This window comes from Juglans microcarpa x Juglans regia, chromosome 1S (genome assembly GCF_004785595.1).
Source record: "Juglans microcarpa x Juglans regia isolate MS1-56 chromosome 1S, Jm3101_v1.0, whole genome shotgun sequence".
In the NCBI taxonomy this organism is placed as follows: Eukaryota; Viridiplantae; Streptophyta; class Magnoliopsida; order Fagales; family Juglandaceae; genus Juglans; species Juglans microcarpa x Juglans regia.
In genome coordinates, this window is record NC_054595.1 from 16,001,007 (window position 1) to 16,073,095 (window position 72,089).

Below are 72,089 nucleotides of genomic sequence, written 5' to 3' on the forward strand. Positions count from 1 at the left end.
ACCAAAGACCTTCTCTTCACGCGGACGTGGCTTCTCCCAAGCCAATCACGTGTCTCGCCCAAATCCTTCTCCCAGGGGGAGACAAAACAACTCTACCCCAACTGTACATGACTCCTCTTAGGAAAATATTCAGACTTGTCAAATTTGCTGAAAAAATGGGCATACTGCTTTAAAATGCTGGCACCAGTTTAATCATGCTCTTCAGCCTGATGACATTCCTTAAGCATTGGCTGCCATGACGCTTGAGAATGGCATTCATGATGTTGAGTGGACAATGGACACTGGTGCTTCAGCACACATGACAGGTAATTCAGGTATGCTCTCCAAGATGTTGTTCTTATTGGTGATGGTAGCTTTCACGAAATCACACACATTGGTGACACTTTTATTAAATATGGTGATTCTTTTATTAAATTAAAAGATGTTTTACTTGTTTCTGACTTAGCTAAAAATCTCTTATCGATTAGTCAATTAATCTTTGATTATTTTTACAATTGTGAATTTCATGGTGTTGGCTTTTCTATTAAGAAAAGGGCGACCAACAACACATTGTTGAACGGAAGACAGAAGGGTAATTTATATGTCATGTCCTCACCCCTTGAAGCACACTTCTCCACTCAATTTCGAACGATTTCTAAAGAAGTGTGGCATCAATGGCTAGAACACCCTCAAGCTTCTACTCTTCAAGTTTTACGTTCAAAAGGTTTTATTTCGGTTCTTGACAAACATAAATACCTCTCTATTTGTGAGAGTTTTCAATTAGAAAAAATAAGTAAACTTCCTTTTTGCCCTCTTCTAATAATACTTTCAATGTATTCGAAAAAATTTATTGTCATTTATGGGAACCCGCTTCTGTTTTATCTGTTGGAAAATTTCAATATTATGCTTGTCTTGTTTATGCTTTTTTGAAATATATGTGGTTTATTCCTTTACGAAAAAAATCTGATTTTTTTAATGCATTTCTCTTATTTGAAAAATTCATTGAACGCCAATTCAACAAAAAAATAAAAATCTTTCAAACCAATGGTGGTGGTGAATTCACCAATACTAAACTCAATCTCCATTTTCAAAAACAAGGCATTCTCCATCAATACTCATGTCCTCACACCCAAAAAAAAATGGTTTGGTAGAACGGCGGTATCGTACTATTCGAGAACTCGGTATGACCTTACTTTTTCAAAGTGGTGTTCCTAAATGTTTTTAGGTTGAAGCTTTCTCAACTGACGTTTTTTTAATCAATCGCTCCCATCTACTACTTTTGATCTGCACTCACATTTTTTCCTCATTTATGGTCACTATTCCGACTACACCTCCCTTCAAGTTTTTGGTTCTAAATGCTATTGATATACTTGGGATATTAAGCATAATAAATTTGACCCAAAAACTCTCCCTTGTATTTTTATGGCCTACAGTGACAAACACCAAGGGTACAAATGCTACCACCCTATCTCTTGTCGCACATTCATTTCCCGACATGTAGTTTTTGAAGAGTCAACCTTTCCCTACAAACAGCCTGGGAATCTTCATCTCCCTTCATCTAGCAACCAAGTTTTATCCACCTTTTTAGATTGGCATTCTCCTAAACCCCTACTTCCTAACTCTATGGATCTTTCTAGTGTTTCCTCTATGCAGGTGCCTCTTCCACCCGAGCTTGGTGACATTCCCATTCCTCCATTGCATTCCATGCCTGTGTCAACCTCTGCCCCCGCCCCACCTTTTCCTACACGACATGATGACCTTCCATCTCTGACCAACTCAGTTTCTCTATCCATTGATACTCCCAAATTGGATCCACCTTGCCACACCATGATTACTCAGTCTCAAGTTGGTGTTAGAAAACCAAACTCGAAGTATGCTCACTGCTCGCCTTGTTGCTAAGGGCTTTTACCAAATTGATGGTGTCAGTTACACAGAGACTTTCTCTCTTGTCATAAAGCCCTACACCATATGGATTATGCTCAGTCTTGCTCTTGTTCATAATTGGGATATTCACCAACTTGATGTCAAGAATGTCTTCCTTCATGTGATCTTCAAAAAGCCATATTTATGGATCAACCTTCAGGTTTCATCCATCCTACCCTTTCTTCTCATGTGTACAAGTTAAACAAAGCCTTATATGGTTTAAAACAAGCACCTCGTGCTTGGTTTGATAAATTTAACTGCTTTTAAATTTCCAATGGTTTTACATGTAGCTCCACTGACTCTTCTCTTTTTATATATCACTCCTCTCTAGGCACACTTTTTCTATTACTGTATGTAGATGATATCCTGCTCACAGGTTCAAATCCTACACACCTCCACTCCTTTATTAATGCTCTTAGGCTGCAGTTTGCTATGAAAGATTTTGGTCCCTTACATTATTTTTTGGGACTCCAAGTTACCCGCAACTCGATGGTCTTATATTATCTCAAACTAAGTATGATTTTGAGATCTTAGAATGTGCTCAAATGCAAGACTGTAAACCTATGAGTACACCCATGATGTCCAAAACCAAAGGGCTCACTAATGATGTTCCTTTTCCAGACCTGAAATACTATCGAAGTATTGTTGGAGCTCTTCAATATCTCACCTTCACTCGCCCTGATTTAGCCTATAGTGTTAATTTTGTATCTCAATTTTTATATTCTCCTACTATGGCTCATTACAAAATGGTAAAAAGTATCCATAGGTTCTTACACGGTACTATTGATACTGGTATTCACTTTAGTTCACACTCTACACTTGAACTTTATGCTTTTTTTTATGCAGATTGAGCAGGTTGTCCACATACTTGCCGCTCCACCACCGGCTACTACATTTTCTAAGGAAGCAACTGCATTTCGTAGTCTGCCAAGAAACAAAATACCGTCTCATGATCTAGCTCTGAAGCAGAATATCGTGTCATGGCACACACAAATGCAGAACTTACTTGGATTTCATTTCTCCTTCGCGATCTTGGGGTTACTCTTCCCTCAACACCAATTATATTATGTGATAACCTCAGTGCCCTACATATGACTGTCAATCCTATCTTTCATGCCCGGAGCAAGCATATCGAGATCAATTACCACTATGTGCGTGAACGTGTTGCTCTCGGCCTCCTTCATACTCGACATATTCTGGCATCGTCCCAACTTGTCGACATTTCCACCAAGCCTCTTGATCGCCCTGTACTTCAGTCTTTACGAACCAAACTTGGCTTTCTATCTCGACTCAGTTTGCGGGGGAGTATTAACAATAACCACCGAATCAACCAAGATCAAAATGCAACCTCTATAGACTCATGTATGGAAAGAAATCATCGAGCAACGGCTACATGCACACCTATGGAAATAAACAACCCAACACATCACCAACGTCTACAAATTCAAAATATGGAAACTTCTTCCTAGCACCGAATCCTTCTTGTATTCCATTTATAATTTTATATCCCGTAAATCCTTCACAATTTTATATCCCGTAAATCCTTCACTTTGTAATGTTTAATACTTCTTGTACATAGACTACATATTGTATATATATTAGAAGACTCTCAATAGACTCTCACGTTGTGTGAGACATTTTCACAAAAAACTGGTTCACAATCTTCTTTACCCCCAACTTTGTGTCATAAATTCTCAAAATCCCTTTGTTGCAGTATAATTTCTCAAACATATGTTATCTTTGCTAACTTCTCTATCGTTGGAATGAATGTTGATGTGTTGTAGATAACTTAAATAATCAAGCAATGATTGAAAGTTGCAACTGAAGGAAAAAACACTTGTTGTTAGCACACTTATTCATAGAAAGGTAAAAGTGAAGCGAATCTGGTATAATGCTACACCATGCAATCACATTTTTTTGAATTTTCTTTTTTTTGTTTAATGCTACACCACCTTTGCTTGTTCATAAGTCTGTGATTTTCTATTACATTTCAAATTTAATTGCCACTCACTTTGTTTTTTCTGTGAAGTGTTCATAATTCTTTTAAGTGTGATTGAAATTCTCTGAGATCAACAGCAGAGAAAATCTGAAGATGATTGTACTCATGGATATAAATCATTGTGATGAGAAACTTATAGATTTGTTCATTGTAAAATTGATGTTTTGCATTGTGATGTAAACAACGTAATATGTAGTATATTGTGTGTTGATGTCTATTATTATTTATTTTATTTTATAGAAATTTTGAATGGGCAATAAAAAGTTAAAAAAATGGATATAAAGATATTCATTATGTAAAAAATAATAAACATAAAGGCCTATATATATATATATACATATATACAAAAGCCTTTGAAAGTGTTAAAAAGACTAAAAAAAGCAAAAAAAAAAATCGTGTTTATTGAAGAATATTAAAAAAAAACAAAAACAAAAATTCAGGATTTATTGAAGAATTTATTAAAAAAGCACAAAAAAATCTGGGTAATAAACCTGGATATTCGGTTTGAAACCCTGATATCGGCCTGGATTTTAACCGAGTTTATCCGAGTGGATATCCACTTGCTTTTAAATATCTAGATCTGGATCCAAATGAACATCCATATGTGGTATACGAATGATGAGTAAAAAAATTCAATTAATTTAAGAAGAATAAAAAAATAAAAAATAAAATAAAATAAGAGTAATGCGTGGTATGTGGAGATGAAACTCTAAATATAATATAGATTACTTCTTGATTTTCTCTCTCGATAACTTTTATAGGAAAAACTCATGCCGTCCTCTATATCTCAAGTAAAATCCAAATTCTCATGGGCTAGAACCCCATCTCCCCTTATTCTTTACCTTGTCTTTCTATAATTCCTAGACCTTATAGAATGCGAGGATCACTGCCACCATTACAACCTATTCTATGGTAATTTCTCCTTCCTCTATCATATCTCAAACTATAAATCCTCCTCCATTATCACAACCTTCAGCTTCTTCTATCATTATCAAATCACACCGATATCTTGGTTTTCCTATCGAACCAAAATTTCAACATTTAAACAAACCTCAACAATTACTTAATATTATATTTTCTCCGAATTGGCATTACATTCCTCAATATATGAAGAAAAATCAGCATTCTTATGAATTCGCTTTAGTATATACTTATTCAATCATTATCTCTGAGATCTCATGCAACTTGTAAACTCAACTTGCTTCTCTTTCACCTCCCATTATTGCCTTCCATAAATTCACTATTAAGCAAGTCTTTACTCTATTCCAAAGGGGAAAAAATCCTTATCTAGTGCGAAAATTTTCTCAACCATATATAACTCCCAGTATTTCGATCATTATGATTATTAACAAGCATGGATGAAGACCTTTGTACACAAAATAGAAATCTTCGTTACTCTTGATGTCTTCATTTTGACAAACTACAAGAGATTAAAACACTCTCTCGATGGTTCTCACTTTTGTAGAAACATTATCGCTCCTTTCTTTTCTTCCCACACTACTTCAAGAAAGCTTTAAAAAAATTTCGTCCCAAAATGATTATCCTCTTGCATTGGAATATTCTACTCTTATCCTTTTATTTTTTCTTTAAAAAAATTAAATTAGATTATAAAGTAGGAGTATGTCATTACCCCAAATTAAACTGGATTATCAAGTTCTTAACTCACCAAGTTTAAGTGAAATGGTGAGAAAAATATAATTATGATAATGTTGTTAAGATATTCTCTCAAGTTACCAAACCTAAAGTTTTAGTGCAGGATCGCTAATTTCAAGCCTCATTAGCTTTAATAACAAGTAAAAAAGAATTAAAGAAATGACGAGAAGCTATGGTACAAGTCTTTGATAGTGATGATGAAGATAGTTCGCCATCAAACCGTTCTCAACATGCCCAATTATCTCCAACTCAACATGCCTCTCCAGCCCAACAGGCCTTCTCTTCAGAAGCTTCACCTATTCGGCAAATACAAAATTACTTCAAGATGCTCAAGATCCATTTGATTTGGAACTCATTTCAGATTATGACCCATATCTTGCGTTATAAAGGACAAAATGAGGATGTAAAGCCTTCAATTATGAAAGGATACCATTATTTAGCCAACCTCTACTTCATGCCAAAAATAATTATCATTACTATCACTATCAGTCGACACATCAAAACAAAATAAATTTTCGCAACCATTATCATATCACTGTACAAATTTTTACTATTTTCACATACGCATAGAAAAAATAACTTTGGGCAACTATTATTATGTTACTGTTCACCTTTTACTATTTTTGTCAAATGCAATTATGAAAGGAGTTATTAAGATAGCCTATGAAGAAGGAAAGTATTGAAGAAAAATATTCCAAAAACTAACATTCTCACTTGCATCCCTTCTTTTGATTTCCCTTTTTATGTGACGATGGGTTTCAAATTCGAAAATGCTAATTTGCCCCTAATTTTATCCCCACATTTTGACCACTCATTTATTTTATTTTTTTCTTAATAATTAGAGAAGCGACTATTAGTGATTTTGTGTATTTTTTAAAATGTTTAAATATGTTTAAAAAATGTTTGAAAAAAAAAATACAATTGCACTAGTAGTAACTTTGTTGGGCGAAATGATGGATGGAGTCGAAAAGCACATCTCCGACCTCTCCGATTGGAGTCGGAGGTCATAACAAACTTCGACTCTATTGGAGTCGAAATTCGGAGCTTCGATCAGAATTCGGAGCTTCGATCGAAGTGTGATTGGGCCAAGGCCCACTTTGGAAGGACCAAGGCCCACTTTCAAATGACCAAGGCCCAATATGATATTTGAGCTTCTTATTTTCGAAAAACCTGATTCAAAAAAAAAAAAAAAAAGGACAGACAAAATCACCAATAACCTAGTGGGCTTCCCATTTCTAAAAATTACTGTAAAAAGTAAAAACTTAATACAATGACTGAAGTACATATATTACAAAACTAAAGAGAAATAAATGTACAATCACAAACACAATGTAAATAAAAAATGCAAAGGAACCCCCATACAACCAGCACAATCACAACCAAACAACAACCTCCACAATCACAAGTTCACAACATGCCAACCACCATAATGACAATCACAATCAGTACCAAATAGCCATCCGTTCACCACAATCACAACCAACCCTAACCAACTTCACCAAAGTCCTCAAACAATTTACAATTTAACAATGTATCGTAATAAAATAAAATAAAAAATTATAAATTAGTAATTACAAATTCACAATAATTTTAAATTTTGTAGCGCTAACAGCCTCGAATCTGTTAGCGATTGGTTTGGTTGTGGGTTTGGGTGTATGGGTTTTGGATTAGGTTTACTGTGGTTTTTCTATTGGAGAAAAATAGCTAATGATCAAAGTGCTGAGGCAGGGACGGACTGATTTGTGCGTTTGATTGTGCTTTTGAAGGATTATTCTCTTCTCTTGCTGCTCCCTTGGTTGGTATTCTTTCGTAGAAAATATATAGTTATATATGATTCAAAATCTGTGGATCTAGTTTCAGAGTCTGCAGTAAGGGAAGCTTTGGCATTGTCTTAAGTACTAATTCATGAGAATAGATATATAGTACTGCAATCTTTTCAGATTTCCATGATTTTTGAGAATTTGCTCGAGAATTGGGATTGGAAACTTTCTTCAGTGGTGGTTGTATTGTCTATTGTGGGTAGCATGGCATATTCAATTGCGCGAAATTGGATACTGTCCTTAATAAGCCCACACTTGAGGTCTCCTTACTCTTTATACATTTTGTGGTTGCCAATAGACTTCTATACCTGATGTTGATGATGTTAGTCTTGGGAATCAAGTCCTTGGCTTATAATTTATCTACCGTTTTACTTGCTAAATTTGCAGCGGTTTTGGGTCTAATAACTTCTCTGGTTCAGTGTAAGTTCTGGAAATCCATTTGATTGCATCTTGTAGTTGCACTGATGACTTTAGAAATGGTTCTGATGAAGCTTTTAGTAGAATACATATACATGATAATCCTGCAAACCATAACAAAGAAAGCCACAAATTGTATAAATGAAAGTGTAGATTCTAGTCCTTTTCAATATGATTCCAGGTGAGACATCTTGGCATGGATTGTGCTTTGTGCTAAAGTTGGAAATGAAGAGGATATTTTGGCTCACACTTCTTTGCATGGGTGTAGACGAGACTTGTGACCAATCGAGAGAAAAGGGAGCAGGTCTTCACACACTTGTTTGCATGGGCGGGGCCTCCAAACAACTTTCATTGACCTTTTGTGTGTCTCACATACCGTGCTCAAGTTGGAAATACGGATCATCCTCTCACATTGCTCTGCTTTGTCTGTTGAAAGTTAGTGATTTTTCTTCCTAAATTTTATACAGAAACCACATTTTGTTACCATGTTAGGAAATCTGTATTGCACACTGTGCTTTCTTTGAAGTTTGAAGTCTGTTGACTGTATTGCTAACTCATTGGAACATCATTTTGTTTTACTAATTGTACAGCTTTGAAATATGGTAAAAAATTTTAATTTTTAATTTCATTGAAGATATATCAATTGAATCTCGATTATCTCATGTCATGAGGACTCATTGGTATAATTTGGATCTCCATTACAAGAGGAGTGACTGATGCATACAAGGGTTGATGATCATAGTGAGAATATGTAATGCCGATATATAGTTTAAGAAAATAATTTGTGCACAAGTGACAAGTATAAGGATGCTCAAGCTGCTTATATATTTTCTTTAAAAAAAATTGAGCTCCTCCAAATCTTTATATTTGGAGTCTACTGGCCATCATAACAATAATCAATTATCTACACACACCCAAAAAAAATTAAAAAAAAAAATTTGGGTCGGAATACCCAGCTACTTTTTGGCCAATTGGTTTCGATTTTTCAGTGGGTGACTTTTTCGGGTCGAGTCAGAATAACTATTTTCGAGCCAATTCGGGTCGGTTGAACAATGTTACCAATTCCAAACATCCTGCATTGTTTTGAAAATTAAAGAAAGTTAGAAGTAAAACATTATTTTGAACTAACAAAAACAAACAAGGTTTTTCTGCTAATGGTATTTCATTTCTCACCAATAAAAGGGGTTCTTCATCCCACAATGCGTGCGTCTCAATCATCTGCAATTATTCTTCATAATTAGATCTACAAAATCATAAAAATTATAAGTTAAATAATTAAAATATTAAAAATATTTAAATAATCATTTAAAAGCATAAATTATCCGATTCAAGCCTATAGCTCTCGGCATCAACGGTATCTAGTCTAATGGACATTAAACTTAGCCAGTTTTGTGTGCAAACAAGGACCTTCATGGTAGTTGGAGCCAATAAACTTCGATAAGCATCCAATACACGACCTCTGGTGCTAAACGCTAACTCAAAGGCAACCATAGTAATAGGAATGGCTAGCACATCTCGGACTATTCAGGAAATGACTGAGAACTTAGTAAAATTAATATTCCATCAAGTTAATATATGAAATGCATTACTAGGTGCCTCGACATCCCGGACTGTATAAGCTCTTTTTAAAATATTGACCAATTTAGAGGCAGAGGCTAAAGTATTCAAAGTTTGAGTGCATTTTCCAATGACCAAAGCTGAATCATGATGTCTACCATATATTTGGCTAAGCTTAATTATGTAAATATATTGGTATCTGATCTTAGTTATTCTCTAAATACTCATGTGCTAGACTTTATGCATGATGATAACCAAAGTTTCTAACATGATCAATTTGAACAAACAAAAGCTCACTGCCACAAATTTGGAAAATTCTAGATCTTGGATATGATATCTATGTTCAGGTATATTCTTTAATAAATTTTACCAATTTTTTCTTATTCATGCAAGGATATAATAGATTTTACAATATTTTCTCCATAGAAACAATAAAATGGTACAATTGGATCCCAAACCTATGAATGAATAAGCACGAATTTCCTATTGCAGAATTAATAATTAAAGTTATAGCAAAAGTGGATCTTACAAGAAAATGGGAGGAAAACCCTAAAAACTTCAATATGGCTAACTTTAAACAGTCAATCAAATTTCATTATGGCTAAATTCAATTATGATATTTGTGTGCTTACTTATTTGCAAATCAAATTTCAATATGCATGATCATTATATACGAATCAAAATTGGGAGAAAAGCCCTAAAAATTTTCAAACCCTAAAAATTGAAATTCCACAATAGGACAACAAAATTAGGCAGCCCTCAAACAACAAAATTATTATAATTAAATTAGATTTACAGTGAAATCATGGCAAAAAAATTCTCAAAAATTTAGGAATCCTAATTTTTGAATTCATCACAAATCAAAAACTAAATACCAATTGCAAATCAAACAAATGGAGGTGGTAATATACTTACGGCGTCGCGAAGGCTGATGGGAAGTAGTCTATTGTAGGGTTGGGCTCGCGACAACGGCAAATAGTGTAGCAAGGCATATAGGCAGAGAGAAACAGATAGAGAAGACTTGCAAAAGAATGAGGAAGAAAAGGGAGGTCCTGCATTTTGGACCCCGTATACAGAAAACGATGTTGTTCCACTTGAAATGAAATAGTATCGTTTATTTAGCTTCGTTTTAAATCTGATTTTTTTTTAAATGTCGGAGTTTGGAGGACAAATGCACTCCAAACTCCGACATAAAATTTAATAGGAATTTCGATTCCGACTTTAAATTCAGCCACTTCGATGCTGTCAGAGTCAAAACCGGTGGAAAATTTGCACAGCCCTACTTGTCTGGGAGTTGTGAGCTGGGTGTTTGGGCCTTGTCATTTGATGAGTTACACAAAATCTTTGAGTGGGCCAGTTTTCTATCACGCCGTATTTGTGGAGCATACACATAAAAAAATAAATAAATAAATGCATAAAACACTCACCAAAAAATAGTCCAAGAAAGAAAAAAAAATAATAATTCAGTATTTGACCGTACGGTAGAATTAAAATCTGCATTTGATTTTCAAAGTACATACACGTGGTGACGGTGTCATGTATTTTTTATGGACTTGTTTTATGAATTTTTTATGGACCCTTTTATTTGTATTTAGGGTGGCAAATCATGTTTTTATTTGTGCCGTATTAAATTATAAATATTCGATTATATAGATCAATATGAACCTAACCTTTTAAGTTAAACGTGTTAAACTTCTAAACTTTAACCAAATCCATTTAAATGACGGGTCATATTGTATCACCCATTTTAATCAGTTTAATAATTAATTAGAAATATGTTAACACGACACGACTCATTTAAACTCATTTATTTTATGTAAATTGATTGAATTAAAACGCATAACTCATTTGATTTTATTAACATAATTTTACATTAAAGTTAAAATTTATATTTATTAATAACTACAATATCTTAATTTTGAAATAAACTTTAAATAGATCAAAACATATTAATTTCATATTAAGCAAATTGATCTGTTATTCATCTGTTTATAAATCGTGTCTTAACATGTATGTCACATTCGAATTGAATTCAGGATATGTCTTACATGTTACCACTCGTAATTTGTATGATCCACAAGTATGGTGAGAGAGAAAAGAGTTGGAGCCACGTATTTTTGGTTGGCTTTACTCTCTCTCTCTATCTCAGTTTGTGGCCCTGTGGGTGTCTGTGATTAAATAGGCTATTTCTGTGGAAGAGAGGGTTCATAAATCATATATATGAATACTAGTAGGTGGGTTTTGGCTTCTGTCTGTTTGTGGGAGGATTAAATCTCTTCTAGAACCTCCCTAAGACCATGGCAAGTGGAGTGTTGTTTTCTAGATGTAATATTTGTAATATAAATAATAGATAATTGTTACATATACAAAAAGATTATATAAAAATAAATTTATAAATTAACTTAATTTGATGAGATCTGTTAGATTTATTTTACAATAAAAATGATTTTATAATATGACGTATCACATTAAAATACATCAGTTTATAGATTTACTTTTATGTAATCCTGTATAACTAAAATATTTCTCAATTAGAAATTGTGTCTAGAATCTATTAAACTAAACATATATGATATATGTTGTATTTATTAACATATATACATACGTTTAGAATATAACTAACATTCCATATAACATTTACACATATAACATATTATCTACATAACTTTTTTTTTTCATTTTGAAGAGAAACTATCATCATTCATTCATTAAAAAAACTTACATCCATAACCGGATATATTTTGATATGTCCATATATCAAACATGACATCATAAACCAAAATAATGCATTTAGAGCTCCACCAGTACAATATTTTATCTAAACAGAGATTTAATCTCATCATTTATAGAAAAAGATGATTCAACCTCTACATACAAACGTCTGGGAGACGAAGTTTCTATAACTACAATATGCATAAATATACGAAGTCTAATTTAAGCAAGTTTTTGTTCACAAACTTAAATCTAATATTCAAGTTTAACCCGTTCAACATTCAAGCGAAAATTATTATTACGAACAATTTATTAGATGAACCAAGTTCGATTCAAGCAGTTCAAAACCAACCAATGTGAAAAGCTAATGTGAACGGAAGCCTGAAAATTCAACACTCGAGTTTCTAAAAGTCTCCATTTGAATTTTCCAGGAAAAAAACAATAGTAAGAAAATTTTGAAACGCAAGAGCACAACTGATCTCTGGCAAGTTCCAGTAAAAAATTATTTGTCCAAGTCTGCAAGAAAGATTAAGACACTTGAATTTTAACTTTATCAGCAAGATTTGCAAAGACAGACAGAGGAACAACTAGCTCATACGAAGGGCCCCAAAAGATGTTTATTTTTATTTTAAAAATAAAACAAAACAATAAATAAAAGAAGAAGCAAAGATGTGTAAACAATTTCCTTAGTTTCTTGGCCTACAAGAAAGAAGAAATAATAAACAAGTTGTGGCTGTGATCAGTTATGATTTGGTTGGTATGAAATATAGTAAAGGGTCTGTGTTCATTATTTTTATACAAATTATATATAAAACAGGTTACCATATAGTCAAAGAAGTCTTGAATCTCAGGTCCCTCCTGCAGGCTCGATCTTGATGGTAACAAATTATAAATGCAAAATGACAAACAATACGTGGACAGATTCGCTCTAATCCTCTTTAGTTTTACTTAATGCAAAAAACAAAAGACTCGTTCTAATCCTCTGACCAATGTAAATTAACAAGCATTTTTTTTTTTTTTTAAGTTGGAGGAGGGGGGTTTCAAACTCCAGATCTCTATTTTAGAAGCTAGAAGTTATGTCAATCAGTCCACAGACCTTTGGCATAAATTAACAAGCATTTAAGAAACCTTTGAACAGTATATTCTTCTTACATGCAGCATCCTTTCCATGGAAGGAATATCCCTAATAGCAGGAATTGTACAAGAATGGCTGGCCTATTTATAAAGTAATAAAGGAAATACAATCAATACATAAATACAAAATATCTATTGTCCTAAAAGTTTAAGGTGATGAGAACATTCCAAGAAAATTATAGCGAGGAAGATTCTGTATTGCAATTGTACATAAATAACCTATCTACAACGGAATAAGGCTTTCATATATATATATATATATATATATATATATATATATATATATACACACACACACACATATACATACATGTACTTTTCATGGCTTCTTTTAGAAACAGCCAACACCTCAGATTAACCATTTATTAATACAGACAAAAGTAATCCTTAAGCACACAAGGCAAGCCAACGGCTTGTTAATTGCTTGTCAACAATGGTTAGGATGCAAGACAACTTGTTTGTATATATCTTTGTTCATGAAGGTTGAAGGAACGGGGAAGCTACTCTAATCACTCATTTAAAAAACGTTATTGACTGTGATGGGTCAACACGCTGTCAGCCAACGTTTAGGATTGACAGGCGGAAAGAATAAAAGAATATGGCCATAGCTGCAGAATTCAGCAGAACTCTATGAACACAACACTTGCAATAGAAAAAAGTACTTGAAAGTTAAAAGTGACGATGTCTTGAGAATTTTGGAGGAACTGGTTAGGCTGCCAAAAAGAAAAAGAAAAATGGCAGCAGAGTCTCTAGTGAGCTTTGCTGAAGATTGCAGATGCGTTGGAAGAAAGTGATGAGGAGCTCAACGTGTGGCTTAAGCAAGTAAGAGAGATTGTTTATGAAACAGAAGATGCTCTTGATGAATACAGACTTATTCAAGCACATGATCAATGTCATGGGCTTGGACTATATGGTTATCTCCACAAATTTTCATGTTGTATCAAGAGCATGAAGGCTCGTTCTCGTATTATTTCTGAATTAAATTGCATCAACTCCAGAATAAAAAATATTTCCGAGGTTCATGAGAGGCTGCTTCCCAAATTCACTAGAGCCGAACAAGGTTCAGGCATCACAAGTGCAGGAAATACATGGGAGTATCGTCGAGGGGATGCTCTTCTTCTCGACAAGACTGATTTAGTTGGGATAGATGAGCCTAAGCAGCAGCTGGTGGAGTGGCTGGTAAAGGGTGGTTATGGACGTGAAGTGGTTTCTGTGGCAGCAATGGGTGGAATGGGGAAAACTACCTTGGCAAAGCAAGTATATGATGATCCAGAAGTGAAGAAACACTTCAAAAGACGTGCATGGATCACTGTTTCTCAAACTTTCAAGATGGAAGAACTCCTAGACATGATCCATCAAATCTACAGCGTAGTCAGCAGACCAGTTCCAGAAGGTTTGGACAGCATGAACAAAGACCGGCTGAGAAGAATAGTCAAGGATTTGCTCCAGAAAAGGAGGTACTTGATTGTCTTGGATGATGTATGGCACTTTATGAATGGGATGCTCTCAAATATGCCATGCCTAACAATAACTGTGGCAGCCGGATAGTCCTCACCACACGTAATACAGATGTGGCCTCCTCCTCTGGTGTCGAATTCGTAGGTAAGGTCTATAACTTGAAGCCCCTGACAACAGAAGAATCTTGGCAACTTTTCAACAGGAAGACCTTTCAAGGGAATGCATGCCCTAGTTATCTCAAGTGTAACATCCGGGCCCAGCACCAAGTCCGTCTCTAAATATTTTTGGGTTTGACATATGAAAAAGTCTATTTATTATTCTTTATTCACTACGACGGGAGCCAAATTTTTTAGAAATGGCCAAACAGCCCAAGCCCGTAAGATCTTGTACCAGAACCCACAACGTGCACACCCGTTTCCTTTGCATGCAGGTCTATCCTGCTAGGGTTAACGACATCACTATTTATTCATAAGTTTTTCACTTCACTTGCAGTTCACGCAAAGCCTCATTCTTACTTCGAACACCTGCAACCCTAGACTAGGTTACCATCCCTTTCGACGCATCAATGGCCTCTAGTCCTCGTCCAAGAAGCAACCACCCTCCACAACCTCTATGCAGTCGCTGTCGCTGCCTCCTAATACCTGCGAGTGCAGCCACACACGGAGTCATCTTTGCACCCCTGTTTGCCGTCCAACACCCTCATGGAAGCCTACACTTGTGCGTCACTGCTGCCTCTGCGTTACAACCCTCCACAGCGCCATTCTTGCACCACCACCATGATAGCGGCTGCTTTGCCTTGCACCTCCGTACCCAGCCGCCGATAAGCTTTGGACGTGAATGGCTCTGTTTTTGCATGCCGAAACAGGGGAAGCATCCACACCGTGAGCCACGTCCTTAGCCCCCTCCACTTCGATGCAACTGCCATCAGAAGACGCTAGAGGACGAGCCTCCACCTTCGGACGCTGCCCTGGTTGACGCCCAGCTCCAGACCGTCACACGCCTCGTTGCCTCACGGTGAGTTTCCGTTCTCTCTCACGCCGAGCTCTCTCTCCGTCTCTCTCTTGCTCTCACCATGTTTCTATCTCTAACCTTCTCTCTCTTCCCGCAGGTGACCTGCCGTCGCCCCCAGCCTTGCCGCCGTAGACTTCCACCCAAGCCACTGTTGCACATAGCTTTCGGTATGCATCGCCCTGTTACGTAATTTTAGCTTGTTTTAAATAACTCGTGATCTCTTTGTAATTATGGAAATGCCATCAAGGCTTTGTTTATGGTTTATAGTTTATACGTAGCACAGCTCTTACTCCTTTAAGTGTTTTTACAATTTTGCCTTTCCAATTATAAAACTATCAAGAGTTTTAATTACATTTTTATTCTTAGTACAAATTCATGGCAGAGTTATATTTTTATGGACTTTGTTTTAAGTCTCAAAAATTTATATTTTGTGCAAATGGTATTTTATTTAAATTAAACTGTGTTTAATTGGATTATATTCCAAAGATACCAATTTCTATATTGAACTATATTAAAATAAATGTTTTTGTTAAATGATATTCATTTTTATTAGATCTAATTAATTATTATATTAATGTATAAGCCGGAAGTATTATTTGATATTGAGAAAATTTAGAAATGTGACGATAATTTAGGATTACGTGAATTAAGGTTTTTGATGAATTAAAATAGGTTATTTTAGCATCTTAGGCTTAAATATTAAAATGTGTTCGACTGAAAATTTATGAAAATTACGTGATTGTGCTATAGGTGACGATTAATATTTGTTCGACATTTTTGAGGAAATTTCAGAAAAGTTAAGAAGTCCAGGTAAGTGGGATTCCTATGCTAGACTTTGCATAAAATAAAAAAATGAACTGAGGTTGATTTATGAAAATGTGCATTATATGTTCTGAAAAGAAATGTGAAAATAACCTCAGTTATTTGTTTGTCATTACTCATTGAACTCTGATGAAAGAGAAAGCATTTTTGTCATGACTGGTGTAGACATGAGCTTATTTTTTACATTCTATTTCTGACCTATGCAAAAAGAGCGAATATGAAAATTGTGCATAATTATGTAAATATGCTTTGGATCTGCTTTGATTACAAAGATGATATGATTTTGTTCAGTACTCTGTTTGGATAAGATGTGATTTCTGAAAACCTTTGACATGACTCTCTGATTCTGAATTTGATTTTGTTTCTGCTCTGTTCAGTTACGACCCTACCACAAGTGATAATAGTGGCATACGGCCCAACCACAGGTAATAACAGTGGATACGGCCCAACCACGGGTTATAATTGTGGATACGGCCCAACTACGGGTAATAATAGTGGATACGGCCCAACCACGGGTTATAATAGTAGACCCTGCCACGGATTATAGTAGTGGTCTCTGTTTTGAGTGCACACCTTGGTGACAGAGTGATTTATGTCTGCTTGGCTATCTGCAGATGCACAACCCTACCATCGGAGTTATATATGGTCTCTGTTCTGATATAATGTTCTGATGATGATCATCATCATCATTTATACTAAGTCTTCGCTCTGATGTTTTGATTACATGTTCTACTTCCACACTCTGAAAATGAAAATATTTTGTTCTGCATTCTGATCTCTATAAATGTTTATGTTTATACACTAGTATATATTCTCTGCTTACTAAGTTGTTGATAACTCACCCCTTATCTCCAAATAATTTTCAGATAATTTTATGGTTAAACTGGAGAACAAGAATAGGAAGTTTTAGCAAGGTGCGATGATTGTAGTGGAATAAGTACCTTATAGTACAAGTGCATATTAGAGAGTCGTAGTTAGTAAATTGATTTATTTTCGGTATTTTGATTGATGAATTAAGGATATTTTCGAGTTTTTGGAGAGTTTTTTTAATTTATGTTATTGAGAACTTTTTTGTTGTCCCTATGAATGAATATAGATTTTTGGGTTGAGTAAATGAATTAATATTTTATGAAGTTTTCTGGATTTTATAGTTGTGTTATTTAAGTTGATATTAGACATTAAGATCGAACTCTACGGACCTCTAGGAACGGGGCGTTACATCAAGGAAATCTGTCAATATACTTTAAGAAAGTGTGAAGGACTTCCCCTTACAATTGTGTTAATCAGTGGTGTTTTGGCTACAAAAGAAAAGCGCAAGATTGACGAGTGGAATATGGTTGGCCGCAATCTTGGGGCTGAAATTGATGGAAATGATTAACTCCAGGATCTGAAGAAAGTACTTTCGCTCAGTTTCAATGATTTGCCATTCTACCTAAGATCTTGTTTTCCATACTTGAGCATATTTCCAGAGGACTATCGTATTGAGCAAATAAGAGTAATACGATAATGGATAGAAGAGGGATTCATTGAAGCCAAAGAAGGGAAAACACTGGAAGAAGTTGCAGAGGACTACCTCAATGAACTGTTGAATAGAGGCCTACTGCAAGTGGCAGGCACAACCACCGACGGAAGGGTTAAACTGTATCGCGTCCATGACCTGCTCCGGGAGATAATCATGTCAAAGGCTAGAGATCAGAACTTCACCTCGATAGCTAAGGACCACAGCATGACGAGACTTGATAAGGTTCGACGCCTTGCTATACAAAATTCATTGAAAAATATACAAGAAAGCAAGTTTGTTTCTCGTCTACGTTCTTTGTTTATCTTTTGCATGGTAGAAAAGATGTACATACAAAGATTGTTTCCTGGAAGTTTTAAGTTGCTAAGAGCATTGGCAATGGCCTAGTCTAAAATTTAGCTAGATCTTAACTTTTAGCTACAGTATCAATTTTTGACTAAATGAGTCTACATTGGACTAGCTATCTTAACGTTAAAATAATAATATAATATAATATTTTTTATTTTTATTTTTTACAAATACAATTCATATATTTCTTAGACCTTCATGCTTTGTAGAAATAATGTGTCTACTCTATCAATCAGTAGAAATAATATGCATGCCATGCATGTTTTACCATTCAAAGAGAGATGGAAGTGATGAAATAATAAAATATTGCTTTCCATTATGAATAGTAGCTAGCCATGTTTGGAGAGGACTTAAGATTTACTATTCATCAAGTCTTAAGCTTTGGACCATTGGCTAGTCCAATGTGGAGGCTTTTTCTCACATCTAGCTAAAGTTTGGACTTGTATTGACATTTGGCTAGTCCATTACCAATGCTCTAAGTATGTTGAACATGCAAAATGCACGTTTAAACAAGTTTCCAATGGATATAGTCAACCTCTACTACATGAAATATCTAAGCTTCAAAAGTACCAGGGTTAAAACCATTCCAAGCCTCATAGGGAAGCTCCATAACCTATAGACTTTGGATCTTAAACATTCTCGAGTCACTGAACTGCTTGTTGAGATCTTGAAGCTCCAATGACTTCAGCATCTCCTTGTATATCATTTGGAATTTGAATCTTATGAATATTTTCACTCGAGATATGGTTTTAAGGTTCAAGGAAATATAGGGGCTCTGCAATCCCTACAAAAACTGTGTTTCATAGAAGCAAACCAAGGCAGTGACACCATAATGCTAGAGCTGGGGAAACTATATCAACTAAGGAGGCTAGGCATTGTAAAGCTGAGAAAAGAATATGGGAGTCTCTGTGTTCATCCCTTACAAAGCTGACTAACCGTCGTGCATTGCCTTTAACTTCAATAAAGGAGGAAGAGATTCTTGATTTGCAGCACCTTTCTTCTCCACCTCCATTGATTCAGCAAGTCTATTTGCGAGGACATTTGGAAACATTACCTCACTGGATATCATCACTCCATGGTCTGGTCAGATTGTCCTTGAAATGGAGTAGATTATGGATTATCCACTTGTGCTCCTCCAAAAACTACCCAATCTAGTTCACCTCGAATTACTTCAAGCTTTTGAGGGAGACACATTGTATTTTAGGACCAGGGGGTTAAAGAAGCTCAAGGTTTTAGGCCATGACGAATTCAGTGAGCTTAGATGCATGCAAGTGGAGGCTAGAGCAATGCCTTGTGTTGAAAAGCTAATTATCTAGCGCTGCGAATTGCTGAAAAGGGTGCCAATAGGCATTGAATATCTCACCAACTTGAAAGTTCTTGAATTTTTTTACATGCCTAAAGAATTCATACAGACACTTCGCCCAGATGAAAAACAAAATGATTCTGCAGGTGGTGAAGTTGGCAACCAACATGGTCACCACCAATACATCATCATGGGGGTACATGACCTCTTGTTCGTCTACCTCCCCAAAGGAGATGACTGGAGTTGGCTCGCCCCTTCGATGCTTAGCAGGATGGTATTTTGCCGAATACACCTTATAGTACCGAGCCCACCTGGCATGTGCTTCCCCACTTGAGGAGGAAGTGCCCCTGCCTGCGAATCCTCCCACTGTTGTCTGGATTTTTCCTAGTGGAGGTCCCCCCCGCGATGGTGAGTGAGGTTTTCTTGTTGTGGCCCTTATGTTGGTGGTCGTTTCAGAGGGCTTTCCTCCCTTCTTCGTCCGTCAACTCAGTCTGTGCTTCTTTCCCTCGACCTTCCCCTCCTTCCCTACTCTAGTCTTCGAGCAGGGGGATAGTGTTGCCTTGTGTGTTCCGTATGCTCCCTTCTCCCTTGTTGGGAGAAGCAGTCTTCGGTGTTGTGCGAGATGGACCTGTGGTATATGCAGTAGCGGCCGACAATGCCTCGGTTGTCATCTTCTTGGGCGGTGGAGGTGTCGGCCTTGTGGATGGTGAAAGCAGGTCTGTCGAAGCGAGGTCTCGACCCCCTCGTCTGAGCTTCCTCCCTCCTCTTGTCATGGGAGCCCTTTTACGGCTTCTCTTGGACCTTGGCATTGGTTTGGGCCCTTGCCTTCCTCTCTGCTCTCTCTAGCTCATTCTTCCTCGACTCCGTTAGGGCCCAAAGAGTGTCTTCAACATTAATGAAGTTATCGGCCTGGTCCATAAACCCCTGCAGCGTCAAGAGAGTCCATCTTGCCAGCTCGGCCATGAACTGGGATCGCCACCAAACCCTTCCCAGAAGCGCCGCCAGGGTTATCTTCTTGTCTTGGTCATCGGTGGTCATGCGCTCCCTGTTGAACCGGGCTAGATACGTCTTCAGGCTTTCCTCCTCTCCTTGCTTGATGGTGAGGAGGTATGCTACTGGGCATCGCCTTCGTCGACTTGACATGAATTGGGTCAAAAATACTCGAGCCAGCTTACCAAAACTGTCTACAGATGCTGGGCGCCATAGACCCGAACCATACCCTTGCTAGTCCCTTTAGGGTCAACGAGAATGTCCTGCATGCTACCTCCCCCAGGAAACCATGCAATGTCATGTGCACCCTGAAGGTTTCCAGGTGGTCAAGGGGGTCCCTCCTTCCATCGTACATCTCTATGGTGGGGATCCTGAATTTTGGTGGTAAGGTCACAACCATCACCTCCTCCATGTAGGGTAGATTAGTGCTTGTAAGCAGTTGGTCCCCTGTTAACAATGTGCCCACCTTCCTTGCAATCTCTTCGTACTTTCCTTTGAGATTGCAGAGTTCGTCCTGCATGTTCTTTCTCTCCTCCTCCCTGTTTGCTCCAATCCCGTGTATCGAGACCCCACGTGCTCGCTATCGTTGGGCTCCACCTCCTCGTCCTGCCATCGTTTAAGCTTTATGAGCTCCTCGTTCTCTTTGCAAAGCCTTTGTACCTCGTCGGTCAACTTCATCACCTAATCTTCCATAGCTTTCAGCCTTGCTTCCATGGCTTCCTCTGTGTTTCTTCTGAACTATCCAAAACGAGTTGTTGTAAACATACAAAGTACACGCAAGATCTATGACGATCCCACAAACGACGCCATTGTTAATGTCGTGTTTTGTATGCCTTTGAGTCAGGTTCCAGCAATTCAGATTTTTAGAACTGGGCCTGCAAAAATAGAGAAGAAGACAACTCGGAGAGGGTGGCCTTGGGGTCAGGGAGTCTCTGATGCCAAACTTAGTATCAGTTTTTGGAAGTTTGTAAATAAGTGAGAGAGTCTAGGAATTAGAGAGAGATTTCTCGTACCTAGGAGTTGCTATTTATACTGGGAGTCTGGGGGGACAAATCGTGTCTATCCCTATGGAGTCGATATCCTTCTATTGTTCCTTTTGTCAGAGTCCTTTGATGTAGCATGCCACTGTGACAGCTTCGTTGATGTGGCGTGTAGCTCAGGTAGTGGTGCTATTAATGCAGCGTGGTTTCCCAATTTGCCTTACCCTAATGGCATCCTTAGTGGTTTGTCGATGTCTTCTTGTCAAAGGATCGAAGGTCCCCCTTACTTCCAGCTTGTTTACGTGGACAGGTACTCAAAGGATGGATACTATTCGAGGGGTCTTCTGGTCAGCAATTCCCATCTCCCTACAGTACGCTCCCTCCTGAAGGTTGCGTCCAAGGGGGTCTACCCGTGGGCCGGGCCAAAGAGTCTACTTGTTCTGGGATGGGCCTTCACTTCTTATTCTCTTAGTTGCCATTCTCAGGCCGGCTAATACAGATGGAGGAACCCTTACACTGTCCATAATAAGCCCACACTTGAGGTCTCCTTCCTCTTTATACATTTTTTGATTGCCAATCGCATATTCTTTTGTATATTTTTTGGTTGTATTTTCTATCATTAGATTTTATTCTTACTCAGCTAAATATGCTAATATTCCTCCTCCATATATGACAGGGATTTGGGAGCCAAAATTGAGTCTTGGTATTAATGCATTATCAAGGGAGCTTCCAAAGGAGCTTGGGAATCTTGCGAATTTAATATCATTTTACATTTTGTATGCCATCTATGTGCATCTTGGTTTTATGCTTTCTTTTACAGACGTTAATTGTCTTTTTAAATGCTGTCCTTTCTTCTCAATGCCTTTATTTTTAGAAAGTAATAGGTTTGACAAAGTGTACACACAAAAACGGAAGTTTTAAGTTTGTATGTTCTGTTGCTTTCTGCATCTTCTATACCTGATCTTGATGATGTTAAGTCTTGGGAATCAAGTCATTGGCTTATAATTTATCTATTGTTTTACTTGCTAAATTTGCAGCGGTTTTGGATCTAATAGCTTCTCTGGGTCAGTTTAAGTTCTGGAAATCCATTTGATTGCATCTTGTAGTTGCGCTGATGACTTTAGAAATGATTCTGATGAAGCTTTTAGTAGAATACATATACATGATAATCCTGCAAACCAGAACAAAGAAAAATGAGATGTTACAAACTTGGATAATAAATATGTAATAAATACATATATGTTACATAAATCAGAAAATAAAGTCGCTTCTTTGCTGTATAATTGTTTGGGTCTAAGGTATCGTCAACCAAGTCCAAATGCTTGCCATTCTCATGCAGATTCCATGCCTATTTACACCATAAAGTCACTCTTGGTATAATCATTTCAAGGCATGGCCTACTTTTTAGTACTTAAAATGAAAGGCCACAAATTGTATAAATCAAAGTTCAGATTCTTGTCCTTTTCCATATCATTCCAGGTGAAACATCTTGGCAGTGGATTGTGCTTTGTGCTAAAGTTGGAAATGAAGATGATATTTTGGCTCACACTTCTTTGCATGGGCGTAGATGAAAAGAGTACTCATTGCTATAATTTGGATCTCTATTACAAAAAGAGTGACTGATGCATACAAGGGTTGATGATCACAGTAGAGAATCTGTAATGCTGATATATAGTTTAGGAAAATAATTTGTGCCCAAGTGACAAGTATAAGGATGCGCAAGCTGCTTATATATTTCCTTTTAAAAAAATTGAGCTCCTCCAAATCCTTATATTTGGAGTTTGGTGGCCATCATAACAATAATCAATTATCTATACACACCCAAAAAAAGAAAATGGTTCGGGTCGGAATACCCAGCTACTTTTTGGCCAATTGGTTTCTGATAATCGGTTAATTCGGAAATTGGTTTTTCGGTGGGTGACTTTTTCAGGTCAAAATAGCTATTTTTCGGCCGGTTTGGGTCAATTGAACAATGCTACCGATCCCAAACATCCTACATTGTTGTTTTGGAAATTAAAAAAAAAAGTTAGAACTAAAACATTATTTTGAACTAACAAAAACAAATAAGGTTTTTCAGTTAATTTCATTTCTCACGAATAAAGGGAATTCTCCATCCTACAGTGCGTCTCTCTCAATCATCCACAATTATTCTTCATAGTTAGGTCTACAAAATTATAAAAATTATAAGTTAAATAATTAAAATATAAAAAATATGTAAATATTCATTTAAAAGCATAAAGTTACCCGATTAAAGCCTAAAGCTCTCAGCATCAACGGTATCTAGTCTAATGGGTGTTAAACTTAGCCAGTTTTGTGTGCAAACAAGGGCCTCCACGGTAGTCAGAGCCAATGAACTCCGATAAAGCATCCAATACGCAACCATTGATGTTAAACGCCGACTTAAAGGCAATCGTAGTAATAAGAATGGCTAGCACATCCTGAGTTATTCAGAAAATGACTGGAAACTTGGTGGAATTAACATTCCACCAAGTTAATATATGAAATGCATCACTAGGTGCCTCAACATCCTGGACTGTATAAGCTCGTTTTTAGAATATTGACCAATTTAGAGGCAGAGGCTGAAGTATTCAAAGTTTGAGTGCATTCTCCAGTGACCAAAGTTGAATCATGATGTCTACCATATTTTGGCTAAGCTTAATTTGTAACGTAAATATATTGGTATATGATCGTAGTTATTCTCTAAATATTCATGTGCTAGACTTTATGCATAATGGTAGGCAAAGTTTCTAACATGATCAATTTGAACAAACAAAAGTTCACAGCCACAAATTTGGAAAATTCTGGATCTTGGATATGATATCTATATTCAGGTACATTCATTAATAAATTTCACTAATTTTTTATTATTCAGGCAAGCATATAATTGATTTTACAATAATTTCTCCATAGAAACAATAAAATGGTACAATTGGACCCTAAACCTATGAATGAATAAACACGAATTCCCTACTGCAGAATTAATAATTAAAGTTACAGCAAAAGTGGATCTTACAAGAAAATGAGAGGAAAACCCTAAAAATTTCAATATGGCTAACTTCAATTCTGATATTTGTGTGCTTACTTATTTGCAAATCAAATTTCAACATGCAGGACCATTATACACGGAATCGAAATTGGGAGAAAAATCCTAAAAATTTTCAAACCCTAAAAATCAAAATTCCACAATAGGGCAACAAAATTAGGTAGCCCTCAAACAACAAAATTAAAAGTATCATTAAATTAGATTTACAATGAAATCATGGCAACAAAATTCCCAAAATTCAAGAACTCTAAATTTTGAATTCATAACAAATCAAAAACCAAATACCAATTGTGAATCAAACAAATGGAGGTGGTAATATACTTATGACATCGCGAAGGTTGATAGGAAGTGGTCTACGGTGGGGCTGGGCTCGCGACGACGGAACGACAACGACAAACAGTGTGGTACGACATACGAGAAGAGAGAAACAGAGAGAGAAGGCTTACGAAAGGAGTGAGGGAGAGAAAAGAGGTTATGCGTTTTGGACCCCTGTGTATAGAAAACGACGTCATTTCGCTTGAAATGGAACAATGTCCTTTAGTAGCTTTGTAAAAAAAAAAGTTCAAATGTAAAATGGATTCATTTTACATTTGGATTTTTTTTTTAAATCTCAGAGTTCGGATTCCAAATAGACTCCGAACTCCGACATAAAATTTCAAAAGTATTTCGATTCTGACTCGAAATTCAGCTATTCCTACTCTATCAGAGTCGAAACCAATAAAAAATTTGCACAGCCCAATTGTTTGGAAGTTGTGAGCTGGGTGTTTGGGCCTTATCTACATTTTATGGGTTAGAAAAATCTTTGAGTGAGCCATTTTTCTAGGGGTGTTCATCCAGGTTCCGACCCAGGAATCCGGGTATACTCGGACTGAAACCCGGGTTTAAAACCCGAGCTGAAACTGGGACCGGATTGGTCCGGTTCAGACCCAGGCCAAAACCCGGGTGGATCCGGGTTTTTAAAACCTGAAAATCTGGGTTTCGGATTGTATCCGGATTTTTTTTTTTTTTAATAAAACCCTTTAGTAAAGATTAACACAAAGATGAAAGAATACTTTTTAAGCTCAAAAAGCCATTGACTTGACCATCAAGAATTTCAGATACACTGGACTCAAACTGTAGTGTTTATAGAAATTTCTCTTGGACTCAAACAGAGCATGGATTAGTACATTATTTATACATACAGAGAGTGAAAAGGACGAAGTAAACAAATTTGGGATTTTTTCCTTCAACTTTCCCAACAACCAAACAGATTCATTAAAATAGACAATCAACGAATCCATAAACAAGTCGATACCCAATACAGATTAAAAAAAAAAAAGTTTCCAAACTTTCCAAAAATACACGGCCACGAGCAAACAGATGGTCAAAGCATTCATCCACCACCGCACGACCCATCTCAAAGGCAAACAGATGCGGCGACGGCGAAGGAGATGCGACAACGGGGTCACAATGGCGGCAGCTAGGGACCTAGGATTTCTGCTTCTGCCGCAACGCAACGAGAGAGAGAGCAAGAGACTAGAGAAAGAGAGAGAAAGAAGTGAGTCGGGGGGGTTTACTGGAATAACGACCTAAGGTCGACAGTGACAGAGATGCGGTGACAGAGATGCACTGACACGGTCACGATGGCGGCGGCTAGGGACCTAGGGTTTCTACTTGGCAGTGCAACGAGAGAGAGAGAGAGAGCAAGAGACTAGAGAGAGAGAGAGAGAGAGAGAGAAGTGAGTCCCTGGGGGGTTAACCAAATCAACGGGTTTTTTTTTAAAGGACCCAGGTACCGGGTTTAAACCCCGGGTAAACCCGGTACTCGAGTCCCTAACACGTACCCGGACCGTATTGGTTCGGGTTTTGGATCCGTTATGATCCAGGCCGAAACCCGAAACCGGAATCCAGTTTTCCGGGTTCCAGACCGAGTCGGGAAAAAACCCAGTCCGGATGAACATTGCTACATTTTTTTGTCTCGCCGTACTTGTGGAGCATACAAATAAAAAAGGGTGCATAAAAATTTTCTGTCTCACCGTATTTGACCGTACAGTAGAATTAAAATATGCATTTGATTTTCAAAGTACATAAACGTGGTGACGGTGTCACGTAATTTTTATGGACTTCTTTTGTGAATTTTTTATAGACCCTTTTATTTGTATTAAGGGTGTCAAATCATATTTTTGGGTTGTATTTGTATAATATTTGATTATATAGGCCAATCGAAACTCAATTCATTAAGATAAACGTATTAAATTTCTAAATCTTAACCCAACTCATTTAGATAACGGGTCGTGTTATGTCATCCATTTTGTTCCATTTAAATAATTAATTAGAAATATGTTAACACAACACAACTCATTTAAATTTATTTGTTTCATGTAAATGGGTTGAACTAAAGCGCATAACTCATTTGACTTTATTAATTTAATTTTACATTAAAGTTAAAATCTATATTTATTAATAACCACAATATCTTAAAACATATATATATCAATATTTTTCAAATTTTAACATATAATAAAATCAATATTACAAACCATACAATAACAAATATGAGCATAGGTCTAAAATTACAATCTCAATAATAAAAACATAAGCATACTGATAAATATCAATATTACAACTTAACAATAATAAAATTTTAATTTTAAAATAAATTTTAAATAGGTAAAAATGTGTTAATTTCGTATTGAGTAGATTGATCCATTTATAAATCTTATCTTAACAAGTCAATTTGTTCTAACTTAAACTCGTTAATATCATATCCAAAGCTATTAATTTTATATCATATTTGAATTCATGAATTCACGGATATGTATTACGTATTATCACTTCTAATTTATATGCTCCACTAGTATGGACAGAGAAAAGAGTTGGAGCCACGTATTTTTTTCTTGACTTTACTCTCTCTCTCTCTCTCTCTCTCTCTCTCTGTGTGTTTGTGGCCCTGCGGGTGTGTGATTAAATAGGGGAATTCGGAATCGTGGAAGACAGGGTCGCTATGAATGGTAGTTGCTGGGTTTTGGCTTGTGTATGCGTGTCTGTTTGTGGGAGGATGAAATCTCTTCTAGAGGACCAAGGCAAGTGGAGTGTTGTTTTCTAGATGTAATACTCGTAATATAAATAATAGAAAACTATTACATATACAAAAATATTATATAAAAATACATTCACTAATTTACTTAATTTCATTAGATCCATTAGATTTATTTTATAATAAAAATAATTTTATAATATGACGGATCATATTGAAATATATCAGTTTATAGAAATTGTGTCTAGAACATATTAAACTAAACATATATGATATATGTTGTATTTATTAACATATATACATACATTTAGAATATAATTAATATTGCATATAACATTTACACTATATAACTACAATATGCATAAATATACAAAGTCTAATTTAAGCAAGTTTTGTTCAATATTCAAGTTTTAACTCGTTCAACATTAGCGAAAATTATTATTACGAACAATTTAGGCCCTGTTTGGATATAGGAACACTTTCAACCCATCTCATTTAATTTCCTCTTATCATTATAATTTTTTCAAATTTTCATACAAAATATAATAAACAATTCCTTTTTCAAATCTCAAAATAATAATAATTTTCTAATAATATTTTATTAAACTCATCTAAAATCATCTCATCACATCTCACTATTCAAACCAACCAATGTAAAAACCTATTGTGAACGGAAGCCTGAAAATTCAACACTCGAGTTTCTAAAAGTCTCCATTTGAATTTTCCTGGAAAAAAAGAACAAGAAAGAAAATTTTGAAACGTAAGAGCACAACTGATCTCTGGCAAGTTCTAGTAAAAAATTATTTGTCCAAATCTGCAAGAAAGATTGAGACACTTGAATTTTAACTTTATCTGCAAGATTTGCAGAGACAGACAGAGGAACAACTAGCTGATACGAAGGGCCCCAAAAGATGTTTATTTATTTTTTATTTTAAAAATAAAATAAAACAATAAATAAAAGAAGAAGCAAAAGAGAATGTGTAAACAATTTCCTCAGTTTCTTGTCCTACAAGAAAGAAGAAATAATAAACAAGTTGTGGCTGTGATCAGTTATGATTTGGTTGATATGAAATATAGTGAAAAGGTCTCTGTTCATTATTTTTATACAAATTATATATAAAACAGGTTACCGTATAGTCAAAGAAGTCTTGAATCTCAGGTCCCTCCTGCAGACTCGATCTTGATGGTAACAACCAACTGTTTTCAGCATTGGCTTCAACACTAGTATTATTTTATTATATTCCACCTCACCTGTTGATAAGTGATAACTACTATTGGCTTGAACAGAAATGCAGAATGACAAACAATACGTGGACAGATTCGTTCTAATCCTCTTTAAAATTTTACTTAATCCAAAAAATAAAAGACTCGTTCTAATCCTCTGATCAATGTAAATTAACAAGCATTTTTTTTTTTTTTAAGTTTGAGGGGGTTTCGAACTCTAGACCTCCATTCTAGAGACTATGGATTATGTTAATCAGTCCTTTGGCATAAATTAACAAACATTTAAGAAACCTTTGAGCAGTATATTTTTGCTTACATGCAGCATCTTTTCCATGGAAGGAATATCCCTAATAGCAGGAATTCTACAAGAATGGCTGACCTATTTAAGTGTAATAAAGGAAATACAATCAATACATAAATACAAAATATCACTTGTCCCAAAAGTTCAAGTTGATGAGAACATTCCAAGAAAATAATAGCAAGGAAGATTCTGTATTGCAATTGTACAGAAATAACCTATATCTATAACGGAATAAGGCTTTTATATATATATATATATATATATATATATATGTACATGTACTTTTCATGTTTAGAAACAGCCACACCTCAGATTAACCATTTATTAACTGAGACAAAAGTAATCCTTATGCAGACAAGGCAAGCCAACAGCTTGTTAATTGCTTGTCAACAATGGTTATGATGCAAGACAACTTGTATATATCTTAGTTCATGAAGGTTGAAGGAACGGGGAAGCTACTCTAATCACTCATTTAAAAAACGTTATTGACTGTGATGGGTCAACACGCTGTCAGCCAACATTTAGTATTGAAAGGCGGAAAGAATAAAAGAATATGGCCATAGCTGCAGAGTTCAGAAAAACTCTATGAACACAATACTTGCAATAGAAAAAAGTACTTGAAAGTTAAAAGTGACGATGTCTTGAGAATTTTGGAGCAACTCATTAGGCTGCCAAAAAGAAAAAGAAAAATGGCAGCAGAGTCTCTAGTGAGCTTTCTGCTTGACAAGCTTGCTAGCTTTGTTGAAAATGAGATTCCACTCTTGAAGGGGGATCGGCAAGAAGCTTTGTTTCTGAGAGGAGAATTAGAGCGCATGAGGGCTTTGCTGAAGATTGCAGATGCGTTGGAAGAAAGTGATGAGGAGCTCAAAGTGTGGCTTAAGCAAGTAAGAGAGATTGTTTATGAAACAGAAGATGCTCTTGATGAATACAGACTTATTCAAGCACATGATCAATGTCATGGGCTTGGACTCTATGGTTATCTCCACAAATTTTCATGTTGTATCAAGAGCATGAAGGCTCGTTCTCGTATTATTTCTGAATTAAATTGCATCAACTCCAGAATAAAAAATATTTCTGAGGTTCATGAGAGGCTGCTTCCCAAATTCACTAGAGCCGAACAAGGTTCAGGCATCACAAGTGCAGGAAATACATGGGAGTATCGTCGAGGGGATGCTCTTCTTCTCGACAAGACTGATTTAGTTGGGATAGATGAGCCTAAGCAGCAGCTGGTGGAGTGGCTGGTAAAGGGTGGTTATGGACGTGAAGTGGTTTCTGTGGCAGCAATGGGTGGAATGGGGAAAACTACCTTGGCAAAGCAAGTATATGATGATCCAGAAGTGAAGAAACACTTCAAAAGACGTGCATGGATCACTGTTTCTCAATCTTTCAAGATGGAAGAACTCCTCAGAGACATGATCCATCAAATCTACAGCGTAGTCAGCAGACCAGTTCCAGAAGGTTTAGACAGCATGAACAAAGACCGGCTGAGAAGAATAGTCAAGGATTTGCTCCAGAAAAGGAGGTACTTGATTGTCTTGGATGATGTATGGCACTTGTATGAATGGGATGCTCTCAAATATGCCATGCCTAACAATAACTGTGGCAGCCGGATAATCCTCACCACACGTAATGCTGATGTGGCCTCCTCCTCCGGTGTTGAATCCGTAGGTAAGGTCTATAACTTGAAGCCCTTGACCCCAGAAGAATCTTGGCAACTTTTCAGTAGGAAGACCTTTCAATTGAATGCATGCCCTAGTTATCTCAAGAAAATCTGTCAATATACTTTAAAAAAGTGTGAGGGACTTCCCCTTGCAATTGTGGCAATCAGTGGTGTTTTGGCTACAAAAGACAAGCGCAGGACTGATGAGTGGAATATGGTTGGCCGCAGTCTTGGAGCTGAAATTGATGGAAATGATAAACTCCAGGATCTGAAGAAAGTACTTTCGCTCAGTTTCAATGATTTGCCATTCTACCTAAGATCTTGTTTTCTATACTTGAGCATATTTCCGGAGGACTATCGTATTGAGCAAATGAGAGTAATACGATTATGGATAGCAGAGGGATTCATTGAAGCCAAAGAAGGGAAAACACTGGAAGAAGTTGCAGAGGACTACCTCAATGAACTGTTGAATAGAGGCCTACTGCAAGTGGCAGGCACAACCACCGACGGAAGGGTCAAACTGTATCGCATCCATGACCTGCTCCGGGAGATCGTCGTGTCAAAGGCTAGAGATCAGAACTTCACCTCCATAGCTAAGGACCACAACATGACGAGACCTGATAAGGTTCGACGCCTTGCTATACATAATTCATTGCAAAATATACAAGAAAACAGGTCTGTTTCTCGTCTACGTTCTTTGTTTATCTTTCGGGTGTTAGAAAAGCTGTACATACAAAGATTGTTTCCTGGAGGTTTTAAGCTGCTAAGTGTGTTGGATTTGCAAAATGCACGTTTAAACAAGTTTCCAATGGATATAGTCAACCTCTACTACTTGAAATATCTAAGCTTCAGAAGTACCAAGGTTAAAACCATTCCAAGCCTCATAGGGAAGCTCCAGAACCTAGAGACTTTGGATCTTAAACATTCTCGAGTCACTGAATTGCCTGTTGAGATCTTGAAGCTCCAACGACTTCGGCATCTCCTTGTATATCATTTGGAACTTGAATCTTATGAATATTTTCACTCGAGATATGGTTTTAAGGTTCAAGGAAATATAGGGGCTCTGCGATCCCTACAAAAGCTGTGTTTCATAGAAGCAAACCAATGCAGTGACACTATAATGCTAGAGCTGGGGAAACTGTATCAACTAAGGAGGCTAGGCATTGTAAAGCTGAGAAAAGAAGATGGGAAGTCTCTGTGTTCATCCCTTACAAAGCTGACTAACCTTCGTGCGTTGTCTTTAACTTCAATAGAGGAGGAAGAGATTCTTGATTTGCAGCACCTTTCTTCTCCACCTCCATTGATTCAGCGGGTCTATTTGCGAGGACGTTTGGAAACATTACCTCACTGGATACCATCACTCCATGGTCTGGTCAGATTGTCCTTGAAATGGAGTAGATTAATGGATGATCCACTTGTGCTCCTCCAAAACCTACCCAATCTAGTTCACCTCGAATTACTTCAAGCTTTTGAGGGAGACACGTTGTATTTTAGGACTGGGGGGTTCAAGAAGCTCAAGGTTTTAGGCCTTGACGAATTCAGTGAACTTAGATGCATGCAAGTGGAGGCTGGAGCAATGCCTTGTGTTGAAAAGCTAATTATCCAGCGCTGCGAATTTCTGAAGAGGGTGCCAATAGGCATTGAATATCTCACCAACTTGAAAGTTCTTGAATTTTTTGACATGCCTGAAGAATTCATACAGACACTTCGCCCAGATGAAAAACAAAGTGATTATTGGAAAGTTGCTCACATCCCAGAAGTCTATTCTACCTACTGGAGAGAAGGTGGATGGGAGGTCAATCCTTTGGATCTGGGTGATGGAGAAAATTTTCCCCGGCCCGGTACTATCACTAGGAGGGACCATGAACTTCAATCACTTTGGAAGTGATGTATTCACAGGCGTGGGCTCGATATTTCATCACCTCACTTGTAAATGACAGTTTGTATATGTGTAACTTCTCACTGTAGTTGGATCATAAGTGATGTATATATGGTTCTGCTGTGGTTCACGAGGTCTATGATGCTCAGAGCGCGCCTGCACTAAACCAGGATGTGAATTTGTTGGGGGATCAGAGTTTGTAAATCTTGTAAATGATTGTGTATACTCATTGTATATAAATAAGCTTGGAGTACTCTTGCAAAAGAGCCACTAGGTTTTGTGTGGTGAATTGCACATTGTAAATATGTTATGATGACTGTAAGTACTCCAGCAGAATTGGGAATCATGTAAAAATTGTAACTACTCTTTTATCAATGGAACAGAGAAAACCTCTGGTTGTCTGTAAATGCTTACCTGCTTTCGATGTTCTCATTTTCTTTTGAAAATAGGCATATTCTCCAATCCCCAATTAATTTATTTTACCTTTACATGTTTGTGGGCTATAACATCTCCACCACACTCTTCATGGAGAACATACCACTTAATCCTCTATCCAACTTTTCCATCACCCACATCAAGCTGTTCTCCTCTGCTTCAACATTTTTTCCTCCATGCCCAAGACAAATTCCCTTTGAAACTGAGTCCCCGAAAGTTTTTGTTCTTAACCAGTTTTTCTAGATAGATTGCTCCTCATCAGTGCCAACTAATTAAGCATCTCGGCTTGATTCTAGATTTCTATGTGACACATAATTCTACGATCACAATCACACACAACTCAGCCTCCAAATGCTTTATGGGCACTTAAAGCAATAACTATCAACTTGGTAAACCAAAATCTGTATTTTTTTTACTTGCCATGATTTTATTTGAAAGAGAGATTAAAAAAAATGAATCATGCAAATCAAATTTGGTTGTCATCAGTATAGAGTGTGTGTTCTCCATACCAGTTTGCAAGTAGAATGACCTATTTGGAAAACTTATTGGCTCCAACTAATTGGAAAAAGAGGAGTTTCAGGATATCCCTTGTTTCATCATAACAACCGTGGCCATGAAGATAAAAGCACATTACCTAGTTTTTAAGGATGCAAACGGGGCCAAAACTAGAAAGAAGAATACAAAGCATATAAATTCCCCTTTGGCAGTAGGGAAAAGATCGGAGTTTTAACCCCAAAACACAGCAAAATTCTTCTCCAAAAGGTAGCCTTCACACTCAGTTGGAATCTTACGTTGTTGTAGACATTTCTTTTTTATATAAAAGTATAAATTAAGATTTTAATCAACAGGGATTCAAGATTGTAACAAACCTATCATTTTTGTTTGGATGGATGAAAAATATTTTTTTTTATTAGTAAAAAAATTTTTATTGATAAAAAAAGTAAGCAAAAGCCCAAGTATACGGGACATATACAAGAGCAACGCCTAAGCGTGCTAGTTTAGCGATCCAAGGAATTCACAAAAGGTCATGTCATGAAAATCAATTACAATTGGCCAATAGAGTAAAGTATTCAAAAAAATTCTAAGCTCATCCATTGACCGCTCTTGGTCTTCAAAGCTTCTTTCTTTCCTCCCCCTCCAAATGCACCACCATAGACATATTGGTACCATCTTCCATATGGATGCAATTTGAGAGTTACCCCGAATGCCTCTCCGAAAAGCTAGGAGGTTGCTTACCCTGCTCGGCATCACCCAAGCTAATCTCCACTGAGCAAAAACTTCATTCCACAAAGTTACAACAATCTCACAATGAAGTAGTAGATGGTTAGTGGACTCTTTGTTCTTCTTGCACATACAACACCAATCCATGACTGTGATTCGATGTTTATTCAAGTTGTCTAGAGTGGGAATCTTCACCAAAGAAGCCATCCATACAAAAAGTGTTGTCTTTAGAGGTGCATTTATCTTCCAAATGCTCTTCCATAGGAATGGATTTATGTTGTGCATGGTCATGGTTTGGTAGAAAGAGCGGACTGTGAATCTTCCTTTCTTAGAGGAGCACCAAGAGATCTTGTCTTCAATTCCCCCGACAAACGGGTGGAGTACACAAGGTCAAAGAACATCGAAAAAAATCAATTTCTCAATCTTGTGCGTCTCTGAAAAATGTAAAATTCTATTGAGGAGGACCATTAGAGATGATTAATAGATCCGCAATCAAGGCTTCTTTCATTTTATTTTATTTTTATAAATAAAAGATATTTGTATTAATATGAGTAGGCATAGCCCAAGTTACAAGGGTATACAAGAGTTTACATCTAGCTAAGAGGGAGAGATAGAAACAAGAAAATCATGAGAATTTAGGCCATTACAATTTACAACACTCACCCAAAGGAACAAAGTTTTAACAAAGAACACTCTAATCTCCTTGTTCGCTCCTTATCTTCAAAAGTCCAATCATTTCATTCCTTCCATAGGCACCAAAGAATATATATAGGAATCATCTTCCACATGGCTAAGATTTGTGGAATTCTGTCCAAAATTCTTCCAACTGGCCAGGAGCTCAACCATCGTAGCAGGCATAACCCAGTCTAACTCCAATCTTCTAAAGACATCATCCCATAGTGATCTAACGGCCTCACAATGCAGTAGAAGATGATTTACAATCTCACCATTCTTTCTGCACATACAACACCAATCCACAACAATCACCCGATGTTTTCATAGATTATTCACAATCAAGATCTTGCCCAATGAAGTTGTCCCAGCAAAAAAGTCCACCTTAAACTTCTTTCATTCTTTCATTCTTGCTAAGCCATAAACTTCCTTGAGTACCCTATCACCGCACCATACATCATACCAAAGCTTGACCTTCAATCCGTTACCCACAGTAAAGCGAGTATTTGCTGCATATGTGTCACAACCTCTTCTTATATGCTTCCATAGCCCCCACTCCATAACTCCCACTCACCTAATTAACACCATCCTCCCCATGTTTCCCCATGCTTTAATGCGATGACGATTCACCACAAGGCCTCTCATTCATAGTGATATCTCCATAACCATTTATCAAGCAAGGCTTTGTTGAAAGATGTCAAGTTCCGAATTCTCAAACCTCCTTTAATGGGAGAGCATATTGCGGCCCATTTCACCAATTGAAATTTAAATTCATATTTTATCCCCCATAAGAAATCATGTTGGAGTTTCTCCATGCAATGGGCCACCTTTGCAGGGAGAGGGAATAAGTTGGCAAATTGGAAACATTACTTTTGATTAAGGTCACCCTATACCCCCTTTGGATAGATACATCATCTTCCAACTAACTAATTTCATCTCCATTTTTTTTTTCTAGAATATCATCTCAAATAGATTTCAATTTGAACATAGCACCCGACAGGAGGCCAAGATATTTCATGGGTAGCTGAGATATCTTACAACCCAAAATGGACACATACTTTCCATTAGGAACATTTCCCACTGACACTACTTCTATTTTGGCCAAGTTCACCCTCAATCCTGATGCAACCTCAAAGCATTAAAGGAGAGCCATCAAAGCTCAAATTTGATCATGTATGGCCCCACAAAATATTAAGGTATCATCGCCGAATAATAAATGAGATATGTTGAGCGAACCAGTGATTGCCTCCCGCACTAAGAATCCAGATATGAACCTACCCTCCATGACACCTGAAATCATCTTACTAAAAGCTTCTATCACAAAAACAAACAGTAGCGGAGATAAAGGGTCACCTTGTCTCAATCATCGTAAGCTTTTAAAGAAGCCTTTTGGCATGCCATTCACAAATTAATATAGAGAAGCAAACCATAGAGATACAGTGATAGATCCATGTATACCATTTCATACCAAAACCATATCTCTCGAGCATGTAAAATAAAAATCTCCAATTGACATGATCATTGGCTTTTTCCATATCCAGCTTGCAAGCCCCTGCTCTCCCGACTTGAGTCGACTATCGAAACATTCATTCACCATAGACATATTGTCCAATCAAGTCTTTTAAGTTCTCTTGCTCTTTTCTTAACTGATGTGAGCTCCCCGTCGATGCAGAATGAGTCTGTCCAACGTCTATAGCTGCAAGGAGAGCTATAAATTAATCCTCAAAACCATCACACAAAATCCACACACAGTGTTGAATCTCCTTTGCCTTGTGTAAAACACAATCTGAAGCCTGGATATTGATGTTTTTGCTTGGATGTAAGGAAAACCAAGGGAGTTGGTTCTTCCATACAAGTATCTTCACTCATCAGTGGAGTTGATTGTACCACACCCACTCTATCTAAGACCAAACCTAGCCTCTGCCAATACTCTCCCTCAGACCTATCCGATTCAAACACAACCATCACAGTGTTTGAAGTTCCCGTTACCTCCGTATCATCTTCACGATCCCACGCCTCTGTTGGATCATTTCCCAAGCTCAAAAGCTCACTCATTTCCAACAACAACACTCTTTGGAGTGGAGCAGAGGTGTTCCCATCGGTTTGGACAGTCCAACCGACTTTTTTGTGTCAAAAACCAGCCCAACATCCACTATGCTTAACGTCGATGCCCCCCTCAGCCGGGATACCAGCTGCCAGCTCACCTTCCCCCATCAATCGATCTATGGTGACCCCATTTGATGATTGGCAGCCACTAGTGAGCTTTGTGCAGCTTCAAAGGAAGACCCAAGCTCAAAAGTGGAGTGGCACACATTTTTGACCCGCCATCACTGGGTCTAGTGCCCTGTGGGTTCGTGGGCTTTTTGCTTACCCTTTTCAGCCCAAGACTTTCTTGTTTCCCCCATGCCCATATGTGAACCCAATAACTTAGAGACATATCAGGCCACTTCCAAGCCTTGAACAAAGAGCCACCATCCCTTCTTGCGAAAACACTCCTGGCTAACGGCGCATCAGTAACTTCTCTCTCCTTCAATATTCTGATACTACCCTCTAGTTCTTGGTTCAACCCTGCTCTTCCCGATATCGCTTCTATTCTACTGGCGTCACCTCTAGTGGTTGGAGCATAGCCTACAACTACTTCTGCGTATGTCTTACCAGCAGTTGCACCACATGTGGGCTATCTTCAGAGGTCGTTGGATGAAAGACTCAACACTCCCATATTTCTTCCCTATGAATTTACCCACACAACCACACATCTCACAGAGCTCCATAGCCATCTTTCTCCAACCTTGACCTTCAACTTCTTTGGGTATGATGATTATGCTTCTCCTACCACCACCTCTATACTCTACTATGGTCAAATATCATCCATAAGCATTAGAGGACCGTCGTGCAATATAAGCATTGCTACCAAAGCTAGAAGTTTTGATAAAACCCTTATTACCATCCGATCGAAAGCATTCTTCCAGAGTCTGCACAATCCAAATCACTATTGTAGAACTTATTACTAACTTTGTAGTCACCTTCCTTTCCCTCTCTATGATGCATAATGCTCGACTTTCTGCATGCCAATCTTGAATAACTTTGTCTCTATAAGGACTGCCTTCATGTACCCCATCCTTGACAATTACACTTCCTAATATCTTGGATGAAAAATATAAGGAAAATGAAAAGAAATACAAGAAAGTTGGTCAACTTTGGGGGTGATCCTGCCTCCAAGAGAAAAAGAGAGAAACTTGATTATTTTTATCAATCTTCCAGAATGCCCCTTGTTATATTTATACACATAATTGGACTTAACTAGTACTAACTACATAGGTAAATTCATGGGCCTAAAACTACTAAATTCCAGCCCAACAAAGCCTCAGATGTCGCCAACCCCGCCATTGGGTTTGTTACATTGCCATCCCCTTGAGAAGTTCCTTGACATAAGTTGGATCCCCTTTCAATCTTCAAAACTCTTTCCCCTATCAAAAGGCCAATGGGTTGATAATGCATATAACAAAGATTGGGCAGCAACAATGTACATATGGATCACATTTAATTCACCTAAAAAAGTTGTTACTTTTATCTTCATTGATAATTCTGTCCTGAGCATCCAAACATCTTAGGTTTTAGAATCCACCATTCCAACTATAACCACATATAACACAATGGATTTTCTGAGGAAGAGTTGCACAATATTTTTCAAATGAAGTATTTTACCTATTCACAATATAAGAAATAAAAGTAAATACAAAATACTAAAGAGAAAAGGAAAGACCTGTCACCTATACATCATCTAATTGTATTAGCCGGGTTACGAACCAGACTTTTATCGCTATTTTCTAAACGGAATACTTTCCCTAAACACTTCTTTACAATGATGAGGGAACTTACATGCTACAATCAGCAACCGCAGTGAAACACAGAATTTTGGAGGTACTTTGCGCTATCTTTCTAACGCCTGTTTCATTGTGAGAGGATCTAAACCTACCGGGAGATGTGTGAATTCCGTCCATTATATTGATCTTTGGGACCTCCGGAATTGCCTTGGGCAGTGATAATGCATGCTGCATACCCCAAATTGAGAGTGGCCTCATATACATGAGAGATCGAAAATGCCCATCAATTGTCCACCCCTCTGGAGTCTGGAACCAGTATCTGCATGTGGCACAAAGGAAGATGTCTCAATACCCAAATTAGATACACACACCCCCATCAAAAAAGAAAGGACAGCCCTGATATAAGCAGTTCCAAACTGTGTGGTCTTTGTATCTCACACAAGATACTAAATTATTAATAGGTGTACATTTTGTTATGTTGATAAATTCAAATGGTCATTTGGTTGAGGACAGGGCACATGCAACCGAAGACAATCAACCCAGGTTTGTAAAATTTTCCATCTCCGGATCAGCTAAAGTAACACAACACAAAATTTGAAAATCTTGGACCTTGTTTTATATATCATGGTTATCGGCAAGTGACATGATATATACTTATTGTTCATCTCATACCGTAAGTGATCCTTCATACAGTTCAATGGAGCAATCACAATACAAATAACTAAAGCATATGTATGGAACTCACCCATATCCATCTTCAGACCAGCCTGCAATAAAAATACCTTCAGCAGTTTTAAATGCCTCCTCCTCCATTCCAGTGAGGATCATTGTAGCTGCCACAGCATAGGTTATACCAGACCATATTTCACGTGATTGCATGCAAGACTCATCTACCTTTCCACTGGGATGCATTCCATTTACAGCACCCATTCTGCCTCCTTTAACTTTCATTACATTGAAATCATAGATTTTCTGAAGGGCATTTCTGATTTTAAAGCCATCAAAAAGTGAAGGCAGCCCTGAGGATGCTGTATACCATTGCCCTGCCAGTTGATCTGCTTGTATTGATTTACTGTTGCTACTTGACCCACTGTCATAGTTAAAATAAGAACCATTCCATAATTTTTTCTCAAATGATGGTTTGGCTTTCAAAAATTTGCTTTTGCACCTTTCAGCAAAACTGCTGTCCCCAAGTTCAACAGCCATTGCAGCTGCAGCTTGGAGTGCGGCAAGCCACAGGCACCCACAGTAAGCACTTACACCATGAACTGTCCAAGTATCATATGTTTGATCTGGAAAGCCATCATTCTCAATGAGGCCATCGTCGTCCCGATCAAACTGTTCCATGTATTCCATGGCAGCACGAACTGCTGGCCAAACACCAACTCCAAATGACATATCCCTTGTTGCAGCGAAGTCTCTATACACTTGAAGCACAAACTTCGGGTTCAGATCCTTCCATTTGCTTGTATCATGAATATTATATGCATTCAGTTCATTCCATGGATCATGTGTTCCCAGATCATGAGGAACCGCTCCTCTAACCTTACGCATTCCACAATTGCCCGCTGCCAGAAACTTTACTTTCCTTCCATCCTCAGATAAGACAGCCTTTGCAAAATCGCGCTGAATGTTGAGTTCAATCTTGGGAAACAGCTCAAGAAGTGCAAATGAAGCATAGAAGTGAACATCATATGTACACCACATGATGTACTCCACTCCTTCCAAGTACAGAAACCTTCCAACATCATCACTTTTATTTGAGTCTTGTCTGCAGTCCACCTCGGTTTCAGTTACTTTGACATCTGCATTTTCCACCTCTACTAATTGATGGTGATCATTTATCATGTTTGGAGTTGACAACAGAGAGTCTGTACAAAAATATCAAAGCAGTTTCACTGTTATTTCTGACCTTTCTGACGAAGTTGTAGCCACAAGCAAAAGAGATTGTCAATATTATCCTCTTTAGGGAACCAAATTTTACTTGTAAAATATCAAGATGTAAAAGATGGCACAGATGAGTACCAATCCAAACTGTTCCACCAGCAACTAAAAAGTACAGCTCATTAAATAATGTGAATTTGTACCTGCCAATAGTGGACATAGCATTATGTATCTCCAACAAAAGACTCAAGAAAATCCAGAACAAATAGCATATGTGCCAAAATCACCAATTGCTCGAGCAAATTACTGGGCATAGATTTCGCAACCCATAAAAGCTCAACCCAATGGTATTCATGTGTTTTTAAGACCAATATCTCTTAGATGACCAGTTGTGGAGTGTTTATCGAGAATAGGCTTGACACCAAGGGTCCCTTGGAGCTCACCAGGCCCATGAATGGTTCCTCATAGAGACCCACACAAGTTTTGGAATGTATAAATGAATTGGAGGGATTAAAATTCATATATAAGGCCAGCCCTTCAGCATATGCAATCTAGACAGGAACTCTGAAGAACTTCAAAAGATGGGGGTAATTACATTGCAACCCCAAACTACCACTCATTTACAATGTGCACAATAAACTACCAGTAGTTCGTGGGTATAAAGTCTAATTTTAACATCTAAGCTTGCTTTGAAAGACATGAATATCCAACTTATAAGACTTAAAAGGCTACTGCTGATGGGCCTTGTGAATCTTTTCACATATTTAATACACTAGGTGAAATCTTTGTTAGAATATGATATTAGTATGACTTCAAACATCTAAGCCTACTTTGAAAGAATTGAATGTCCAACATATAGGACTTAAAGGCTTCTGTGGATGGGCCTTGTGAAGGTTTCCATATATTTAAGATACCAAGTGAAATGTTTGTTAGAATATTATATTAGTTTGACTAAGTATTACCATTCTGGTAGCCTTTCATCATTCAGGATAGGACTTTGCCAATTCTCTATCTCTTCTTCCCACCGCTTATAATCTGTTCAAGATTCCAAGTAATATCATGGAATAAGATGCATTACATTCTCAAACATACAAAACCCATTGAAGCTTATAACAAAAAATGAAAAGCACAAACTGCAATATAACAAAAAACGAAAAGCACAAACATACAAAACACAGCACACGATGGCTTAATAAATTGGACACTGGCTTCAACAGAATATGAAACAGATCTAAACGAAAAGATACATACTAGTTAGTGCATCATGCACCAAGTCCACAGCAGCTCTTTCAGATGTGCCATAAAATTTTGTGTACCTCCTGCAACCAATAAGGCAAAAATGAAAAAAAAAAAAAAAAATCAAGAGTAGACAGAAAACGAGGAAGAAGCTCAGGAAACAATTATTGTGACATATATATTGTCACATAAAAAGGCAACAAGACAATCTCCAACCATTACATAAAACTGCAATGGAGAGCAGGAATACACACGTTTTGATTTTTAACCATCAAGGACTTGTCACATGTTGTAAATTCATATTCTGAGACAAATGATGAAAGCATCTATTCCTAAACCTTTTACTCAAAAGATCACAAAAAGGTCCAAAAGCAACTTCTGAAAATTACTACGGCATTAATAATGCTACCTAGACATGTTTGTAAATTCAGATTCCAGTGAAGGGTTTCAAGTATAACTTAAACAAACAAAGTTCAAACAAACATGTAAATGCAGACTAGGAAAGAAGAGCTTCACACCTATGATATGAGCTGCCCTTCAAAAATTTTACTTTTGGAGATGACCATGCAAGAGCAAATGCAACAGTGCACTTTCCATGAGCTTCCACCCATGTTGAGGCTGAAACTGCAGCACACACTGTCTCTCCAGGTGAGGAGGGAATGCTCGGTCCAGTACCGAAGTTTGCTCGATCAAACTGTCCATCCTAAAGATACAAGCAATAGAGTTAGAGTTCATTCTTGTTAGCACCAGAGCCTTTTTGTCGATACTCGGTCACAAACTTGAAAGTTGAAAGGAAGCTGAGACTTCTACAACCAAAGAAACTCTATTACAGAGAAAATTCAAAAGTAATTGAATATGACCACTATCAACCAGTCCGAAGCTCTACATAGCAAAAAAAACCAGAAAACTATATGTGAGTCCTTATGCAAAAGAAGGCTCAAAGCAAAGATAGAAACCTCCGCCCAACAAGAAAAAAGGTAATAACTTTTTGGTAAGTTAAAAAAAAAAAAAAAAAAGCAAATAACTACCTCAACCATTCCACCCCACATGTCCTTCGCAGTAATGCAACTTCCTTCAGACAGCCCAAAAGATGGAAGAATAGACACACTCACATTCTGAGATTCACAGGCAGCTATTGCAAAAGTAACAGGAGGATTCCCTCTTGCAGTCCTGAAATATTGACCTAATCCTATGAAACAATTGAAGCTAGTCGTGGAGTAAACAAATTCATTAACAAAAAACATACTCTGTGAATGACCCGAACGAAACTAACTTTCAAATCTTTTGTCTAATAAAAACATTTCTCCTCAGGCTTTAAAGGCTTCTCCTTTTACTTATAAATAATTAATATTTCTCCTCATGTGTAACAAATGAACAGTGAAAATGTTAAATTAAAAAGAAACAAAATTGAAATAATTCAAAATGCTACACTGGTTGAGTAAGAACTTGAATGAAAAAAAATAATAACATGAACAAGAAGGAAACATTGTCTGCATAAAACAATGCAGGAAGCTTGGATCTTTCAACATGTTGACCAGCAACACTGACATATAGAAAAAAGTAATATGAACAAGAAGGCAATTAGGCAACTATCTCACTCACTCTCTCTCTAACCCTTTGTGTTCTGCAGATAAAGAAGGTTGATTGTTGAGATTTAAAACTTCCAAGAGTAGGCACGTTTTTTTAATAGCACATATAATAAAATACAACTAATTCAATTTTGTCCTAGATATTAAGATGTTAATTTCAGTTGATTCATTAAAATTCTAGTCCAAATGTCTACCAAAATACTCAATATGGGATAATAATTTATATATGGATTCATATTTTGGAACAAAAGACACCCAGATGAATTAAAAATAAATAAATATCCCTCCAAAGTGCCTTAACCTGCTAGATATGGAAAACTTAGCTAATAGGCAGTTAAATCGGGAGCTTATATAAGGCATATGCCTTGAATTCGTGACATTTTAAATTGATGAGAACCAAATTTTGCATGTTCCAATCATTTTATGACTTGCTTCAGTGAGAGAAGCTTTTAGAATGCCAAAGTGGCATAATCTATTTTTCTTGCTTTACGGATTTGAGTTAGGTTTTCCCTAATATTTTAGTACACATGCCATAGCAGCAAAAGTGCAAACACCATTTCAATTTTGCATTAGGCATATTTTCTAAGAGATAGGATGCTGTAGAGTAGGGGCATGTGTGAAATTAAGTTTTTCTCACTTGTATATGGATATTCAAACAAGAAATAGCATACATATTCCAGTTTTTACTTTCTGGACTTCATTCCAATAAATCGGAAGAAATGCTCATTTCCTCCTCTTCAACTAATGTCACCTCTCAATTAGAGAAACATTGAACACCTTACCTTAACTTCAGAGGGAGGGAGGGGGGGAGGGGGGGGTTGTGAATTCAAGTGATAAAACAAGTACATAAAACCTTGGACTACACAAGTTTTGCTGAATACATTTCATCATGTTATGGATGATAACATTCTCTTTATATTTTACCTAAAAAAAGAATTAACCCACTACCTAAACAGTATATAGGATCAAACCCTTTCAACTGTCTTTTGAGTGAGTTAGATAAATATTTGGCATCCAAATTTTTAGTGAATCCATATTCTTTGAAGCCCCAGCACTTACACACACGCATATATCTTTCTTACCATCAGTTCTCAATCTCTCTTGATTTTTATTTGGTTTGTTACTGACAAGCGGAAATACAAAGGAAGGTATTCCTTTGTGCCTCCCTCTCTCTACTGTTTTCTCTGTTGTTCTTCTGGCTGGGGCCTGTCCTTTCTAGTTTGTGTATGAGTGTGTGGGTGGGTGGGTGTGACGGGGGTTTAAATACCTTGCCTTCACTTTTACCAACAAAAACATTGAAATGGCCAAGAGAACTTATGCAAACCAACCATCATATACATATATATATATATATATATATATATATATTAAGGTAAAATGACTTGCTTGTGATGTAGAAGTACACCAGAGACTCCATCTTCGCCTCTATCAAAAGAAAGAGAAGAAAGTCAAATCATATAGATAAAATGCCGGGCATAAAAGGCACAAACAAAAATTATCCCATATACTAACATAAATGGTTCATTCACATGATCTCCTGAGAAATGGGAGATTCCACCAATTGAGTTCTGCACAAGAGGAAACAATGACTGAATATCCAAGAAACCATGCTATATCTTTCGATTGCTTGGAATAAAGGTAATACAACACTGACAGGAAAATGTAATCTCACCGCCCATGTAAATAGAAGGCTGACTTTAGCCCTTTCTCGACCAGTGTTAACCAACTACAACATAAACAAGTACCAGTATCAAAAACCAGACAATCAAAATCACCAAAAAAGTTACTTACCAGAAATACACGAAATTGGAATATCCCTCAAAAATGAGTCACAGAGGTCATCATTCATCAGACTACAGAATTTTGGTTCCTTTACCTACCAGTGGCTGAATGAGTGACAGGATGTAATTAAACCTCTGCCACAGAAGGTTTTTGGCTTTATCTACAGTTTACTAAGATGAGTGACAGGATTTAGCTATAATTCTTATGACAAAAGCTGTAATGCAAACAGTACACAGTTTTCTTTTATTGGCAAGTTACACAGGCACCAGTTGATCTTGAAACAATGACCTCAACCTCTCATCTTGTTCTTAAAAGGTTGAAGATGTCATTTGAGCTAGAGCCTCATTTACAGGTGCAACAGACTGAAGGCAAAGTCAAGTTCAAATTATTGAAACACATTATATGTGCATATTTGAAATACTGGAGAACCAGCCATCAGTTAGTGGTTCTGTTTATGATTGAGGCACACATGAGCCCCTTCAAATGGGATCCATCACTTAAAAAAGCACATCTGATTAGAGCACAAGTAGCCACTCCACATCAGTAAACATGCTAGTAGCATGCATACTGTTTCAGGTCAAGGAATGCAAACAATTAATTGAATGGGGTCAACCAAAAGATTTACATGGAAAGGGATCAGCCATATGGATATGAACCATACTATTAATGCAAAAAGATACTGGAGTTCGCATTTTTTTAAAATCAGCAGCGGCTATAGCTGACGAGGCTGCATATTGGTTTGATGTGACTGAGGGCAGTACTCAGATAAGCGATAACGCTTACAGTCATACGAGGTACATCTCTTGAAGAAAAATGCTATACCTATACTTTCCAGCGTATGCACATACATCTTGAATTACTAAAGTTCAACCAGCAACACAATTAGATGCTAGAAGTTTGCGTCAGGATAGCTCTTGCTGACATCAGTGGTTACGAAGCTAGGAACCATGTCATCAGACTGTTATCTTTTTATTTTTTTCAACACTGTCATCGGAAATGAGAAGTTGAACAAACATACCGTGTAAACAAAAACAGCAGTAGGAAGACTGCTATCCCCATAATTATGTGGTATGAATGGTGATATTTGTCGACAAGATATTTTCAGTTCTGGGTCCGGTTCACCTACAAGAGACATAGGTTTTTTAACACAATAATCCAAGATAAACTATAATTTTACATTTTGCCTCCATGAACTACTACCCCCATTGTCAGTTCAACCCAAAAATTTGACCCAACGCCCATGGGGCCCAAACATGAAGTTTTCAGTGCAAGTTACCACCCTCTGCTAAAAAGTCTTATCATTTTAAATTTTTAATGGACCAAAAAGAAGAAATTTCCCTTCGTGGATTTGAAAGGCCAAGTTTTAATTTTAAGGGTAATGGTGTCTTTTTATAGTTTTCTATCCAAATTAGTGGTGGTTTCTAATGGATAAGGCAAACTGAGCCCAAAAGTTTAAAATAGGGTCCAAGTTGCACTTGGTCAAATTCTATGGGTGCAATTGAAAATTGAGTGGTAGTTCCTATGGTAAGATTTATTTTTTTTTTTTTTTATAAGTAAGAGATAAACTTTATTGATGTGAATGTAATAGGCATGTACCATGTACACAGGAAGTATACAATAGAACTCCTAAATACATTCTAAGAGCGATGAACTACGGATAGAAATTCATGAATATCATCCCCATTTAATACAATAGCTGAAAACCAAAGTAATAAAGTATGTAGAAAAAAATTCTTCAGCTCCACCGTTGTTCGTTCCTTGTCTTCAAAACAGCGCGCATTCCTTTCCGTCCAAATACACCACATGATACACAACGGAATCATTCTCCAAACTGCTGCCACTTGAGGATTGCCCTGCAATTTTCTCCAACAAGCCATCAAATCCACCACCCTCATAGGCATTACCCAAGCCACACCAACCTTTCTAAAAGTCTCATCCCACAACCCCCTTGCTACATCACAATGTAGTATCGATTCCCCATTCTTTTTACACATGTAACACCAATCCAACATTATACATCCTTTCTTCCTCAAGTTGTCAGTGGTCAAGATCTTCCCAAGGGCGCCATTCCAAACAAAGAAAGCAACTCTAGAGGGTACACGAGACCTCCAAATGCTCTTCCAAGGAAAAGGGGTGTGATCCTGTGCAATCAAGAATTAATAATACGCCTTTACTGTGCACTTCTTGTGATCCTAAATCCTCCATTTCAAACTGTCAGGCTGTGCCATAGAAGTCCCCAAGGAGTGTAGCAAGCTGAAAAAGTCTGAAACCATAGATAATTCCCAATCATGAATATCCCTATTAAACAAAATATTCCACTGATGCGAACCATGAGCAGATAACCGCACATCCGCCACTGAAGCCTCCTTATTAATTGCAATACGATATAAAGCCGGAAACACCCTTTCCAATGTCTGATCTCCACACCACACGTCCCGCCAAAAACTGATACGGTTGCCCTCCCCTGCGACAAAGCGAATATGATTTATGAAGCTTGTCCACCCCTTCCTTAAAAACTTCCATAGCCCCACTCCATGCCCCCCTCTCACTTCATTGGAACACCAACCACCCCAAGCAACGCCATATCTAGCATCTATAGTTTCTTTCCACAGTGATCCCCCTTCCAAATGATATCTCCAAAGCCATTTCCCCAATAACGCTTTATTAAAAGTTCTCAAATTACATACACCCAACCCCCCATTCACAACTGCCATTTTCCATCCAGCTAACATTTTCTCTATCTTCTCTACCACCCCATTCCATATTGCTCTACTCTTGAAAGTTGCGCCTAACGGAAGGCCCAAATATTTCATCGGGAAAGAGGACACACTACAATCCAGAAGTCTTGCTAGACTGCGTATATTAGGAACCACACCCACAGGGACCATCTCAGATTTGCCAAGATTGACCTTAAGCCCTGACACTGCTTCAAAGCAAAGTAATAATGCACGTAGAGTTTGGACCTGACTCCTATCCGCTTCATAGAAAATCAGAGCGTCATCTGCAAATAGGAGATGAGAAATGATACAATGGCTACCAGAGCCATTTCCAAGCTGAAAACCAGATAAAAAAACCCCATCAACAGTAGCCTACACCATCCTACTCAACGCCTCCATAACTATAACAAAAAGAAGAGGAGATAACGGATCCCCCTGCCGCAAACCCCTAGAACTATCAAAAAAACCAGCAGGAGTGCCGTTAACTAGCACAGAAAACCGAGCCGTTGAAATACAATGACGCATCCAATAAATCCACCTATCTCCAAAACCACACATCTTGAGCAAATACAAAAGGAATTCCCAGTTCACATGATCATAGGCCTTCTCCATGTCTAACTTGCAAAGAATACCTGGACTTCCCTCCTGCAATCTAGCATCTAGGCTCTCATTTACAATGAGCACCGAATCAAGTATCTATCTCCCTCGAATAAAAGCATTCTGAGGCTTGGAAATAATATTTTCCAACACTGGACTAAGCCGGTTAGCAAGAACCTTTGATATAATCTTATAGACACTACTAACCAAACTTATTGGACGAAAATCCTCAATACACGAAGCCCCATGTTTCTTGGGAATGAGCGCAATAAAAGTCGCGTTAAGTGATTTCTCAAACTTTTTAAAAGCGCGAAATTCACTGAACACCCGCATGACATCACCTTTCACCACATCCCAACAAGTTTGGAAGAAATCCAATGAGAAACCATCCGAACCCGACGCTTTGTCCTTAGCCATACTAGAGATGACCTTGAAAATCTCATCTTCATCGAAAGGTCTCTCCAACACACTCACAAGTTGCGGATCAATTGCCTCAAATGATAAATCATCAAGTTTCGGCCTCCAAGATACAGATTCGGTGAGAAGTGTCTCATAATATTGTGCAATATGACTTTCTAGTTTAGTGGGAGAGGATAGCACCTGAGTACCTGAATGAAGCGACTCAATCACATTGTTACGTCGATGAGAATTAGCCACTTTGTGAAAAAACTTCGTACACCTATCACCCTCTTTCAACCAAAGGGCTCTGGATTTTTGACGCCATGATGTCTCCTCTGCCAACAAAACCCTTTCCAACTCTGACACAACTATGGCTTTCCTCAATAACTCCTCCTCAGAGGCCCCTCCCAATGATTCCTTACCCTCTAGCTCCTGCAATTCCTCCAACAAAGTGAACTTTTGATTGTCAGTATGCCTAAATACTTCCAAGTTCCACTTCTTCAGGTCTTGTTTTAGAGCCTTCAGCTTACCTGCAAGAATGGAACTCGGAGTGTCACTAAACTGGTACGATGCCCACCAAGTATTCACCAACTCTACAAACCCGTTCACTTTAAGCCACATATTCTCAAACTTGAAATACCGGCGACCCCCGTGAATGCCCCCACAATCTAAGAGAATGGGAAAATTGTCTGAACTGACTCGAGCTAACCTTTTCTGACTTACTTCTGGATAATGAGCTTCCCATAACGGCGAGACAAGGAATCTATCCAATTTCGACCAAACATGCCGTTAGACCATGTGTACTCACCACCCACCAAGGGAAGGTCCATAAGGTCCAAATCAAAGATGAACTCAGAGAATTCCGACATAGCTAAAGTGTGCCGATGATGCCCCGATCGTTCACTAGGAAAACAAGTAATGTTAAAATCACCCCCATACACCACGGCACATCCCATAAAGAGTAAATTCCCGCCAACTCCTCCCACAACCTTCGCCTATCTCTATCCATATTGGGACCATAGGACCCTGCAAAAGCCCAATCCCACCCATCGCTCACATTTTTTAATAACACCGAAACCGAAAACTCCCAAACACACTCCTTAATCGCCTCAACCACTCTTTTATCCCACATTAATAACACACCACCTGATGCTCCCTGAGAGGCCAAATAGGACCAACCCACATACGAACATCCCCATATATTACGCACCAATCTTCTATCAATAAAACCCAACTTTGTTTCTTGCAAACATATCACATCACCCTTCCACGATCTCAATAAAGCTTTGATACGAAGACATTTATTACTATCATTGAGACCCCGTACATTCCACGATACAATCTTAGGCTTCATTAAAACTTAACTTCCCCCTCCCTTTCGGTCTAACCCTTCCGCTACTCCCACCCTTAACTTCATAATTGATGGAGCATGTTAAACGTTTAAGTTCCCTGACTTGTTTTGTAGCTGATTTCGATCTACTAGCTTCAATAGCCACAAGAAGGGCCATAAATTGCTCCTCATAACCTCCAAAAGAAACCCCAAAAATATTTTGTAACTCCTCTACCTTTTTAAAAATCCAATTCGATGAAACACTCCCATATTCAAAACTGGGAGGAAGTGTACATAGAGGAGTAAGAGCCCCCTCCTCACTAACACAATTATTGGGATTCAAAATCAGTTCCGAGCCACCCAAGCTAATAGGTTCACCACTTAAGGCCATATTTTTACGAGGACTACCATCCCTAGAAATTATCCCACCAACAACACTCAACTCCATTGGTGTGGATCCAAGCGGATACACAGACTGCACCTGCACAGCCTCACCCGAAGATGATATTCCATTTTCCATCGCTACTGATTGCACCTACACAGCCTCAGGACCTTCGACCACCACACACGGCTCAGAGAGCCCATTCTCCACCATCATCCCTAGAAACGAAGACGCAGAATCGTTTCTCAAACTCTCCAACACTAACGGCTCCCCCGAAATCTCCCCCTCCTCTAAATCCTCCAGTCGGAACACCTTTACCGGCTCACCTGAGTGGTCGACGGAGTTCGTCGGCAATTTCTGTGCCGGAAGAGTTGCCGGTGAGATGCATATCGGCGCCACAGCCTTGTCCGAAATCTTTGACCCGGAAACTTGCCCCGAGACCTCGGTTGCCACTGCCCTCCATACTTGCTTTGGGCCTGAGGCCTGACCTATACCATGGCCCAAAACTAGACCCGTAGAACGAAGCCCCTCCTTACGGCCCACGAAGTCCTTCAGCTCTGCCTTGCCTTTAACCCCAACAGTCTACTGTCTTCTCCACCATACATCTGCACATCCTCGACACTGTTAGCGCCTGGCACCACGTCTCTAACAGCACGCGGCGGTACCTTCTTCAGCACCTCACTGTACAATCTAGCAACTCCTGCCCACGACGATGAAGGACCTCCCACTCCTCTGTTCTTCTTTCCAAACTCTGCCTGGGTCGAAACAGCAGATGCAGAAAGCTCCATTAAAGAATCTCCAAAGTTCCTCCATCCTTCCCCCTTCCTCCCTTCTGGAATCACAAGCAAACCTCTCCTCTTGTCGCGACCAAATTCTGAAAGGGATATGAAACTGCCATGGAGATTACGTCCCTTCCTCACTATTAACACAGTTTCACCTTTTCTACGAGTTCTCAAAAACTCATGAGAGTCCAGTGTTTCTGCGCCTTCCTTCACCATAGAACCCAGCCAGCCCAGTGTTTCAACATCTACTGAAATGTATTTCACCACACGGCGACTACTTTCTATACTCCTCCACCATCTTGCGTTCTCCTTTCTGAACTCAAAAAGCTTCTGGTCAATGAACACCTCATTACACAACCCCATCTAAACCAGCCGACAAACAATACAACCCTAATGACTTAGTGAAACACTAATCCCCTCAAGGAGAAAAAGCCATTAACGAATCACTACAAACAGTAAGGAAAAAGCCACAACGAAAACTGAAACTGTACGGAGAGAAAACCAACGAAAACTCCCAAAGCCATTTCAATCAGGTTAATATTATGGTAAGATTTATAAGAGCGGTGCTACTCTGCCGCCTGAGTAGCACCGCTCCATTTGACTGCTAGGCCAAATTGGCCTTTTCTTTTTTTTCAATTTTTTTTTCATATTTTTTTATCATTTTAAAACATTTTTAAAAAATATAAAAATATATCAATACACTAATAATCACTTCCTTAACTATTAATTAAAGAAAAAAATTTAAAAAAAAAAATTAAAATACATGAGGTGTCAAAATAAGGGGGCACGTTGAGTAGGCAAAGTAGCATTTTCCAATTTATAAATAACCCCAAAAAGGATTTACATACGGCAAACAGAATTAATGAAGTGGAATGATACCATCATATATTGTCCATGCTCTAGGAAACAAAGCATGGTATGTAGAATGCTGACCATTCAAATTCCAACCCCATGACGATATACCCTGATCGCCAGCTTTCCTGTCAATGCATGACACCAATCAGCACCACATCTAATTTCTACTTTTTAAACCTCAAAATCAGAGAAAATGAGTGGATTTGACATTCTTTCCTCACTGAATCACTCAATAATGAACTACAAAACAGTCACTCTCAGTCATGAAGTTGAAAAGAAATCTTCAGAATCCTTCTAGTAGAGGTATAAAATCTTAATGGCATATCCATTAGAATGCAAGGACCTTATTTGACTGTTGAAATCTGCCCATGCCTACTCACCTTAGATCACCACCCAACAGTCATCCACAATATATTTCAATCCCTTGATAAAAGGCAAACAGACTACCTATTTGACATTATGATTGGAAGGCATAACTTATAAAAAAAAATGATTGGAAGGCATAATTCTAAATTTTTGTTTTTGGTAGCAATTACATTGGATTATCTCCAACCCATTTGACTCAAGAGTCAATATTCCATATTGATGCTCACAATCACCTAGAATCCAGATGCATGGGATCAACCCAGGGGAAATCAAACCTGAGACATCCAATGAGCAAGCATGATTTTAATATGTGGTTGCAGGTTGAATTTACCTCCTGTAATTCTATATATTATGACTGAAATATTACAATAAAATGTAAATATCTGATTTATTTGCAAAAGTGTTGAAATTTCCTGGTTTTTTCTTACCCCAGCCCTTCATGTCGGCCTGGAGCCAAAACAGATGCAATTTTTTTGTTTCCACCATCTCTTGATATAAAAATCTGCAACAGCACAAAAACAGAATTCAGAAGTACATCCTTGGCTCCAAATTCACGTGTCAAGTTTGTAAATAGGACATCAACTTTTTTCTTCTTTCACAGTAACTAAGATGACATATAAATATCTAGTCTTTATAAATTACGCAGAGCCACAGAATGAGAAGGCAAAAAAGCTTTTCTTTATGTAGCTGAGTGCATTGTCACAGATGTAACATCCCTGGTGCAACAAGCAATGAAATTAATCTACAGAGATGCAGCCCATGCTGCCCAAGCATAAGATAGGAAATAGAAGGGCGGAGAAACCAGAAATCAACTTATCATTTCAAAGTCAAGATCAGCAGACACTTCAGGCATATCATTTCAAAGTTAAGAGCTTCTTCATCAGTTCATTGTTCTATTTCCAAAAAGGTCATCATTAGAATATTTGACACTAGAAACTGTCAAATATTTTAATATTTATGGCGGCGATAAGTGTCAATAAATTGGGGCTTGTCACATGAGCAACAGCCACTTTGTCATTCTTGCACAGAGAACAAGCCATTATTAGTGGCTTCAAAATGTGATATTGCTGCTTCAATGGAAAGGAACGATGGCTAAACAGCAAGAGCATCTGGCAACTATTATATTTTGAAATAAAAATAAGTCAAGGGGCCTCTAACCTCTTGTTTTCGTTTACTCACTCAGCTTTCTTATTTAGTTTAAATGGACATCTTTCTGATCAGAACTAAGGATCCTGCTGAGGGTTCTCTCTCATTCTTATTGTTATCTGTACTTTTATTTCAGTATCCAACAATTATTTCGATTGTCTATTTCCAAAGTACATAGCACTCTCAGAATATGTGCTATGTAAGCTCGATTTAGAGAAGGCTTATGATCATGTTAATTAGAAATTTTTTTGTCTTTGTTACGGAGATATGGATTTGGAGAGAAATGGTGTGTGTGGATTAATGGATCTCCCTCAGTTTTTTTAACAACTCTTAAGATCCGAGACATAGAGAACATCTATCAAGATTTTTGGCAAGCCATAGGAGCTTTGATGAATTGCTTGTGCCACGTCTCCTTTTCGCTTATTATACAATGATCTTCCATGATGCCAACTCAGATAACTTCTGCCACTTACATCGTCTCTTCTTATGTTTTGAAGCTACTTTTGGATTGAAGATTAATTTGTCCAAGTCATATTTAGTCCTTGTTGTGTGTGTGTGTGTTGGGGTATTTTGGGGTGGCAGATCCACCTATGAGGTACTTGAGTCTCCCTTTTGGGTCATCACTTAAGGCCAAAAAAATGGGGAATGACATCACTGAAAAGATAGAACACCGATTGCTAGATTGTAATTGACTCTATATATCAAAAGGATACAAGCTGACTTGACCAAAACACTTTGTATAATTTGTCCAGTGATGAGTTCAAGTAATATCTAGTTAGCTGGCCCAAGAGTTGTCCTCCAGTTTCCTAGAGGGTCTTGTATTACAAATTTGCTGATATTCAAATGTCATTTGCTTGGAAAATAGCCACGGCACTTTTTCAAGGAAAGGGAAACATTATGGAGATTCGTGTTGGAAGCCAAATATGGTAGGCATGTGAGAGAGGGTGGAGTTATAATGAAGTCATTAGTCCTTACAGGGTTGGGGTGTGGAAAAACATTAGGGTTGAGGGACTTTCTTAGGTATTATTTCGTTCAAAGTGGCTGATGGGGATATGATCAAATTCTGGCATGAAGTTTGATGCGGATTGTTTTTCCAGAGTTGCTCATAATTTCTCACGAGCATCGGTGGCAGATTTATCGTAGCTCTCCAACGAGGAAGCAGATAAGATTTGGTGGGTTTTGTCCAAAAAGGAAGCCTGAGATTAGACCTTTTTAATAATGCATTGACCATAAAACTAGCCCCTTCCTTGTAAAGGCATTTTGAGAACAAAGTCCCCCCCTCATGGTGGCATTCTTTGTGCGGACAGTTGCATTAGGGAAAACCCTAACAATTGACAATGTGAAAATGAGGAAAATTTCATGATGAATATTAGTGCTACATGTGCAAGAAGAGTGGGGTAACAATTGCCACTTTTTGCTGCACTGTGAAGTAGCTAAAACAGTATGGGCTTTGGTCTTCCATATTTTTGGTGTTATTTGTGTGATGCCCAATGGCTTGTTGAGAAGATGGCTTGTTAGAGAATTGAGAATGTGGGTCATTACATTGAGGACGTGGTACATGGTTCCTATATGTCTAATTGGTGCATTTGGAAGGAACAAAATGCCCAGAAATTTGAAGATTATGAGAAGATAGAGGATGAGCTCAGATCCTTAGTGGTAAAAACTCTTTTGTGTAGATGTCGCTTCATAATAGTTCTGGATTAGTCGGGTGCTTTATCTTGTATACACCATTTTTTTCAGTTAAAGATTTCAGCAATTTACACACTTGGTTAAGATCTGATTGTTACGATAAATGAAACATTGAACATGTTGCAAATTTGGTTGTATAGGATGTCAATTGCTAGTTTTAGCAGTTTAAGGTACATCTTGCAAAAATGATGGTAGTGTAATTTCTCCTTTCACATTTTAGCTTCTTTTTTTCTTTTTGGTTTTCCAAGCAACAATCAAAACCAAACCATCCAACTAAAAATTTCCATATTTAGTTTTATGTCTATACTGCTTTTCACATTGATTTGTAGGTTTCTGAAAATGTTCTAGTCCGAAATCCTTTATTTATTTTTTTTTAACCCATACGCTCTAACCACTTCAATATATTCATAGCATTTCAGGAACATCTTTGACAAATGTTGATTTCTAACAACTTCTATTAGTCAGTACCACAAATTTTACAAGCCTAACTCAGACTGCCATATTTAGTGGTTAAGACCAGTACCTACTAACCTTTATCATCTAGATGCAAAGCTTCAGGAACATCTTTGACAAATGTTGATTTCTAACAACTTCTATTAGTCAGTACCACAAATTTTATAAGCCTAACTCAGACTGCCATATTTAGTGATAAGACCAGTACCTACTAACCTTTATCATCTAAATGCAAAGCTTTCTTTCAACCTCTAGACTTATCCTAGCAAGTCCAAACAAAAAGCATTTAGCCACAATTATTTTATAGAATCACTTCAGCTGACAATATGCTTGATATAATAATATATTAACATTTTTTTTTTATAAGTTAATAATATATTAACATTTGTGGACCACCTAAACTATTTTTTGGTTATATACTCACCTAGAGAGTTTACTGCATGCAATTCTTCTCTGATATTGCATACAAAAGAAAAACAAACACCGTGGCTTGTAACGCTAGTTAAGTTAAGAAAGTCAAAAGCACCGAAAATGTCAAAACACATAGAGCATATTTATATTGAAAATAGAAAGCATATAGCAAGTATAGGATAAAGTTAAGTCAGAGCATTACAGAGAATTGATTCTCCATGACAGGTGAAGGTTCACATATACCGGGAATAATTTGCCATTGCCTAAAGTCCCCTCTAAAGCCTCTAGATATGCTGCCACTTCTGTGATGCAAATAGAGGTAGACCCTGTCAAATTAATAGGTGGTTTTACAGAACAAGGAAATGAAGCATTATAATTGACGCACTACATACCCCATCCCTCCAAGCGGAACCCCTTGAGATGCTGATGGCTTGCAACTTTCTCGAGTGAAAGGATCAATAGGTGCTTTCTGTACATATAATATCTAATGTAATTCAGGTTCTTGGAGCTAAGTTTCAATGGTCTCAAATTACGACAATTAAGAAGGTCAAATCGACAACACTGGCAAAAGATCATAACATGAATGACCTCTGCATTAAGGAAAATGGGGAAATACCCGTCCATAAGAAGCCTCTTTCCTGATATAAGACCACAATCGTATACCTAGTCGAACCTTGAAATTCAAAATTCAAAACCAGTGAGGGGGGATACAACTAATAAGGAATTTGAAAGAAGAAAAAAAATAGCTAAATAAATAAAGAATAAGATGCGTACAATATGATATGTGGCACTCATCTGTTTCAACTTTCCACAATAAGTGAACTAATGCGAAAAAGAGCATTCACTTACCATCCTGATTGCTTCCATAAATGTGATACTAAATCCTTTGAGAATATTAGCATGGCTGTTCAGTCTCCTTCTCCAGGCGTGTGCTGGAGGAGCAGAACTATCAAAATCAAACTACATAAAAGTGTCAGGGAAAACAAAACATTAGCCAACGTGCAATATTCAAAACGGATGTCCTAACTATTATAAACTTTTATGTAAAGGACAATAATCATTTTGCCAAAACCAATGTATCATTTACGAAGTGCATCACTACCATTAAAATTGCCGGCAATATTAATGGATATTGTTACTTATCCAAAAAATTCTTCTAATCTGGATTGTGGTATAAAGCTAACTTGGATTTTCTCTCTTTTTTTTGGATATTTGAATTTCCAAGTAAAGAATAAATTATAGTTTAAATGTCGTTGTTGCAATTTCTCAGCAACCAAACAGAGTCCAAGAAATATTAGAAATTAATTTTAGAAAGAGGGGGAAAAAAACAACGGACTACACAAGCAGCATAAAAGCTTACCAACTGCAAAGTGGTCCTGCTGATATACTCCTCGGGCGGCCACGAATTCTTTCTACGGAGGAACAAAGTTCCACTAACCATGTCGACTAACTCTATATAATATACACTACACAACAAAAGGAAAAAACCGACACAAATCCCAACCAAAAAATTAAAAATCTATAAAGGCCAATCAAATGTTTTGCACAAGTCACCGACAAATTCTTCTCCAACACAAGATGGTAAATACCAAGACTGACCTCTGCTCCAAACAACAACGACCAAAGCGTACAAGGGAAAGCCCAAGCAAGCTTGATTCACCTTCAAATCAAAGATCTCAAAACTTTTTGTCTGGTCCGAAAAAAGAAAAAACAACGAGTCTGAATTACACGATCCGAAACCAAACTCCAAAAAAACCCATCAAATTTCTCGGGAATCGGATTACAGTGACAAAAAAGAAAAACTGACAGGACCAATGATCAAAGGAGCCTCGAGTGATAGCGTAATTCTGAAAAGCGCAGTTGTGTCGTGGCGTGCACAGAATCTACCACCTTTACCTTGAAGCTCCGCAACTCTCTTTCTGTCTCGCTCTTTCTTCTTCCTGTCTCACTCTGAGAAATAGCTCTCTCTATGTGGAGATATATGCCTGTATCCGTTTCTGGCTCCACACGGAAAGAGAGTGGAGTTGAAAACTTGAGAACTTGAAAAGGTTGCCGTTGCAGTGTGTACGCATTTTACACATTCTTTCTAAATTAAATTAAATTAAAAAACAAATCAAACTCTCGTTCCTGAATTTTATTAGTTTCATTTAAGCATTTATTTTATATAATCGGATAGGTTTTTTTATTGATTTTATTTTGACTTCAGATTCCATATTGTTTTATTTTTCTGCAGATTATTACGTGTCGAGGATGTTACTCATCATCTCATATTATATATTGTATATATTTTAAAATTATTTTTTATTTTTATTATTTATTATTTTTATTTTATTTTTGTTAAATTAATTAAATTGTTCTACTTATCATTTATACATTATATACTTATTATAAGAAAAAAATTAAAATAAGTAAAATATATAGTGTGTAGGAATGATAAGAAGAATTATTCATTTTGTCTCCGCGTAATGTGACGAGAAACGAACTCCGATGACTTGTTTGGAAGGTTAAAGGGGGTGATTGGACAGTGAATTAAGATGAGATGAATTGAGATGATTTATGAATAGTAGTAAAATTATTGAGTTGATATTAGTTGATTTTTAAAATTTTGTGTTTAAATTTAAAATTGAGATGAGATAGTTTTAACTTTTTAAAGAATTTAATAGTAGATTCTATTTTTTTTCAAAATAATTACATGCTATTTATGCATTTTACGGTATACCTAATAAAAAATAAATAAAAAATCCATACAATGATCTAAAATATAAAAATTATTTTCGTATTAAGCCTATAATAAATAATGGTGGGGATCAATTATTTCTCTCGGGAATTGGCTAATTGGCTGGGCCATGCCAATTATTGTATCTATTTCCAACGGATTCCTTTGGAAAGCGAGATAAAATATAATAAGAACTGCGTCAATAATAATAAAATAATTTATAAATAATAATGAATAATTTATGTTAAGATATTTTATTAAATTTTAAAAAAATAGAAAGTAAAATTAAATAAAAGTGTTATAAATTCAAACTATTGTTATAATATAATTTTTATTTTGAAATTTAAAAATGTAATATTATTTTTTGCATTTGATTTAGAAGTTTAGAAAATTTGTGATGATTAGATGAAAAAATTAATAAATTAAAATTGAAAAAATATTTGTATTTGATCGATGTTTAAAAAAAATTATAAAAAATTTTAAAATAAGATGAGATAGAATGATATTATCAGGCGAGGTTTGGTGAATCAATTGAGACAAAAATCTCTCAACTCATCTCGTACACTAATGGCATTCCACTATCCAAATGCACAAAATACAATTTAATTAATTTCATCTGATTGAACTCAACTCATCTCTTCTCAAGTAATATTGTGCATAAAGCAAATGTTAGTTACACTGACAAAAGCAACATGGCCTTAAAAGCAAGGTTCATCCCAACATGAGCAGAATCTCTACTTTCCCATCCTGCACCTTCCTGAACCTCCATCTCTCTCTCCATCCAATTGAATATATTTAAATGAGAAAAGATATATTTGTGATCGTATAGTGTGCAAGTATCGCGTAATCATTTTTAAAAAAGTGAGTAATTACGAGATCCACATAAAAAAATTAAATTTTTAATAATGAACTCCACTCTTTTTCAAAGAAATTGAGCGGCGCTTGCGCATTTTACAATTATATATAGTATTATTTAGGGGTGCTACCTGCCCCCTACGGGGCGGGGGCACCCCTCCCCCGCCCCCCGCGCCCGCATGGGCGAGGGTTTGTTTTTTTCCCCGTATGCGGGGGCGGGGTACCCCATCCGTTCAACGGGGGGCGAGGTGGCACCCCAATCCGTCCACACCCCCCTAATGGGCCTTCGGCCCAGTACATTTTTCTGGGCCCTTTTTGGGCCCAAAATCTATGTTTGGGCCCAGAATTTAACTAAAAAAAATTAAATATATGTAAAAATTAAAAAAATATATAGTATATACATATATATATAGATAGAACTATATACTAAATTTCAACTATTAACTACCAAGTTATTATAAACTACAATTTACAATTATACAAATTAAGACTCTAAGAGAACTAATAAACTTAAACTATTACAAACTCCTCTAAAAATATTAAATATTACAAATTGTAGCAACATTACACTTAATTGTAAATTAACAATTATAACTCATAATTTCAAAATTTGATCAAATTGGGATGGCGGCGTAGCGCTGTGTAGGGGTGAATTCACTAAGTGGTGAGTTGTGTCGACTGCTGTGAGACTGAAAATCAAGATCATAAATGTTAATTAGTTATAAAACCTTAAAGGCTGAAATATTAATAAATTAAAAATAAAACAAATTAAAATTATAAAGTTATAAAATAAAACAAAAATTAAAAAAATTAAAATATAAAATATTAAAAGTACCTTTTGAGATGAGATTGGGATTGGGCATTGGCAATTGGAATTTGAGATGAAGTCATGAATATCAGGCAGATGAGTATAAATCGGTCATTAGCCATTAGCATTGGGCATATGTATAATTGTATATTGATAATCGGTGATTTGACAAATTAGGATTGAAACCCCTAAATTATATTAGGGTTTCGGATTGGAACCCTAAATTGGGTTCCAATCCGAAACCCTAAATTATTTTAGGGTATTTACAAAAAATTGAAAAAAAAAACCCAATCACAGATTCACAAGTCCACGACAGATTCACACAAGAACCACATGCACAATCAAGTCTCCACAGCACATAATTCACAAAATCCCATCATTCGTCTCCGATTACACTCCATCCTTCCTCCAATCTCCATTTCATAAAATAAATTACAAAATAAATTGTAGGAGATGCCGAGATGGGTTTCTTACGGTCTTACCTTAGGGCCTCGGCGACGAAGATGAACTGTGACTGAAGGAAGGCAACGGCGACGGCGAGCGACAGACCACAGAGAGCGCGGCGAGTGAGCGATGGTCACTGAGCTGCGAGATGCCGAGAGAGAGAGACAGAGAATCGAGTGACTGGGACGGAGGGAGGGAGGGTGATCGCCGGGGGGGGGGGGGGGGGGGGGGTAGGGGGGATTCTAAACAAAAAGGAAACGACGTTGTTTCCGGGAATTCTAAACAAAAAGGAAACGACGCCGTTTTAGTATTGAGGAAACGTCGTTGTTTCCTAATGGGTATATAAAAATAAAAAAAAAAATCCAAGCATGAAACGACGTCGTTTCATGCCTGGGTTATTTATATATATATATATATATATATATATATATAGGGAAACGGGGCGGGGCGGGGGTTGCCCCTATCCCGCCCCCGCCCCCGCCATGGGGGTCAGATGGGGGCGGGGCCACCCGCCCCCAGCATCTGACGGATGGGGGGCTCCGCCCCGTTCATGGCCCCACTGCCCACCCCTAGTATTATTCTTTTTTTATTTCCAACTTTAGTCCTGATTATTTTTTTTATTGGTTAATTATATTTAAAAAATACTACAGCTACAAAGAAATATTACAAAAATAAACTTATAAATTGATATTGATTTATATAATACGTTATATCTATTTTATAATAAAAGTAGTTTTACAATCTAACGTATCACATCAAGCCATGAAATCTCTTCATGACTAAAACATTTCTCTTATATTTATTAACGGAGTTTTGCCGCATGAACCACATCACCCTATATATAAAGAGTCTTTCTACACATCATCCTTACATCACATATCACACTTGATTTTTTTTTTTATTCCTGCTAAACCAAAGAATTGTTCTACTCATCATCAATACATCATATATTTACTAAGGGAAAAAAATAAAACGCTAAAAAATAAGTATGGTTTGTGGTGTAGGGATGATGAATATAATTTTTCATATAATTTCTCCAAAATTAAATCCCTTTAATCCAATTGGAGTGGTGATTTCAGCCTCTATCTAGAATACTAGTCTCACTCGGCAGCTCCCATCACCTCTCTTATCTATATACACATTAACAAAATATCTCCATCAAATACAAATATCATCACATCATTGAGACAAGACCATCCCTTCTTTATCATAGCCATACTCCCTTGAGTTTTGGGATGATGTCTTTCATATTGTTTGTTATCTCATCAATCATACGCCTACACCTCATTTGCATCATGTCGTTCCATTTCAATTTTTGTTTAAGTGTTCTTTATAATACTCTTTTCTAAGGGTCTTCAGTTTTGCTTGTTGGCTCAATCCGTACAATAGGCACAAACTCCAACCTCATTCCACTCACTGTATATTCCTTAGGTATAGTTTGAATTGCAAAGGTTATAAATGTTACAATCTTCAAATTGGAAAAATAATAATTTTTCGAGACATAGTCTTCCAAGAGTCTGATTTCCCTTTCCAACTCAAATCCAAATCTAACTTTAACCCAGGGCTTGATTTGTCTCCGATTTTCATTCCACTAGTCTAACCCATGCAACTACGTTCAACCTGTACGATACGTGACTCTATGCAATTAGTCCCCCAACTAATAGTGTCAATACTTCTAATATCCTACTCAATGTGCTTTTGTCCCAGAGCGACTTATCACGGATAATATCCTACTTGCTTATGAGGTTGTCCATTCCATCAAAAGGGGAAAAAAAAGAAGGCAAAATTAGTGTTATGTCTATCAAGTTGGACATGAGTAAAGCTCATGATAGGGTAGAATGAAGTTTATTGAAATGGTGATGTTTTGGTTGGGTTTCTTTGATTCTCTCATGTTTATCGTCAGTTTCTTTTCAAATTCTCCTTAATGGTGTGCCTACATCGTCTATTTCGCCTTGTCAAGATTTAAGACAAGGTGATCCATTATCTCCATATTTGTTTTTGTTTTATATACAAAATGACTATCACCTCTCATTCAAGAAGCTGAGAAGAGAAGATTGATAAGGGGTGTACGAGTATGTAATGGTGCTCCAATGCTAACTCACTTACTTTTTGCTGATGCTAGTTTGTTGTTTTGTCAACCAAATATGGTTGAAAATTCTGCACTGAAAAAACTAATCAATATGTATGCAACTGCATCTAGTCAACAGGTGAATTTGGAAAAAATAGAGTTGTTACTTAGTAAAAATGTTGGTGAGGAAGAGGTGGTTGCTATTAAGCTACTTTGGAATGTGTCCATCCAATACCATACTCTGTTTTTGGGGTTACTATCTTTTGTTGGGCTACTTTTCAGGATATAAAATCAGGAGTTTGGAATAAGTTTCAATGGGGAAGGAGAAACTTCTATCACAAGCTGGTCATGAAATTCTAATTAAGGCAGTGGCGCAAGCATTACCTACATATACCATGAGTTGTTTTCAATTACCAAAAACGTTTTATAGGGACTTGGAAAGTATGTTTGCTAGATTTTGGTGGGGACAATGTGGGGATGAGCGTAAAGTTCATTAGGTTAGTTGGAAACAAATGTGTAAATCCAAGTTGGTTGGTCGTATGGGTTTTCATAACTTGGAGATTTTTAATTTGTCCTTACTTGCTAAACAAGAATAATGATTATTATAAAATTCTGATTCTTTGTTGTTTGAGGTTTTTAAAGCCAAGTATTTTTTCAAAAAAACTTTTTTACAGTCACAACTTGGATACCCTTCTTATTTGTGGAGAAACATTTTTGCAGTGAAGGAAATTCTTATTCAAGGCTATACCTGGCAAGTTGGGACTGAGAAAAACATTAATGTATGGACAAACCATTGGGTGTTAGCAAGTTCGGAGCCTTTTAGTTCTCGGTCTTCTCAACTATTACCTTTGAATGCCACCGTTAATATACTATTTAACTCTTCTTTTAGAACTCGGAATGAATATTTGATTAAAAATATTTTTTCATCTTATGTGGCTAAGCAGATTCACCATATTCCTCTTCCTTCTTGGGCAGTTGATTAGCTCGTGTGGGGTGCAAATAAGTTAGGCATGTATTCTGTAAAATCTGGATATCATTTTACTATAGAAATGGTACATAGGAGTGGTGATGTAGGAAGTTCACACTCACAATGTCATGTGGATTTGGAGAGGAAGTTATTGAATTTGTCTCTTCCTAATAAAGTGAAAAATTTTGTTTGGAGGACTTGTACCAACAACTTACCTACAAAGGTTAATTTATAGAAAATAAGTATAGTGGCTAAAGGGATTTGTGCTCTTTGTCACTTGAAAAATGAAGATGTAATTCATGCTTTGTGTTCATGTTCTTATGTTCCTAAAGTGTGGAAGGGTTGAAATAGAAAATTTTTTCAATTATTGGGTGATGCTAATCGGTTTGATATGTTATTGTGGAAAGTCATGGAAGTTGATTTGTTTTTAGTTCCTATGTTCATTACAATCTGTTAGAACGTGTGGAAGTATAGAAATCTATGTTTGTTTAAAGATACTATGACTTCAATGTTGGAAGTTGTTGACCATTGTTATGAGTATGTAATAAGTTTTAATGCTATTCAAGCATCTACACAGATTGTGGAAAATGAGAAAGTGTTAAAGTAGCAACCCCCTAACATGATAAGGTCAAGCTGAATTTTGATTGGACTTTGTTTAAGGATGAAATTACTGCTAGAGTGAGAATTATTCTTAGAGATGATGTTGGAAGTAGGGCTATACAAAAACTAATCAAACCAGCCGGGACCGACGCAAATTGGCCGCCGAAGTACAAAACCGACAAAGAATTGGTCGGTCGGTCGGCAATAGAAATAAGTTAAAACTGACGTTGGCCTATTATACATATATATATATATACACTTTATATTATACGTGTATAAAACGACGTTGTTTCACTTAAGTAAGTGAAACGACATCGTGTTTTAAACCTGATCTTTATAAAAATAATTATGTGAAATGTATATTTTATATTATGCATATATAAGACAACGTTGTTAAGTGAAACAACATCATTTTAAACCCGATCTTTATAAAAACAATTATGTGAAACAACATGATTTCGTCGTTTCGACTTAGGGCTCATTAACCACCCTCCACTCCCTATTCTTCTTCTTCCCGATTCCATTTGATTTTTTTCTTCTTCGTTCTTGCTCCCAGTTTGGTAGCCCCCCACATCGCCATTTCCCTCTGTTTTCACGACAATCACGTCGTTCGTTAAAGCCTCGCACTGCCGCACGTCTCCTTTCCTCTCCGTACTCATATTTATTTTATTTTTATTTTTTTTGTGTTTTAATGTATTCGGTTTTGATGTGTTATTCATCTTTGATAATTACTTTTCATATTATTTATTGTCTAGATTGTTTATGTGTGTATGTACAGGGAGTTTAAACATTTTGAACCAAATTTTTGGGATCATGAACAGTGATCCGAGACGTAATTCCCACTGTGAGTGCTGCTTTAATATTTTTTTACATAAATTGTGTTGACACTTTTGTGAAGAGGCTATGAAGTTTTCGATTGCAGAGATGGTAATGTGTTAGCTGCTTGAACCTCGATTTAAAATGTCATGTTGCGTTACGATTGCAAAAGATTGTATGAAATTGTTTGCATCATAAAATAGAAGTTTAAAAAGTTGTTTAAAGATGGGGGCATGAGTATTTCATTGACTACCTATACATGGACATTAGTACAAAATCTTAATTATATGTGTCTAACTGCACATTTCATTGATAGAGATTGAAAATCGCAAAAAAAAATCATTATTTTTTTTAATCCCTAATCATCAGGAGAATACTGTTGGGAGATATATTGAATCGTGTCTCCTTGATTGGGAATTGATAATATATTTACTGTTATTGTTAATAATGCTAATTCAAATGATACTGCATTTTCATATACGAGATAGTTTTTTATGGAGAATTTGTTGGGGGAAAGTATTTGCACATGAGATGTTGTGTTCATATTTTAAACCTTAAGGTGGGCAATATTTTTGGCGCAAGTGTTCTGTGACATTACCCGTGTATTCTTTACAAACTAAATTCATGGAAAAGAATTTCGCAGCAAATGGGCATATGTGTTGTAGTGCTTGTTGTGAATGAAGGTCTGAATGAGTGTAATGATGTCGTCACAATGGTTAGGAATGCAGATAGATATGCGGGCTCCTCCGCTGCAAGATTAGACAAGTTTAAGAGATGTGTAGATAAAGAGAAAATTAATTGTAAAAAAATGTTGTCTCTTGATGTACAAACTCGATGGAACTCAACTTACATGATATTAGAGGCATCTGAGAAGTTTAAGAAGACTTTCAGACAGATGGAGAGTGAGGATTACAATTTCCTCTCCTACTTTAATGGTGGACACATGGGGCCTCCTAGAGCTGATGAGTAGGAGACGGTGCGGGTTTTATAAAGTTTTTTAAAATGTTTTATGATGCCACTGCGAGAGAGACAATTATTAGCAGACTTGTACGCAGAGTATAATGCTACGTTCGGATCTACCTCGATTAGTCGAGAACATGATCCCCCTCCGATATCTACAACCAGAAAAGATGGTGAAGACAATTATGAGTCACAATTGTTTTATGAGTGGGATCAAGCATCTTCCACCACTGAATATACAGTTGCCAAAACAGAGGTGGACCAATATTTATCAGATGGTTGTGACGCACTTAGCCCATCTTTTGACTTGTTGATTTGGTGGAGAATTAATGACCTTAACTATCATATACTTGCGAGGATTGCACGAGATTTGTTGGCTATGTCTGTTTCTATAGTTGCATCAAAGTCACCATTTAGTACAGAAAGTTGTGTACTTGATTTTTTTTAGAGTTCGTTGGCTCCAAGAACCGTTGATGAGCTTATTTATGCTCAGAATTGGTTGCGACATCCGTCAAAACCAATTGATATCCGAGAGTCCATGGATAATGTGAACAACGTTGTGATAGAATTTGGTAATGTTTTCCTCATTCAATATTCATTTGCTTTTATAAATTAATTTTAGTATTTTTCATCATTCAAATTTAATAATATTTAATATTTTAATCTTATTAATGTTTCTATATAGAGTTGGGAGCACAATCAAACGTCACATCTATTGAAGATTGAAGATCATTGAAGATAAAAAAATTATTGCAATTTATTTATCTTTTATTTTTTAGTTGCATTTTTACTTTGGACAATTTGTTTTTATTTGTAATTTGTATTACACATCTAGTGGACTTTTTATTTTTTTAAGTTATCTAGTAATTAATATAGTTGTATATACTTAGTAGTTACTAGTACATTACTATTTTACTATTGTTAATTTTTTTTAACCTTAGGCTAACATTACAAATGACATAAAATTAAAATGATTTTGAATATTTAAAATGGGTTTTAAAAATTCAAAAAATTAGAATTTAAAATCAACTAAAAAAGCCTCAAAAAGATCTTGAATTAAGTAAAAAAATGTCCAAAAAAATGTTAAATTGGACAAAAACAATGGCCCAAACCGGCCAAACCAACCAAACCGATCGAGAACCAGTCTGGCCGATTTCACCCTCTATGTCAACCAGTTTTGGCCGATTTTTTTACTCAAAAAATATCGCTCGATCAAAACCGACCAGTTTGGTCTTCACCCCTAGCTGGAAGGGTGTTGTTTGCTTTAAGTAGGAAGGAAGTGGGTGTCTTTGAAGTGAATAAGATTGAATCTTTGGCAGTATTGAAAAGCTTGCAAATAGCGTTGGGCATGGGTTTTTGTAACTTAATCATAGAAGGTGACTCGTGGAATGTTGTTGAAGCCAATAAAACTCGAAATGCCTCTTTCCTGTCACATGGACATCTAATTTTGGAAATAAATCGTCTTCTTCATTTTCTTCCAGATTTTGAAATTTTTACATATGAGACAACAAGGTAATGAAATAACACACATGTTAGCGCAACATGCCCATAACATTAAGGATACTCTTCAATGGTGGAATAATTGCCCATATGTTATTTTTAATAGGGTTTTAGTAGATGTTGCGCTTTAATTAAGTTGTATTGTATTGTATTGCTCATCATTGGGTTGATAGAGGACTTTTCTTGTATTTTGTATTCAGTAGTTTTTGGTTTGAATGAAGTTCAAATGTTATTAAAAAAGAAAATTACTTCTAATGGGAGTGTTAATATAAATGTGAAAGAGTTTGTAATATAATGGAAATCAAAAGTGAATGAGGAAAAAAAAATGAGAGAAGACTATATGTTCGAGTAGTTTGGAATTATATACCTAGTTGAGAGCCATGAAGGCTAAGTTTTGATCCTATTTCTAATTGATTTGCATTTTAAATGGCATGTACTTATAGGCAATATTTTAAATTCTATCCTGGTGATTATTTCATTTAATTATTAGAACTGAATATTTCGGTACTAATCCGTTCCGGTGTATCATTTTGAGACTAACTATATATATATATATATATATATATTATGTATATATAAAGTGATAACTAATAGAATAGATGCATGTAATATTAAAAAAATCATAAACTTGAGTTAAGACACAAATAAAACAAAGAAAAAAAAAAGAGCAGATAAATTATTAAAAATAATAATATTCAAAAAAAAAGATAATGAGGGGACTCTTTAAAGTTACAAAAAACTAAAATTATATAAATACCTTTTGGATTTTAAAATTAATTAAATATCATATAGATCTTAAAGTTACAAAAATGCCATCCAAACTTAGAAAAGTACAAAACTTCCATTAAAATAATTCGGAATGGAATAAGGCCCTAGAATGGCGGAAACTTTATCGAAATGGCCAAAACGAGTCAAAATAGACTGAAATTTGAAACAAGAACCTATAGTGTATCGAGTGCTACACTGAAATGGCCGAAACAAAATGAAATTAAAAACTACACTTATAGGAGACTGAGATAGGTAAGATTAAAATAAACATGAAAGGACTATCAGGAGTGAGTGTCTAAGACGGCACAGTTGGCAAGGTTGGAATTTACTTGGTGAGAAATTGAGGAAAAAAAAAAATCATTTTAAGTTGTTGTCCAAACTTAAAAGTCTCAAGTGGGAATTGAATAAACATATTAAGTAGACCTTACAACATCTATTATTACCCATATGATAAATAGTAATACTAAAAAATAGATAACAATAGTGAAATGTAGCACCATATGGCGTTTTTATTTCACTACTTTTACAGTTGGCTTAACTCATGATATTTTAAAGGAAGAGTAATGTTACATACAGTCGTGGAATGTGCAAACGCCGTGCAGTCGCTTTGAAAAATAGTGAGATCCACTGTTAAAAAATTAATTTCTTTTCATGTGAGTCCCATATTTATTTACTTTTTTCAAAGCGACTGCACGACGTTTGCACACTCACGACTGTAAGTATCATTTCTCTTTAAAGGAAACTGCTATGGGCACCGAAGATGGTGCACTTGGTTTTGATCGATGGACAATACTAAGTTCATTGAGATAGGTGATTACTGCATTGAATCGATAGTGTAAATTGTATTTTGATTTTTTATATTTTTTTAAATATTTTTTAAATTCTTTTAAATATTTTGTAAAAACAAAATTCACAAACACATTAAAAATACTTATCTAACCAAGAAATTAAAAAAAAAAAAAAAACTGTAGATTCTCTTAGTAGCTTCTATTTTCCTTTGACCGATAAGTGTAATTACATTTTTTTTTTAATTTTTTTCCTTTAATTTTAAACATTTTTAAATATATTTAAATATTTCAAAAAATATAAATATTTACTTCTTAATTATTAAAAAAATAATAAAATAATAAAAATACACAATCGGTCAAATCTAAGGGCACAATCATTGGTTCACTAAAACATTATTCTATTTTAAGAGAGCCCAAGAATTCAGTCTTATCTTAGCCGACACTACCAACCGATTACGAAAAGGGAAATGATATCCTCACCGGGAGTCTCTGCCGATTTTTTTTTTTATGAAAGTATTTTTTAATAAGTTTGTGATTTTTTTAAACATTATCTTTTAATGAGTTTATGAATTTTTTTTAAATGTTTAAGAGATTTAAAAAATTGTTTGAAAAAAAAAACTTGGCCAACTCAATGGAGAGTGTCGATGGGTGTAGCAGCATCCTTTTAAAAAAAAGAAAATGATTTATACACGACAATTTTTATAATGTTTTATATAATTATGTTTTAAATAAAGAGTATTTTCATAAAATATCTTATAAAAGTAATATTATTTTATAAAAATATTCTTATTTTATAACATTATTATGTAATATATTATACAATGTATTATATGTATATCATTATTCTTAGAGAAATGCTTAATGAATTGAGCAACATGACCGATTGTTTGTTTGTTTTTTTTAATTGTTAAGGAATTGGTTATTAATGAATTTTTTTTATTTTTTAAAGATATTGAAAGATGTATAAAGAATTATTGAAATTAAAAAAAAAATAAAAAATAGATTTACACTTGTCGGTATAATGCAAGAAGTACCGTTCTCGAATCCCTAGCATTGTCCATTCTTTTATATAAACACTTTTTATAATTCAAATAAAGATATATACAGCATGCAGACTCTGTTACATCAAATGTTGCCAGTAGATGGTGTAGATTTTAAAATTAAATATAGTAAGGCCTACATGTTTTGTTCGTCTCTTTCTAAAATGAAAGTATTTGGATCATCAGAAGATTAGTAGAGTGCACATGTTGTATCTAATGAGTAATTTTTTTTTTTCGGATTAAGAAATTGTTTGAATCAAAGAATTAAAAGAAATCTCAAACCATTACGAAAACGAACCTAAACTGAAACCACTCCTCTGCCAAAGCTCGTTATGAAAAATCCTAAATTGAATCCGCATCTCCTGCCATCTACTATTGAGTAAGGCTGTGTTTTGATGTTAAGCTAAGTTTAACTCTTTATGAATAATAGTAAGTTGAGTAGTGGAGGAAGTTATGCAGTGTCTATTTAAACAGAGTTTATAGTGTGTTTAGATGTTAAGATGAGTTTAGTACTTTTTATGATAAGTTAAAAAGAGTTGTAGATCTTACGTATAAAGATGTGTTAAGTTGAAAAGGGTTATAGATCTCACGTGTAAGGAGGTTTTGAATTGAGATAAGTTTAATAATTTGAGAGTTAAGTATTTGAATGTTAGACTCAATTTAAAATTAGATTGAGTTTAATTGAGTCTTTCAATCAAATGCAGCCTAAATGTAACGAGTAAATAGTACATATAATCAAGAAAAAAAGCATGGGAAGGATTGATTTTATTTGTGGACTTCACTTTTCGAGTTTTAATGCTGGAAAAATTATATTCTCAAGTCAGTCTCTAGAGCACACTTAATAAAATACTTACATGATATAGTTTGATTTGAAAGATAAATTTTAAATTTATGAATAAAATTTTACTATTTAAGTGATGTGTAATGTGTATTATACGTACCAACTTGAGAATAGAATAACCTTGTCCCAAATTGAGCAAGTTCATCAATCTTCGGCCTTATGTATTGGATGTTATGCATATGAAAAATGCTATAAGAAAGCCTTAGAGCATGCCAACTCCAAATTTTGACTAAAACTAGAGGTTTTAACTAAAACCAAAACCTTTGAAGAGGTTAATCCATATTGAACTAGTCATTCTAAAGTCAAAATAATAATATAATATTATATTTTTAATAATTTTTTTTTAATATTTTACAAATGCACTCTATAGATTAATTAATAATTTAATTTTATTGTCCAA

General features: G+C 36.5%; 3 protein-coding genes and 1 pseudogene across 11 annotated transcripts; 2 read left to right on the plus strand and 2 right to left on the minus strand.

Moving 5' to 3' along the window:
- Positions 1 to 13,627: 13,627 nt before the first annotated feature.
- LOC121247355 lies at positions 13,628 to 19,989 on the plus strand (annotated as a pseudogene).
- On the plus strand, positions 13,655 to 32,906 carry LOC121246097 (disease resistance protein RPM1-like). Its single transcript, XM_041144096.1, has 2 exons — positions 13,655 to 13,922; positions 29,895 to 32,906. The coding sequence occupies exon 2, from the start codon at positions 29,899 to 29,901 to the stop codon at positions 32,755 to 32,757; it is 2,859 nt and encodes a 952-aa protein (XP_041000030.1). The 5' UTR covers positions 13,655 to 13,922; positions 29,895 to 29,898; the 3' UTR covers positions 32,758 to 32,906.
- Positions 20,439 to 20,798, minus strand: LOC121247356. Its single transcript, XM_041145719.1, has one exon. The coding sequence runs from the start codon at positions 20,796 to 20,798 to the stop codon at positions 20,439 to 20,441; it is 360 nt and encodes a 119-aa protein (XP_041001653.1).
- A 5,828-nt stretch (positions 32,907 to 38,734) lies between the features above and the next one.
- LOC121246098 (non-lysosomal glucosylceramidase-like) lies at positions 38,735 to 58,598 on the minus strand. Of its 9 annotated transcripts, none has more exons than XM_041144103.1 (20): positions 58,415 to 58,597; positions 58,118 to 58,208; positions 57,879 to 57,984; positions 57,368 to 57,478; positions 57,135 to 57,191; positions 56,911 to 56,987; positions 56,721 to 56,820; positions 53,248 to 53,321; positions 52,478 to 52,578; positions 46,410 to 46,513; positions 45,282 to 45,335; positions 45,122 to 45,177; positions 44,996 to 45,034; positions 43,049 to 43,190; positions 42,539 to 42,723; positions 42,036 to 42,103; positions 41,747 to 41,819; positions 40,926 to 40,987; positions 39,646 to 40,771; positions 38,735 to 39,219 (listed from the first exon to the last, which is right to left on the minus strand). In XM_041144103.1, the coding sequence occupies exons 3-20, from the start codon at positions 57,957 to 57,959 to the stop codon at positions 38,952 to 38,954; spliced, it is 2,778 nt and encodes a 925-aa protein (XP_041000037.1). In that variant the 5' UTR covers positions 57,960 to 57,984; positions 58,118 to 58,208; positions 58,415 to 58,597; the 3' UTR covers positions 38,735 to 38,951. The 9 variants fall into 9 exon arrangements, with proteins under 9 accessions (XP_041000037.1, XP_041000036.1, XP_041000034.1 ...); XM_041144102.1 differs by having other exon boundaries at positions 58,331 to 58,597; XM_041144100.1 differs by having other exon boundaries at positions 58,326 to 58,597.
- Between the last annotated feature and the right edge of the window lie 13,491 nt (positions 58,599 to 72,089).

What these genes read in the sequence shown, in the direction of transcription:
- LOC121246097 (XM_041144096.1), top strand. Translation starts at nt 29,899, where the DNA reads ATGGCAGCAGAGTCTCTAGTGAGCTTTCTGCTTGACAAGCTTGCTAGC.
- LOC121247356 (XM_041145719.1), bottom strand. Translation starts at nt 20,798, where the DNA reads ATGTCAAGTCGACGAAGGCGATGCCCAGTAGCATACCTCCTCACCATC.
- LOC121246098 (XM_041144103.1), bottom strand. Translation starts at nt 57,959, where the DNA reads ATGGTTAGTGGAACTTTGTTCCTCCGTAGAAAGAATTCGTGGCCGCCC. An exon ending in GGCCGACATGAAGGGCTGGG is followed by an intron (nt 52,579 to 53,247) that starts GTAAGAAAAAAC and finishes ATGCATTGACAG; the next exon opens with GAAAGCTGGCGATCAGGGTA. An exon ending in GGTGCATGATGCACTAACTA is followed by an intron (nt 41,820 to 42,035) that starts GTATGTATCTTT and finishes AATCTTGAACAG; the next exon opens with ATTATAAGCGGTGGGAAGAA.